At 37.5% G+C, this 72,089-nt stretch overlaps 1 protein-coding gene across 2 annotated transcripts; it reads left to right on the forward strand.

The window, feature by feature from the left end:
* Positions 1-408: 408 nt before the first annotated feature.
* Positions 409-54,572, forward strand: KCNMB1 (potassium calcium-activated channel subfamily M regulatory beta subunit 1). Of its 2 annotated transcripts, none has more exons than XM_053716170.1 (4): positions 409-484; positions 41,126-41,335; positions 51,677-51,875; positions 53,756-54,572. In XM_053716170.1, exons 2-4 carry the CDS (start codon positions 41,202-41,204, stop codon positions 54,026-54,028), a joined length of 606 nt encoding a protein of 201 aa, XP_053572145.1. In that variant the 5' UTR covers positions 409-484; positions 41,126-41,201; the 3' UTR covers positions 54,029-54,572. The 2 variants fall into 2 exon arrangements, with proteins under 2 accessions (XP_053572145.1, XP_053572144.1); XM_053716169.1 differs by lacking the exon at positions 409-484 and adding an exon at positions 13,276-13,357.
* The last annotated feature ends 17,517 nt before the right edge of the window (positions 54,573-72,089 follow it).

Raw genomic sequence — 72,089 nt, forward strand, 5'->3', positions numbered from 1 at the left:
TAGTTTGTACGTTTCTCTGCAATTGGAAAAGACAAAACATACATTTAAAAGCAGTTAAATTATGCAGGCAATTACTTTGAACTTTTACTGTCAGACATAAAATGTTAGTTATTAAATTATATGGTGTATGATACATGAATATATTATTTGTAATGTTAAAACATTCTTTATAATTATTTCTTTTTTTAGTGCAATATTTATAGCCTAAAAATATCTTGCTTTAAAATTCAGTGGGTCACTCCATGTAAATATTTAGGCAGAACTTTGTATAATGTCAGTTTAGTTTCTTAGCAATCATTCCTAGAAGCAGAAATGTGCTTTATTCATACCTTACCTTTTATGGCCAAACGATGAGTATGACTGTGATGAGTATAACAACGGCACAACAAGCCAAGGGATAACTTTGCTAAATTTCCAAGACTATTTTGCTGGACTTCAGTGCTTCATGGGAGTGTCACTTGACTGGTTACTGGGATATGTGGAGGTAAGTAGATCATTGACTACAACTTACAGATGTTTATATTTTATTTAATTTTAATATTATATTAATAAATTACTGTATTTTACTTGTTAACATAACTATAACTAAATATCATGAACTGTTAATTTGTTTGGCCTTCTTTATAATAAAACACTTCCTTTTTTATTTATTGTACAATATATTTAACCTACTTGGTAGAAGAGAGCTTTATAAATGGAAGCCCTAATCCTATATATTAAATATAACACTTGCAAAGACATTTGAATGTTATGATATACCTTAATGCTTTTAGGGAAAGCAAATTTGTGCAGATCTTTTGTTTTTATTTCAAGCAATGTATATACATTTAAAATAATGGCATTATAAGTTATACATATCACTATATGTTTACAAATTAAAAGAACATAGTGGTATTTCCAAGAATAGCAAATGCACTTCTCTCTTGCAATCAATGTGTAGGTTAATAATGATATGAAGGATTACTATTCAGCAATTCTTTAACCACAGCAGAATCTGTAAGATTTCATGTTGCATACAGCATAATTGCAGTAAATGTATTATTTACTAAGGCCATATGTCTCTCTATGACTCTTTTGTAGCCATTTAAGAAACAAACAAAACAACAACAAAAAAGCAGGCATGAGAATGTTGCTAGTTTCACAAAGAATGTAACTCACTGTCTGAAACCCCCATGTGCTCTGTGAAGCTTTTTTACTAAAGCAATAGGAAAAAATTTAAGCGCTCATACATAACTTTATGTTACAATATGTATGAGAGATATTGTTATCACTGGAGAGGTATTTGAATCCTTAGTTGGTTAATAAGTTGTTTTATTTTATGTAATTTCTGAAGTTTTTCACTGTAATTAGAGGGTCATAGGCAGGAACTGAAAAACCTAAGTTATATGAAGTGTATATGCTCATATATAAGAAGTTTCTCCATATTGTGATGCATGTTACATATAATAATATATATCTATATACTTAAAAACTTTCTTAAACCCATCTAGGCAAATCAAACTGTAAAAACTGAATATATTATTGTTTACTAGAATGTTAATTGAACATAAAATAATATAATTTCAATTTGATATTTTTAATTGTTCCTAACATTATTGAATAAACACATTTGTTTTACATCATGTAAGCTGTGAATGATTTTAATACAAATGCACATACGAAATAGTGTATTTGGATGAAGAAGTGACTTTCAGTGGGAGTGAGGCTTGGATAGGAAATAATAATAAAAAATAAAAAAAATGCCTAGAACAGAACCTATTATGATGTATTAGAAAATCAAACAGTTGCCAGGAAAACATATATTACCCTTTTTGGCTTTTTTATGTTTATATTATTCATTCATTAAAAATATATTGATGATAATTTTAAACATTTCATGAATGTGTTTGTCAGAACTTTTGCAAATGACCTAACACAGTTTCATAGTGATCACATTTTAATTGGCTTGTAATTTAGCAAGCAAATCTAGGGCTAGATCACAATTAGTTGTGAGGACAATTAAAGGTAATGAGTCACTACATGGTGACTATCCTACAATCTGTGACTGGAGAGCAATTAAAACAAAACATAAAAAAATGTTGCGGCTTAAAGGGACAGACTACACCAAAAAAATGTATTGTTTAAAAAGATAGTTAATCCCTTTATTACATATTCCCCAGTTTTGCACAACCAATATGGTTATATCAATTTACTTATTGTCTCTTTGCTATTTACAGACTTGTATTTATTGCTAATTAGTCCTGACTCTTGAATAACTCCATGGGTATGAGCACAATGCTATCTATATGGTACACATGAACAAGCAGTGTCTTGGTGTGAAGAGCTATAACAATACCCTGTACTAAAAGCGGCCTGCAGGAACTTAGAAACAGGCAGAAATTTAGAAGTTTAATGGTTAAAAAGTATGTTAATATAACAATGTTGGTTGTGTAAAGCTGGGGAATGGGTAGCAAAGGTATTATCTTTCTTTTTAAACAATAGATTTTTTGGAGTAGACTGTCCCTTTAATTGTCACAGCAGTTGTGACAATGTAGTAATAGCTATACATATAAAATAAGTACAATCCTGTTAAATTTTGCTACAACCCCTATATCTTTTGGTACATTGTTTTTATTTGTATCTAGTCAAAACACACCTAATATGGCGGCAATTCACAAAGCGTATTGTGGACAATTAAAAAGAAGTACACGCACAATATCTTCACCACAAAAAAAGATTACTTTTGACATGGTCCCCTGCTAGTTAAAAATAAACCTGCCTCACCTAGCCCTAAAAGATTACACCCTAATGCAGCAAACTACTTTAGGGTACAGTAAAAATTTAGGGTACAGTTATCTGAAAAAATACCTTATCCAAAATATAAAATATATCAAAAAATATATTAATTACAATTTCTCATTTGGTGTATGGTAAAATAGGGTGATAGGTATCATTTCTACATTTTTCTTATAATCAATTTTAGTATAGTATTTGGAAAAATAGATGCTACATTAGTGCTAGGCCCCAACATAAACATAACATCATTATGTGTAAACGAGATTCACTTTCCTGTCATTCTCCCATTAGAGAAAGGAAGAAACCTAAAGTGGGAGAGTGGGCTATCTCCCAATAAGCTCTGTTGCCAGGGAGCTAGTGTTATTAAGGGACATTTGTACCACATATGAGGAATTATATCTTCTAAATGTCTTTTTAAAAATAATTAAATTGTAATTGTCCATATTTCATTTAACAAAACATCTTATCTCATTTTTTAATTATATATATATTATAAATAACAGAAACTTTAAACCCATTGCATCTCTTTTTAAGTAGTCCATTAAATAAGATGAAATGGTTGGTAGGAAGACAGGAACTAAATATACATGAATCTTTTTTATACAGTAAAATTAATATATTATTTAATAAAAAAAAATAAAAAATAAGTTGGGATTTAGTTACAACTGCACACAGGAATAGATTTTTTTTTTGTAAACTTTGTGCTTTGTACTACTCTCCAATGAGAGATCAAAAAACAAAATTCTTAAACCCACAAATGCTGTAGATCATATAGGCAATTTGAAGCATTTAAAAAAACAACTTTGTTACAGATCTTGATGTTGATTAATAGTTTTCTTGTGGTTTTCTTGTTCTTGTTTTTAATCTACTCTTTTTTTTACATCTACAATGTTTTTAATCTACTCTTTTTCTCCTTGTACAAAAACCCAAAAAACTTTCTAAACTTTTATTCCTGCTACTTCCAGACAAGGAAATCTTATTGATTACAAAGAAAATATCATGCAATGTTGTTTAGTTTTATATTACTACATTGTATTTTAAAACACAATTAAAAAAAAGGTTATTAGAAATCATTTCTATCTTCAAAAATTAGTATAAAGTATAAAAAAAAGATTGCAAAACAAAATACTTGAATATTGATCATTTTCTTTAAGTGTGTAAATACAAAGAAATTAATATTTGGTTACCTAAAATATGTTTTTAATTTATTATTGTGACAATATATTTTTCATTACGCTGAATAATAAAAATGTATGGGATTTATTTACTACAAGGAACAATATGGCACTAGCTACAGTTATGCATCATTAGATAAAGGCTTTGAAAGTTGTATTTCTAAGTTTTATAAAACAGCAATGAATTCCTGGGAGCTATTTTAGGATACAGGAATGTAGTTATTAGTATTACTATTTTTTTAAAAAAATTTAAAAAGTTTTCACTACTAAATAAATTGATCAAACTCTGACCTATATATGGAAGATACATAGAATGTGTAGACAATGGGAGAAAAGTGTGTGAACATGATTAATGTATATGTTACGGTTCAAGTCAGTTATTGGGTAATCCTGACATTACACAAAGGCTGTGAGTAAAGCCCAATGTAAGATCATACATTGGGCTTTACCCAGATAATGCTAGGGTAATCCTAGTATGACCCAAACACTTCTGGATAATGCTAATATTTCATATGTTTGTTTTTTAGCATGTTTTATTACATAAAACATTAAACATTTTACACACCAACAGGAACTTAAACATCTGGATACAGCTAATAAAATCATACATTGGACTTTACCCGGGAAATGCTAGGAAAACACACCAACAGTTAATTAAACATTTTTAAGGAAATTAAACTATATTTTTTTGCCTCCGCTTGGGGGCTTAAGGGGGCATAACCCCCCCTTTTAAACCTTATTCTCCAAGGTTCACTTGGGGTGGATGCCAGAGGATTGGCGGGGCACCTTCTTTGAACCCCCCAGGTGGAGTAAAAAAAAAAATAGATGGGGGAATTACAGTACTTCGGGCTTTACCCACAGCTGCTTGGTTAGTAATTATTAATTAAACCCCTTATCAACACTTAGTGAATAATTCCTTATCAACAATTAGTGAATAATCCCCTATCAACATTTAATGATTAAACCTCTTATCCACATTAACAGATCTATTCAAGGGAGAATTGTAGGATATTTTTTATTGCTATATGAAGCCTTTTTTACTCTCAGTGGCAATACACACTGCATGCGCACAGATGAATTTAAAGGGACACTAAACCAAATTTTTTTCTTTCATGATTCAGACAGCGCATGCAATTTTAAGCAACTTTCTAATTTACTCATATTATCAATTTTTCTTCATTTTCTTGCTATCTTTATTTAAAAAGCAGAAATGTGATGCATAGAAGCCGGCCCATTTTTGTTTGAGAACCTGGGTTATGCTTGCTTATTGGTGGGTAAATGTAAACCTCCAATAAGCAATTGCTATCCATGGTGGTGAATCTAAAATGGGCTGGCTGCTAAGATATACATTCCTGATTTTAAAATAGAGATAGCAAGAGAATGAAGAAAAATTAATAATAGGAGTAAATTAGAAAGTTGCTTAAAATGTCATGCTCTATCCGAATCATGAAAGAAAAAAATTGAGTTCAGTGTCCCTTTAATGCATTATATACACCATTATTCAATACATCACTATTTACTGGGTAATGCCCTATCAAATTGGCACTACACTGCAAACTACTTGTGTTAACACAGATAACTACCTGCTTGAAAAAGTTAACTGTATCCAGGCACTTAAAGGATTACTTTCTGTTATAATTTTTAAGCTAAACAACTAACATATTAAAGTTAATAAACATTAATTAAAACCTACTGACCTATATTTTCTCCAAAACGAAGTTTCATAACGTTCTAAAAGTTATATCTTTTATTCGCCGATGATGTCACGTTATCCTGCCCACTATTTTCAGCACTGCGTGTTCAAAATACTTAAACCAATAACTTTGTGTTTAAAGCGCCATTTTGAAACCTAGGTATTGTAAACGGATTGGTACAGAGCAAAGGATACCCACGGAGTGGGTTTGGAAAACAATTAAATTTGCAGACAAGATTTCTGATATACGGTAGAGATATGTTAATGAAATGCTATTGATAAAAAGCGTATTTGGGGTAGTTAGTTAGTAGCAGGCATAGAAAATATTTACTTACAGTGGCCCTTTAAGCAAAGCAGGTAGCGATTATCCGCTTAATCAGAATATTGGCTTTATCCAGGCACTTTAAGATTACTTTGGGCTTTAACCTGAAGACTTTGGGTAATCCTAGGATTACCTGGGTAAAGCCCAATTATGACACACCTTGTTAGTCTTTATGATGTACTTCTTTTCTTTGAAAATATAATAACTATCAGATATCAGATCTCTAATATTTCTTATTAAAATATATTTTTTTTTATTTTTTTTTTAATAGAAATGATATCCCCCCCCCCCCCCCGAAACCAATGTTTTCTTAATTCTTAGGCTGCTTCAAAAACAAATCTCTATTTTAAGTATCACATTTTTGCTGTTTCATGTTTTTATAAACATATCTTATCTACTTTTTTCATCAATCTATCAGATGAGGCAGATCACTAGAATGTTGGCATATGTAGTAAAAACAGATATGCTAAGTAGATACTTGAAAAAATTGCAGTATATGGCTTGTTGACTAAACTGAGACAGCCTTTTTTTAAATTCTTACAAAATCATTGAAAGACAATATTATGCTTCATAGATATGACATTTTTCTCAACTTTAAAAAAAATGCCCAGCTTAAAATTTTCAGAAAATAAAAAAATACATTTGGAATCTCATATAGAATTAATATTAATAAGGGTTAATATTAGGAAATAAAAATAAACACTTAAAATACCAAGTCATCTAAGAAATTAAATGAATGTTACCATTTGAAAAAAACAATCAGGTACAATCATTAATTTTTTTCTATTTTTTATTTTTATATTGTATATCAACAACTGAAAAATATGACAAGGATAAATGTTATGGCAGTATCTTTTGTTATTAATAATTTACATATTTCTGCCAAGCTAAATTAAAGGTACAGAAAAACAAAAACAATCAAGCACATGTTAAAAGATTCTTGCAGCAAAAATGTTATGTCAAACTGTTTATTTTTTATTTTAAAGTCTTGATAATTTGCTGGCTGATAAAAGATCATCAGAATGAGAACATTTATTTTTTCAGTACAAGTAGATCTATTTTACAATAAAAAGTAATACATTTAAAATGCCCTTTTTAGAAGCAACTTAGAAAAAAATGGCTTTTGTGTCCCCTTAATAAACCCTGCAGAATTTTAAAAGGATCAGAAAAACATAATACCATATATGTGCATTATAAACATAATAGCGATACCCATTTGGTTAAACCCCCAAACCATAAATACATTAAATTGCTAATTTTTACAAATATTTTTTTCTTATATTTAAAAAAAAAAAAAAAAGTTAAAAATGCATTACATTTAAAATGAAACCCCAAAATAAATAACAGCTTTATTTGAGTCCCTTTCTCAGAAACCCATCGTACGGTCTGGTTGCTCTTGATTTAACCCGTTAGGATGTTTGATGCCGTCCTAACAGTGCTGGGATTAACACTGTTAGGACGGCATGGAACATTCTAACTTGTGCAGTCCCCTGCTCCCCCTCCATGTAAAAAAACAGTGCTGAATCCAACAAGGGGACATGTCTGGCAACTCCAGCAGTCCCCCAGGTTCCAAACAGGGCAGGGATTTAAGTGAAGAATCATTGATATAGTGTGACAGCCAAAGAGTTTAATCATTGGCGGTCGGCACGGTCTCTCAGAGTAACCGAGAGAGGAAGACTGATCAGTGTCCCAAAGTGTCCTACAGTTCTTTATCGTTTTAATATAAAAATATATATTAAGGAAAAATAACCCTTTCACTGCCGATTACAGTGTTATTGCTGTGATCACTCTGATAAGTATAATAATACTGTTAAAGGGACATGAACCCAATCTTTTTCTTTCATGATTCAGATAGAGCATGCAATTTTAAGCAACTTTCTAATTTACTCCTATTATCAAATTTTCTTCGTTCTCTTGCTATATTTATTTGAAAAAGAAGGCATCTAAGCTAAGGAGCCAACAAATTTTTGGTTCAGTCCTTGGACAGCACTTGTTTATTGGTGGGTGAATTTATCCACCAATCAGCAAGAACCCAGGTTGTTCACCAAAAATGGGCCAGCATCTAAACTTACATTCTTGGAAAAAATACAGATCAGTTAGCGATGAAATCACCCACTAACAACTCCCTTTAGAAGGATACTCACACAGTGGAAAGCACACTATAGTGCTAATGCAGCATGCTGGGTATATTGCAGTGGCCCAGCGCACATAAACACTCTTGCAATGTAAAATTCCAAGGTTTCTTTCGGTTTTCAAATGAAAAAATAGGAAACTTCAGTAGATAAAAAGAGCTTTATATAAAAATCAATATATGGACAGATAAAAACAATCAGTAAAACTCGCTACGCGTTTCTCAGAGCTAACCACTCTGTTTCCTCAGGCTGGTAATGATTACCAGCCTGAGGAAACAGAGTGGTTAGCTCTGAAAAACGCGTAGCGAGTTTTACTGATTGTTTTTATCTGTCCATATATTGATTTTTATATAAAGCTCTTTTTATCTACTGAAGTCTCCTATTTTTTCATTTGAAAACCGAAAGAAACCTTGGAATTTTACATTGCAAGAGTGTTTAAGGCTGTGACACACTGCAACCGGAGCGACGCACAGCATGTACATGCGGCTGTGTGCGCTCAGTGTGTCCTGCCTTTTAATCTCTGAGCACTCTGCTGCGTCAGGACGCGTAGCTGAGCGCTCAGAGATGAGATATTTGAACTTCAGAAGCGATGCGTCGCGGAACGAAGCAGCTGCATCACCTCGCGCTGCATCGCTTGCAGTGTGTCACAGCCTTTATGTGCGCTGGGCCACTGCAATATACCCAGCATGCTGCATTAGCACTATAGTGTGCTTTCCACTGTGTGAGTATCCTTCTAAAGGGAGTTGCTAGTGGGTGATTTCATCGCTAACTGATCTGCACTAGGAGTCGCCCTCTGTATTTTTTCCATTTTTACAGATTACAACAACAATTCATCAGGAGGTGCTGCCCTGGCATTTGGTGCACAGTCAACTGGGACACTGCTGAGTTCCCAGACCGCTTACCTTGGCATTACCTTTGCCTTCACAATTTGTGAGTACAAAATTTATATTTGATCATATTTGCCCAGTTGTATATTGGCTACACTAGGAGGCGCCCTTTCTTCTTGTATCTTAAACTTACATTCTTGGTTTTCAAATAAAGATAACAAAAGAATGAAGAAAATTTGATAATAGGAGTAAATTAGAAAGTTGCTTAAAATTGCATGCTCTATTTGAATCACAAAAGAAAACAAATTGGGTTCAGTGTCCCTTTAAGTACTTTTTTAAAATTAAAATGTAACACTTTTTGTCATTTCTATTTATTTTTAATTCCATTCTTGGGCTGCCATACTGCTTCAAAGGTGACATAGGCCCAAAAAGCAATGTGTAAAAATTCCATATATGATGACTGAAATGGGCAAACCCATATGTGGCCCTGTTATAGCAGAAAAACATAAAGAGATGATGATATAAACAGTGAAAAAAGCAGTGTTTGAGTGAGAAATGCAAAGAAAAAATAATTGATCACTAAATTTGGTCAGGTTTTGTGACTAAGTGGATACAAAACAAAAACTAGATATACCCCTTTTGCAATACCCTGGGTTGTCTACTTTGTTATCATTTCGGATAATTTTCTTTCCTGGGCTGCCATACTGCCTTAAAGGGACAGTCTAGGCCAAAATAAACTTTCATGATTCAGATAGAGCATGTCATTTTAAACAATGTTCCAATTTACTTTTATCACTAATTTTGCATTGTTCTCTTGGTATTCTTAGTTGAAAGCTTAACCTAGGAGGTTCATATGCTAATTTCTTAGAACTTGAAGCCCACCTCTTTCAGATTGCATTTTAACAGTTTTTCACCACTAGAGGGTATTAGTTTTTGTATTTCATATACATAACACTGTGCTCGTGCACGAGAAGTTATCTGGGAGCAGGCACTGATTGGCTAGACTGCAAGTCTGTCAAAAGAACTCTAAAAAGGGGCAGTTTGCAGAGGCTTAGATACAAGATAATCACAGAGGTTAAAAGTATATTATTATAACTGTGTTAGTTATGCAAAACTGGGAAATGGGTAATAAAGGGATTATCTATCTTTTGAAACAATAAAAATTCTGGTGTAGACTGTCCCTTTAAAGTCGATATAAAATCAATTTGTCAAATTTCCATGTAAATAGGCCCTATAACAATCAGAAATCCCAGAAAACCTGTACAGGGATGACATTGTTGTGCTAGTGGAACATTGTAGAATAAAAATATGGGTGTTTTATTGCAGGTTTATGATATTCACAATAAAAAATGTGTGCGCGTGCTTCAAAAAGATAACATTTCTTGAGGCGTGGCCAGCAGCCATTGAAGCTAGACGTGTTCTTAGGGAGCTCCTGTGCAGCCAAAAGATTGTGCACAAAATATACCCTATTATTGAAAAACTTTTGTCTGAAATCAATCTCATTAGATAGTGGGAAGACCGGAGACTGATTTGTTGGTCCAGCAAAACGTTTTCTTCCAACGTAACCGGAGGGACTCACAGCCCGGCTGACACTGCCTACAACTTCAGCTGCCGGAGGGTCGGGGCTCCGCTCCGGCGGCTGAACAGAGCCGCAAACTCTACATTATTGATACAGAAGGTGGCGAGACATAACGCGGCATCCACAATTGATATTCCTATGGAGAGGTGAACAGGATCGCCGAACACAGAAAGCGGCTGCCATCACTGTCGGACAGAAAGCCACGCAAGTTGCCGAAGGGTGCCAACGCTGCAAGGAGGTAACAACTTATCACTCCAAGGCACGGATACACATATGATAGGCTGGGGACTTTATTAGAATAAATAACAGCCTACAATCATTGAGCCCGGAGAGGGTTTGGGGGCCATCTAACTTAAATCACAGTAGCGGACAGCACTTGGCGGGAAAAGACGCCATATTGTGTCTTTACACCCCTATCCACACTGCAAGTTCTCAGCTGACATCTACGAGTACTAGTAGTAACCCACAGCCCTGCAATACTCAGCCACACAAATAGACTGCAAAGGCAAACAGGATTCACAGCCCCTTCCTCAGTGGGCCCTTACACAAGTCACCCTCCTAGGCCCCAAGAGGAGACAGCATGAGCCGCACTTTGTAAAGGGCCACTAAAGCTTTAGCACACTGGGGAAGGTCACAATATAAGCCTACTGGGAGAGGTAGAAAGACTTATTTTATCTTGTATGGGAAGCAGAAACAACTACACCCAGTAAAAGACATAATAACTATCTGTATGTACTGCGCACTTCCAGGACATGTACCTGCGTCTGGAAGTAGCGATTTAAAAGGTGTCTTCACCGCTAAATAGAGGATTTGGCTGCTTTACTCCACATTAGAGGAAATAACTAAGGTTCCTGTCTCAGATTCAAAATGGTAAACTACAGGCTCTGAGATACAAGCAGGCCTTCACAAGCTGTATGCCCTATCCATTATCAAACAATCCAGAGGAAATAATGCCTGGTGGGTAGGTGTACCAATTAGAAATATGTTCACTTAGGTCAAACATGTTGGTGCACAAGGTGTTAAATATGCTTTAAAATACAGCGACTCACTGACAGCAACATAAGACGACTCACCAGTTTTGGTCTTAATGGTATGCTAGAATCACCCGGTACTCAGACAGGAGACACTACTAGCACCTATATCCTCGCATACAATGAAAGGAAAAACACAATCAGTCAAAGATTGTCTATCTAAGGCACAAGCGAAAAAGAAGTCTATAAGTCAAACCAAAAGTATTACTCAAGAGGGGGAAATGTCGGATCATACACTAGACACCAGTTCTGAAGAGCCACAGCAACCCTCAAATAACTCCCTAGTACAGCAAATTAAAGAGGTATTTCAGATAGAATTAAAAGCTGCAATACTAGACATCAGAAACGATATAAAAGAAATTGGCCAGAGAACCTCTGAGTTGGAGGACAAAGTTACAGAAATCATTGAAGAACTCCCAATCATACAGAATTCTGTACAGACTCAACATGATAAAATAGAGCAAATAGAATCCCAGCTCGAAGACCTGGAAAATAGATCTAGGAGGTCTAATGTCAGAATCAGAAACCTACCTGAAACATACGATAAGCTCAACGAGGTTTTACTTAGAATCTTACGACATCTGCTACCAGAAGTAGAAGAGAATATGTTTATAACTGACAGAATTCATAGAGCCTTGAATAAACCTAATATCCCAAACACACCTAGGGATGTGATCCTCAAGTTCCACTACTATACTACCAAAGAGCAACTCCTTCAGGTCACCAGAACTCAACAACATATTGAATTTGAGGGGCACCACCTTCAATTTTTTGCCGACTTATCCCCCATCACACTGCGCAAGAGAAGGGAACTAAAGCCAATCACCATGGCTCTCACAAAAGCAAAAATTAGATACAGGTGGTCTTTCCCATTCAGACTTGTGTTTCTGTTTAATAAATCAACCTACTCCTGCACCTCCGTTGAGGAGGGAACAGACCTGCTCCGACGATTACAACTTAGAGATGTGGACTCTCCCATGCCATTACCACCTAGGACACCAAGGAAACAGATACAACAAATGTGGAACAAAGTTCCTAGAAGCTCCAACCCACACAACAGACCTGACGATACTGTAAATACAGAACCAACCCATCAATCGCAGGCTGTGGCTAACTGATAAAAGTTCCTGCCTCAGGTGCTCCTTAGAGACTGTAAGCTGGACACTAGTGAGTGTCGTGTGTTCCACACCAAGTTGCAGAACTTATGAGAAACATCTAAATTATGAAAGTCCGGGTTCTATATATAAACTGTATGACTACTGTTCTCATGGTCAAATAGTTGCCTAACAGTAAGGCAGCTTCCTTAGAGTTATAGTTCTATTTAGCTTAGTTTACTCACACTAGTCTATTTATAATAGCTCAGCTTAATGTTAAGTGGCACATTACTCTCATCACTGGTAATAGGCGGCCCCTCCTGGCCGCACTAAAATACATCCAGGCCACATTCTTTTGTTATCAGTTAATCCAATTAGCCGCTGATAGAGCAGTTAGTTTGAAAACCAAGACGAGTATAGACTAAACACTGTCCCCTGTTTACTTTAATAGATTTTATCTAAATTATCCTGGTTTGTCGTTCTTGTTCCATATAGAACTAAATTATCTGTCGCTGTTACTGATATTATGTATACACCTTGTAGCCAATGTTCCTATATATAGGGAAACTAGGTATCTCGCACTGATACTAATGTTTATATTTATACGCAATGTTTTGTTCACAGTTTATGTTTTTCTCTTCTCTTCAGTTCTTTTCTATCCTTCTTTGAGCATCTGGGGGATCAAATCTACGAGACAAAGGTGGTGGTATAACGCACTGATACTACAAGGTAGGACTGAGACGTCTCACAAACAGCATTTGTTCTGGCCTCTTCAGGTCACTATTAGATCACATATTAGCTTAACAACCCTACTACATAATGTCAATTAACATACTATCTCATAATGTGCGAGGGCTCCACTCACACGTCAAAAGGAAAAAAGCTATTGCAGAATACAAAAGCAAACAGGCACATATAATACTATTACAGGAAACCCACTTCACTTCCACACAAAACCCAAAATACTGGGACAAGGCCTTTCCGATACAATACCATTCCTTTGGTCAACAGAAAAAAAGAGGAGTCTCTATTATTCTGCACACATCCCTAAACTTCCAGGAAGAAGAAGTAATTAGAGATCCAGAGGGTAGATTTATAATACTCAGGGGGAAAATTCATGGGAACTCAATAGTATTGGGAAATATATATGCCCCGAACGATAACCAGGGTCATTTCCTAGCTAAAATCAGTAAACTCTTAACCTCATGGAAAAAACACAAAATTATTATTGGGGGGGACTTTAATCTCACTCTAAATGACAGATTGGACAGATCCCCTACCACTGGACTATCTTCAAAAAAAATATTAAGTGATTTTATCCTAGATCACAACTTGTTAGATACTTGGAGAATCCGTAATCTAGGGGTTAGGAACTACACATACTATTCTGCAGCCCACAATTCTTTTTCCAGAATTGATTATATTTTTGCCAGTCAGATCCTATGTCCACTAATAACCAATGCAAATATAGCGCAAACTAGCTGGTCCGACCACTCTATTGTGGAAATGTCAATTAAAGGCCTGTTCGACCCCTCTAGAGACAGATCTTGGTCCTTGGACCCCTCATTATTAAGGAATGAAATTATATGTCAAAAACTCACCCAACAAATTAGTCACTTTTGGACAGATAACAAAAATTCAACCCCGAACCCTCTGTATATTTGGGGTGCATTCAAGGCCTTCCTTAGAGGAGTATTAATTCATGAGAAAGCTAACCTAAATAAGCAGAAAAAACAAATAATTATAGAGAGAAAACAAGAGCTCGAGAAGCTTAATACACAAGTAATAGCGGATAGAAACCCCAACTTAATTAAATTAATTGCATCCAAAAAGGCAGAATTAAATAAATTACTTGATGAAGAAGCAATAGCAAATCTGAGGATGGTTGATGCTCAGTATTTTATATATGCAAATAAACCTGACCGAATGCTTGCCAGAAAAATCAGAAATATTACTAGAGCGTCTTCCATTCCTCAGATACAGACTAAATCAGGTTCCATAACTAACGATCCCCAGCGCATCGCCAACTCCTTTGCGGACTTTTACCAGTCTCTATACCAATTACCAAAGTGCCATACAGAATCTAGAAGTAATAAAATACGGGAGTTTTTAAAAGAATGCCATTTACCCACCCTTGACTCAACAGCCTTAGACCAGTTGAATGCTCCCATTACAACCCAAGAAATTCTTATAGCTATCAAACAGCTTAAAAGCAACAAAGCTCCTGGGCCTGATGGATATTCAGGTAGCTTCTACAAAAAATTCTCAATGGATCTTGCCCCCCACTTAGCGGAGATGTTTAACTATATAATGCAGGGAGGCACAATCCCAAATGATTTATTAACGGCTAGAATTTGCGTGGTCCCTAAACCAGGGAAAGACAAGTTCCATTGTAAAAACTATAGACCAATATCACTCATAAACTTAGACCTCAAACTCCTTACTAAAATTATGGCCACAAGACTAAACTCACATATATCCAAACTAATAGTAAATGACCAAGTGGGATTCATTATGGGGAGGGAGGCTCCTGACAATGTGCGGAAGGTTATTGATCTTATCAGTTTTGCAACAAACGAAAAAGTGCCTTCTCTGTTTCTCTCTTTAGATGCAGAGAAGGCCTTTGATAGGATCCATTGGGACTATATGCTTGAGACTCTTTCGCAGTTCGGCATATCGGGCTCCTTTGTTAAAGCAATTCAAGCCATATACACAAACCCAACGGCGTATCTTAGGATAGCAGGATACCAATCTAAAAGAATACATATTCATAATGGCACCAGACAGGGTTGCCCCCTGTCGCCCTTGCTCTTTGCCATGTGCATTGAGCCCTTAGCAGCAAGCATCAGAAACCAGAGCAATATAGCTGGAATTATGGTAGGCAAAACAGAACACAAACTCTCGCTGTTTGCAGATGACATTATATTAACAATAAGTAAACCCCTGCTATCCCTCCCAATCCTATACGACCTCCTAACTAACTTTGGCAATTTGTCTGGGTACAAAATTAATAATGACAAATGTGAAGCCATAGAAGTGCACCTCCCTCCCCACACTAAAAAGTTATTAGAGATAAACTTCGATTTCAAATGGGCCCCCAATGCAATTAAATATTTAGGAGTCTTAATCCCTTATAACCTTAATGACTTATACAAACTCAACTACCCCCCTTTATACAAATACCTACATAAAGAAATGAAGATATGGAGCACATATAAAATTTCATTCTATGGTAAGATGGTAGTTAGTAAAATGGTGATACTCCCAAAATTATTATATCTCTTTAGATCTCTGCCTATAGTTATCCCCTCAAAGGATCTTGAGAAAGTCCAAAAACAGATGTTGGAGTTTATATGGGCCAACAAAAAAGCTAGAATAAATAGGAGGACTTTACTGTTGCCTAAAACTGAAGGAGGATTGGGAGTCCCTGACTTACAAATTTATTTTAAGGCCGCTAGATTAGCCCAAACAGCACTCCTACACAACTCTAAGAGCGACTTAGCATGGGTTCAGATAGAGAGTGACATGTTAAATTTATACCCGATTTATCAGATTTTCTGGACCTCAAAAAAAGACAGACCAGACTCATGGAAAAGACTTATTTCAATTGCACAAACGTTAGAGATCTGGGATGGATCACAAAATAAGTATAAATTAATTCCCGTGGGTTCACCTCTCACGCCATTATCCCTACCTCTAGACAAACATAACAACAAAGATAAAGTTAACACGATTTGGGCTAACAAAGGCCTATATAGGATAGCTGACACATCCTGTAACTCTGAGACGATCTCGTTCCAACAATATAACTCTCTTCCACCCTCTACACCACATTCCTGGTTTCACTATTTCCAATTAAGAGCTAAGATAGAAGAAGCAAATAGATTGCGAATCTCAAGCGGCACTACATTATATGAGAAACTCTGCAGTTCAACCACTAGGACTAGAGGTACTATATCTAGACTATATCAGTTTTTATTCACTAAACAAAGGTTAGAGAAACCTTACTACATTAAAAAATGGGAAAAAGAAGCTAACCTTTCTTGGGACTTAACAGAATGGGCAAGCATAATCCAAAAAGGTTTAGCCTGCTCCATTAGCGCAAACTTAAAGGAGAACTATATTAAGGTAACATACAGATGGTACAATTACCCGGGTAGATTACATCATCTTCAATCGGCAACAGAACTAGAAAGTATACCTAGGTGCTACCGAGGCTGCCCATCAGAGGGCACATATACCCATATGTGGTGGGAGTGTCCTGAAAGTGCTAAAATTTGGGAGGCGACTTCAGATTTATTGAGTAAGATTTTTAATAGGCAGATTACACTGAGTATGGAGCAGGCTCTCTTACATGCCCCTATTCCAGGATTACACAAACACTCCTTAAAATTAGTGAATATTATATGTACGGCTGCTAGAACGGTAATAGCGAAATATTGGAAAACAACTGTACCCCACTATGATATCATATTAAATAAAATCAGATTCTACCATCAGATGGAAAGCATAGCATCTAATCTATTAGATAAAAGGCAGGAATTCCTGCAGATATGGGAGGAGTGGACAGTATGGGAAGACTCAGTCAGAATGCAAACCAGGAGATCCCTAGTATTATAAAATACCAGACTCTCTGGGTAAACTACCCCTCAGGTGCTCAAACCCCTTTTCCTCCTCTCTCTCTTTCTTCCTTCCTCCTCTTCTCCAGAGGTCCTTTTACCACTACGTCTCTTCTCCTTTATATTATAAACGCGATTGATTGTTGGGGAGGTCTTTTCATGCTTATCACAAAAAGCCAGAAGACCAATATGTATTGTCTTTTAGCAACAATATTGTATACAGTACCACCATTCCATGTCTGTTATGTGGTGGGCGGCTAATATGTATTGCTCAATTATGTGATGTAACCTAACTATTTGTTGCAAATGCTTTGTTTGGCAAATGTTGAGACTTCTTTGACAATAAAAAAAAAATGTTTACAACTAAAAAGATAACATTTCTTAATTTCTCCCACTTACTTAGATTTTATTCATATTTAATTATAGTTCATATATAAATATTTGATGTAAAAAGAAATCCATTTTTATGTGAAAGAAGTAAATTATGGTTGAGCAAACATATATTTCAAATTCTTGGTTTTGTTTGCATTCATAACATAGACAATTACCTCCATCCTTAAAGTGTTGAGCTCCTCTATTTATATACTGGTTTGGACATTGGTAAGTTGTTTTGAACAAGGGCAGACTAGCTATCATAGTTAACATCAACTAATCAGAAATATAGTCAGTCTTAATAAGCAATCACAATAATGGGCTGGACTAACTTTTACAGCCTATTGGAAACTGAAAGAAGGTATTAAATGGTAAGGAAGGGGTTTAATGTATGATTAATTTGTATTTAACTATAATTTAGTTTTAAATGTACTTTAATTTTATTTTTAAAACATAGGGGCTTTGGAGTTTAGGGTTGTGTTTTGCTTTTTTTGGATGGTTCACATAGGGTTTTCTTGAGATTGAGTGGGTTGCTTGGTGGGATTATAATTAAAGCCTTACTTTATAGAGGCAATATAGTTATAAGGTTTTTAATTTATAAAAGATTTACATAATTAAGGATGATTATTAATGTATAGGAGTACAATTAAAGGGGGGTAATAGGAGGAAATCTGCAGTTTGCTTTGATCTGGGAGACATAGGTGTTTAGGTTTTACTTATACTGGAGGGCATTTAGGTTTAACTTGAACTGGGGGGACTTAGGCATGGCCATAGATATGGTTAACATGAGCTGAGGGTTCAAAGGGTTGCAATTAGGATTTTTTTTTCTTGATTTACATTTTTTATAAAGAGCTTTGCATAATTTATGACTAGTACAGTCTTTAAAAAAAGGTTGTACAACTCTTTTAACTATCTACTATGGTGACATTTCTATCACCAGGCTCCTATATATTCTATAAAAGACCCTATAGTTGCCATATTAATTATAGTGTATGAGCTGTAGTTCTCAGGAGAGGCTAGCATACGTTCTATGCCTCAATCTTAAATTACTGAAACATAGGGGTCGATCACAATCTATAAACTATTGCCTCCCAAAATTGCTTTTTTATTTCCAGCCAAATTGTTCAGACTGTTTTTCGAGTGATCACAATCCAAAGTGTATCCATGTGTTAAAAGCCCATAACTCTGAGCATGTTTTCACTAGAAAAGTTCCCGATTAAGCTTTTTCACGTGTTAAAGGGACAGTATACACCAATTTTCATTTAACTGCATGTAATAGACACTTCTATAAGGAATAATATGCACACATTCTGATCTAAAAATCCAGTATAAAATTGTGTAAAAACTTACTTAGAAGCTCCCAGTTTCGCTCTGTTGAAAAGATTAGCTAGAGCACCCACTGCAAGTGGTTCTATAGCAAAAAAGCAGACACTCCCCCTTCCTCTGCATATGAAAAGACCCTTTGCACAAACAGGAGCAAGCTGGAGTAGGTATACATCAGTATTCTCCTAAAATTTTGGGACTTGGTTAGGAGTCTGAAAATCAGCGCAATGTTATTTAAAAATAAGCAAAGCTATACATTAAAAAAAAAAGCTGTATAGGCTATATAAATGGATCATTTACAAAACATTTATGCAAAGAAAAATCTAGTGTATAATGTCACTTTAAGTACTTGTTGTCAAGATAGAAACTGGCATATGCAATGGCTCTTACACACCACTTAAGGTTACAGTAAAATTATTTTGAATTAACCCCTTTTTCACTTTGCAAGGGGAATGTACATTTACATGTGTGACATTAACCAATTGCAATCTGAATCCAGCCTTACCACTGCATAACCACCTAAATTCCATTTGCATGGAAGTATGATGGGCATACTGAGCATGTTTGCTTAATTACTATATTGTCACTTATTTTAAAAGTCTTTTTTTTTTTTTTAATTACAGTAATTGATTTAAAAGCACCATTTTCCTGTTTTGACAAAATCTACATTTGAAAACAAGAACAAGTTTACAGGTTTCTATTAGAAGGACTTATGTCATTAGGTCATTTTTATACACTGTAAAGTGCGAGACTGCTTCATTGCAATATTGTATCTTCAAACATGTTGAGCCTTCATAAAGATGTTTTTATAGGGAATACAAAGTCCAAACTTGTTCATGAGTGAGTTTTACAGTGCGTCCACCTACATTATAGGACTCGTGTTCATGAAGGCACAATGCTTGCCTACAACATGCAAGCCTGTCTAGCGTAAATTAAGAAGCAATGGTTATATGACTGCTGCTTCTTAACCCCTCTGCCACTTCAGAGGTTGCAGAGTTAAATAACCCCAAACTCATTATTTCAGAGTGATTGACTGACAAGGTTCTCCAAGGTCAGTGGATGAACAGTGGTCTCTGACAGTTCACCACAAAGACGGGCAGACAGGTTCCCAAGTGTATGGGGCCCTTAGTGTAAACTTCTGTATTGTGACTTTTTAAAAATGTAATCAGTTAATAGTATAATATGTTTCCTGTACATAATGTGTGCATAAAGCTTCAAGTAACTGTCTTATAGCCATGTAAACATGAAAAACACAATGTTTAGATATGATTCTGATTCTGTCATAAAGATGCATTCTATTCATCAATTCAACAGCAGATTCATTGTTTAAATATATATATATATTTTAAATTTAAGCTATTACAGAATTGTTATTCTGCTAAATATGAAAGTTGTTATACATGAGTTAGATATATATTTCAGAAAAACGCTTGATTTGACTTATTCAATGCTGTTAATTCCATTTGCATAGTCAAAATTGAATTTAAGTTTATTAATGGTTTCTCTTTAGTGAGGAAAGAAAACCTCACAAATATTTGTATTGCTCTGAACAAAATGTATTGTGTTACTTACATATCCATGAACAACATGTATTGTGTTAAGTACATATTCAGATTATGAGGCCCATTTACCAAATGTCTGTCAGACCTGATCCGACAGTGCGGATCAGGTCCAACAGACCTCGCTGAATGCGGAGAGCAATACGCTCTCCGTATTCAGCATTGCACCAGAAGCTCACAAGAGCTGCTGGTGCAACGCCGCCCCCTGCAGACTTGCGGCCAATGGGCCGCCAGCAGGGAGGTGAAAATCTTTTCTCTCTATAGACCTTTGCCTGTAGTAGTTCATCCCTATTCTCTAGAGATGCCTTCATAAGACCTTGGGAAATAATCTTATGGTTATAGCCCTTCTCCTTGAATCTATTTACCAAAAGCTCTGCTTCTTCATTAAAATCTTTCTCTCTTTTGCAATTCCTCCGTAATATACAGAACTGACTGTATGGGATGTTGTTAAACCACCTAGGGTAGTGATTGCTTTTCTTATCTATATAGCTGTTGCAATCGACCTTCTTAAAGAAGGTTTTGGAGTAAATACTCTCATCACCAGAGGCGTAACTAGAAACCACAGGGCCCAGGTGCAAGAATCTAAGAAGGGGCCCCCCCATCGCCCCTCCCCCTCCAAAAAAAGGTGAATTTAACACATATTTTTTTTTTTTTTTTACATTTAACACAGAAAAAAAAATGTTAATCAGATTACATGTCTGCAAGAGGAGGTACCCTGTGCCCACAGTCTGTGAGATGGTCTGACCCCCTATTACTGTATATATATATATATATATATATATATATATATAGTGACACTGTTTAACCCCCCAGTACTGTATATAGTAAGTTAGTGACACAGTCTGTAATCTGCTGGTGAGATGGCTGGCGTGACCCTACCCGCCCAGTACTTTATAAAGTGACCACAGTAGTCAGTGACATGGTCCACCCCCCATACTGTATATAGTGGTACTGTATAGTGACACTGTTTACCCCCTACCCCCTATACTGTAGTAATAAGGTCTGTAATTTGCTGGTTCCACAAACATACACAAACATACATACATGCATAAATACACACACAGTCACATACATACACACACACACACCCTACACACACACATAAACACCAATGGGTAAAACAGAAACACTAACCCCTTGAGTCATGTCACACTCACATGATATTAGTGCAGGCAGTGGTAGGTTAACGTTTTTTATTAAAAAAAAAATTATAAAAAAAAATATATATATTTTTTTTAAGCTGGGCCCCCACCTTCAGGGGCCCAGTCGCACCTGCAACCTCTGCACCCCCTGTTGTTTCGCCCCTGCCCATCACTATCCCAACCCAAAGTGACATCCAAAAGATCCATACTGTCACTCTTTATGCTATGGGAGAAGGAAATACCAAAGTCGTTGTTTTTCAAAAACTGTACAAAATTCTTAGCTCCCTCCTCAGTATCGTTCCTGTTCGCCTCATCAGAGCAGGCGGACAGGGATAGGGAGCAGCGGTCTTTAGACCGCTGCTCCATAACTTGTATTTCTGGCGAGTCTGAAGACTCGCCAGAAACACGGCCGGAGCTTGATAAATGGGCCTCTATGACTGTAAATCTGATCTACCTATTTCTTTTTTCTCTATGTTTTAAGATGTTGATTCTAGGGAATCTTAATCTTTAATATCGTCTACTGTACGAGACTTTGCTTGTTTTAAGTTTTTGTCTGATTTTTTTGTTACTGTGTATATTATTCTATTATTTTTCAATAAAAAAAATGTATATATATATATATATATATATATATATATATATATAAATTATCTGATACATTAAGAGATGTGAATTCAATTAGTAAAATGCACAAGTAGAAATAAATATAGTTTTATTATATGAACACAGGGGATTAAAGAGAGAGGATTATTGCTACATTAGAAACAAACGCAGGGAAATACAAATTCTCTGGTATACTGTCACATTTTAAAACAAGTGTTGTTGCTATGGATTTGATTATCTATGAGAAACACACTGTTACATATGGTGTTTTTGCTTCAAACTAGCTGTAGGATTATAAAGTATAATTAAAGAACTGTGCTGTTATCTGGTAGGAACAAAGGATAGAGGCCCTCAATGGATCGTATGGTATCGATTGTAAAACACCTAGAAAAAAGGGGTAAGAACTGATTTTCTTGCTACGTGTTAATTACATTATAGAAAGGTTTTAAAGCTGACAATCTCAATGATCTAAATATTGTTTACAACTAAAATGTTGACAAGATAATGTGCCTCAAGGAAGGGGAATGCCAATTCCTGTTTTAAATGCAAAATCCTTAAATGTTATGCATACAGTTTAAAGAAACTCTGTCATGCTATTCATCTGCAGCTTGTTTTGTTCAAAACAGTATTGTGTTACTTAAAGGGACACTGTACTTAAAATGTTCTGTTATCCATATTACAAAGCAGCATTTAAACCTCATATTTTTGTTGCCTGAATAAATAAAAAGTAATAGTTGTTTAAAACAACATCTAAACAACATACCTGTATCAGTTGTGCACTTCCTTATATTGTTCATGGACTTAAAGGTGCTTCCTACTATTGCTCAATCAGCATTAACAGGAAGTACTTATTAACCAATGGGCCATAGCTATTAGCAGGACCTGATACAGCTGTATTAGATTTAATTTAAATTGCTATGGCATTTACTTTACATTTTTTTGGAAAAAAATAAACAAATATCAACATGTTTAGAAGCTTATATGTCAGATGCCGTTATTTTTTACTACAATGTCCCTTCAGTTAAAAATTTCATTTTTGCATGAATAAAAGTTTAGTTACAACAGTTTCATTTTGGAACTAATTGGAAGTGCATGAATGTGCTCAGATTTTCCATGCGAGAGATTACTCTCTGGTTAAAACTGCAACGGCCTGTTTTTTAAAAAAAAAAAAAAGTAATACATGTTAATATGCATTCTTCTAGATACAACAAACAAAACAACATGGCTTTAATAATATTTCTGCCTGAGCAAATATTAAGTTGTTTGAAACAGTTACATAATGGGGCAAGTGTGTCTGGAAATCTGTTCCATTAAAGAGTTCTGCTGCTAGCGAGCAAGTTCTTTGGTAAATCTATAGCCCAGGGTACTGTAATTCCAAAGACTTGTATTATTCCTGCCCAGACCAGGAGGCTGGGATCACAGTATTGGTGGTCCAGTGGCAAGTTATGGATGATTCAGAGGCTGGACCAAGCATTCCTTTGTGGGGCTTAGATGTGAAACTAGGACATATAAAGTGTAGTAAAAACATCAGGAGGGACAGCAGAACATGTAATATGCTAAAATGATCCATGTTAGGAGGCAGAATCATGAAACAGTTAAAAAAGCTACCTGCTCAATCAATTAAAGTAAAAATAAATAAATAATTAGCACTTTTTACATTAATAAAAATAAGAAAAATCCATAACCCAATAAACACTCATGCTCTCTGTACCCATAATGGACCTGTTCAAACCCCCTAGAAAGAAATACACACATAGTTTTGGCACACTACAGGTAAATTGCACATCACATAATAGAATCAATAAACACCATTAAAATGAATCAATATACATAAAGGCCCCTTTAATTTGTGATGTAATTGCTAAACCTCAAAAATGTACATTTTGTTTGTTCTTAATCCTGCACTGTTGGGAGATAAATGACACAGATGATTTTCAGGAGATAACAATTTCAAGCTTCATAAGTTTGAAAGGGTGGGGGGGTAGTTCTACAGAATAGATCTGACTATTTGAAAGAAGCTGATCGTTTTCTTAAAGATGAGTCATATTATAAAATTCTATTCTTTGACCCAACCCTTACTTTCTCCAGAGACCTAATAAATGTAATTGATGATGGATAATCCCAGGGGGTTTCGAACAAGAGAGAAAAGCAGCTTTTTTGGTGCCAATTAAACCTAGTGTGGCTTATTATTACCATTTACCAAAGATCCACAGGAGTCTTGTTGACCCCCCTGGGAGGTCCATCATCTCAGGAATTGGCTGCCTGACATATAACCTGTCTTGTTATATTGACATATTTTAAAGAAAATTATGGTAAATCTGGACTCATATATTAAAGACACTACAGATTTATTGAGTAAATTAGGGGCAATCCAACCTGAGAGACTGCAAAATAGTATTTGGATCAGTTGTGATATCATAGTTTTATATACTAATATTCAACATAGTATTGGTTTGAGGGCAGTACAGTACTTTTTATAATTGGACCTATATATGCCTGAAAGACAGAGGGAGTTTATTTTGAAGGCCATCCATTTTGTGTTAAAACATAATTATTTTGTGTATCAAGACACTTTTTTTCTCCAAATCTGTGGAACGGCCATGGGGACGACATTTGCCCCAAGCTTTGCTAATCTATTCATGGGCTTATTTGAAGTACACACATGTACCCATCAGAGTACTGGGCGAACGTCATCTACTACAGTTGTTTCATAGATGATTTAATTTTTGTATGGAATGGTACTGAGGTGGGAGCTAAGAATTTTGTACAGTTTTTGAAAAACAACTACTTTGGTATTTCTTTCTCCCATAGCACAAAGAGTGACAGTATGGATCTTTTGGATGTCACTTTGGGTTGGGATAGGGATGGGAGTATTTACTCCAAAACCTTCTTTAAGAAAGTCGATTGCAACAGCTATATAGATAAGAAAAGCAATCACCCCCCTAGGTGGTTTAACAACATTCCATACAGTCAGTTCTGTAGATTACGGAGGAATTGCAAATGAGAGACGGATTTTAATGAAGAAGCAGAGCTTTTGGTAAATAGATTCAAGGAGAAGGGCTATAACCATACGATTATTTCCCTAGGTCTTATGAAGGCATCTCTAAGGAATAGGGATGAACTACTAAAGGCAAAGGTCTATAGAGAGAAAAGATTTTAGAATTTACCCAAATTCATAACACAACTTAAAAGGAATTATAGAGAAATTGCTCATGCCTTGGAAAAACATTGGCCCATTCTAAGAAATGATCCAATGTTAAAAGAAATTATAGGAAAAAAACCATCATGTGTATTTAGAAGTGCACCCACTCTAAAGAATGTGTTAGCTCCAAGTAAGGTGGTGGCATCAAAGAAGAATCCTGTAAGTAAGGGGAATAACCCACAGTCATCTGGCTTTTTAAAATTAAAAAAAGTGTATCTTCAAATGTGCTAAAAGTAGATGCCTGACATGTAGTTACATTGGACATAAGGATACCAGCTTTAGATCCAATACGACAGGGGAAATTTTTCCATTTAGGACAAGGATGACATGTGAAAGCATGTATGTGGTTTATTTAGTAACATGTGTTTGTGGTATGTAGTATTGTGGGTGCACCAGCAGGTGATTAAGAACACAATGGGGTGAACACCTCAGAAACATCAAAAATAAGTATGATAAAAAAGTGTCTCTCAACACAGTACACTTATGTATGAGGGCAAAGAGGATATTGTCAGGGTGCCAAGAATCAGACTGAGATGAGAAGTGCATAAATAATCACAACTTTATTAATTGCAAAAAATAATAAAAAGTCCACAAGTCAAATAACAAGTCAGGAATCAAAACCAGAGCTGGTAATCAGATGAGCCAAGCCAGGAGCCAAAGCAAATAGTCAGATGAGCCAAGTCAAGAGAAAAAGCGAGAAGTCAGACGAGCCGGAATCAGGAACAAGGAGAGTCAGGAACAAGCCAGGGATCAGTAACCAGGAGGGAAGTCAGACAGCCAGGTAATACACAGGAGCTCTCACAAACAAGTTTGAGACAACGCAAGGGCAAAGCATACTGAACAGAGGCCCTTTAAATAATAAGTGATGACATCACAATTCTGAGACTGCATCCTGTCTCACACGGATGATGTACACCAGTCTGGCCATAAAAGGAAGTACAGGAAATGAGCAACATCACACAGTATGCACCAGAGACAGCAAGAGAAGTGATTAAAATAGCTGCCAGCAGCACATGGCAAGCAAAGCAGGAAAAAAACCTTGACAGTACCCTCCCCTCAACGACCCCTCCCCCGCGGAGGACAAAAGACTTATTGGGGAAACGGGCATGGAAGGCACGGAGGAAGGCGGGAGCATGAACATCAGAGGAGGGAACCCATGAACGCTCCTCTGGACCGTAGTCCCTCCAGTGAACCAAATACTGTATGCAGCCCCTGGACATACGAGAGTCAATATGCTGCTAACCTCAAACTCCTCATGGTTGTCAACAAAGATAGGATGGGGACGAGGCAACACAGTGGTAAACCAATTACAAACCAATGGTTTCAAGAGGGAGACATGAAAAACATTGGAGGTGCGCATTGCAGGAGGAAGGTCAAGAATATAGGCCACAGGATTGACCCGTCGGAATATTCGAAAAGGACCAATATAATGGGGAGCCAGTTTATTGGAAGGCACATGAAGGTTCAAGTTGCGGGAGGACAGCCAAACTCTCACACCAACCTGGTAGGAAGGCGCAGGCAGATGCATACGATCAGCCTGGAACTTTTGGCACTGCATAGAATGATGAAGGCAATCCTGAATCTGCACCCACGTGGAACGGAGTTGCCGGAGATGCTCCTCCAAAGCCGGAATACCCTGAGACATGAATGCATCAGGCAACAAGAATGGTTGAAACCCATAATTCGCCATGAACGGGGATAACTTGGAGGAAGCATTAATAGCACTATTACAAGCAAACTCTGCCCAAGGTAACAGTTCAGACCAATTATTGTGGTGATCTGAGACATAGCAACGGGGGAACTGTTCCAGAGCTTTATTAGACTGTTCTGCAGCCCCATTGGATTGAGGGTGATATGCCGAAGAGAAGGAAAGCTGGATCCCCATTTGAGCACAAAAGGAATGCCAAAATCTGGAGACAAACTAGCTACCCCGGTCCAACACTATCTCCTTGGGTAACCCATGTAAACGGAAGACCTCTCGGGTAAAAATTGAAGCAAGCTCCTGAACTGTAGGCAACTTCTTCAAGGGAATGCAATGTGACATTTTAGAAAAATGGTCAACCACAATAAGGATAACAGTATTGCCATTGGAAACAGGGAGCTCAACAATGAAGTCCATGGAAAGATGTGTCCAAGGACGCTCACCATTAGCAATAGGTTGAAGAAGACCCACAGGAAGACGTTGAGGAGTCTTATTCTGTTCACAAACTGAGCAGGAGGCAACATACGCAGCAACATCAGAACGAAGACCTGGCCACCAGAATTGTCAAGTGACAGACCATATCATTTGGTTCTTGCCTGGGTGACCTGCGGCTTTAGGATAGTGGTAAGTGTGCAAAAGTTTAGTTCGAAGATTCTCAGGAACAAAACACTTACCACTAGGTTTCTCAAGCGGTGCATTGGTTTGTGCAGCCAGGATCTCCTACCCCAAGGGAGAAGTCAAATTAGTACGTATGGTAGCCAAAATATGGTCAGGAGGTATAACTGGAGTAGGTACAAACTCCTCCTTGAACAGAGGTGAAAATTGTTGTGAGAGGGCATCAGCCCTAACATTCTTACTACCAGGCAGGTAGGAGACCACATAATTAAACCGACAAAAATAGGGCCCATCTGGCCTGTCGGGGCGACAAACGTTTTGCTTCAGATAGATAAGTGAAATTCTTATGGTCAGTAAGAATGAGCACTGGCACGCGAGTACCCTCGAGAAGATGCCTTCATTCCTTGAGTGCCAAAATTATGGCCAGTAATTCCCTGTCGCCAATTTCATATTTGCACTCCACTAGAGACAATTTCTTAGAGAAGAAACCACATGCAAGGAACCGTCAGGCATAGGACGTTGAGACAAGAGGGCACCTACTCCAGTCTCAGACGCATCGACTTCAAGAACGAAAGGCAGGACAGGGTTAGGATGAGCCAGAACTGGAGCGGCAGCAAAGGCAGTCTTAAGACTATCAAAGGCCTTAATGGAAGTAGGTGACCAATGGAGTGTATCATTCTCTTTACAGGGAGTGCAGAATTATTAGGCAAGTTGTATTTTTGAGGATTCATTTTATTATTGAACAACAACCATGTTCTCAATGAACCCAAAAAACTCATTAATATCAAAGCTGAATAGTTTTGGAAGTAGTTTTTAGTTTGTTTTTAGTTATAGCTATTTTAGGGGGATATCTGTGTGTGCAGGTGACTATTACTGTGCATAATTATTAGGCAACTTAACAAAAAACAAATATATACCCATTTCAATTATTTATTTTTACCAGTGAAACCAATATAACATCTCAACATTTACAAATATACATTTCTGACATTCAAAAACAAAACAAAAACAAATCAGTGACCAATATAGCCACCTTTCTTTGCAAGGACACTCAAAAGCCTGCCATCCATGGATTCTGTCAGTGTTTTGATCTGTTCACCATCAACATTGCGTGCAGCAGCAACCACAGCCTCCCAGACACTGTTCAGAGAGGTGTACTGTTTTCCCTCCTTGTAAATCTCACATTTGATGATGGACCACAGGTTCTCAATGGGGTTCAGATCAGGTGAACAAGGAGGCCATGTCATTAGATTTTCTTCTTTTATACCCTTTCTTGCCAGCCACGCTGTGGAGTACTTGGACGCGTGTGATGGAGCATTGTCCTGCATGAAAATCATGTTTTTCTTGAAGGATGCAGACTTCTTCCTGTACCACTGCTTGAAGAAGGTGTCTTCCAGAAACTGGCAGTAGGACTGGGAGTTGAGCTTGACTCCATCCTCAACCCGAAAAGGCCCCACAAGCTCATCTTTGATGATACCAGCCCAAACCAGTACTCCACCTCCACCTTGCTGGCGTCTGAGTCGGACTGGAGCTCTCTGCCCTTTACCAATCCAGCCACGGGCCCATCCATCTGGCCCATCAAGACTCACTCTCATTTCATCAGTCCATAAAACCTTAGAAAAATCAGTCTTGAGATATTTCTTGGCCCAGTCTTGACGTTTCAGCTTGTGTATCTTGTTCAGTGGTGGTCGTCTTTCAGCCTTTCTTACCTTGGCCATGTCTCTGAGTATTGCACACCTTGTGCTTTTGGGCACTCCAGTGATGTTGCAGCTCTGAAATATGGCCAAACTGGTGGCAAGTGGCATCTTGGCAGCTGCACGCTTGACTTTTCTCAGTTCATGGGCAGTTATTTTGCGCCTTGGTTTTTCCACACACTTCTTGCGACCCTGTTGACTATTTTGAATGAAACGCTTGATTGTTCGATGATCACGCTTCAGAAGCTTTGCAATTTTAAGAGTGCTGCATCCCTCTGCAAGATATCTCACTATTTTTGACTTTTCTGAGCCTGTCAAGTCCTTCTTTTGACCCATTTTGCCAAAGGAAAGGAAGTTGCCTAATAATTATGCACACCTGATATAGGGTGTTGATGTCATTAGACCACACCCCTTCTCATTACAGAGATGCACATCACCTAATATGCTTAATTGGTAGTAGGCTTTCGAGCCTATACAGCTTGGAGTAAGACAACATGCATAAAGAGGATGATGTGGTCAAAATACTCATTTGCCTAATAATTCTGCACTCCCTGTATGGGTCATATCTGTGATAGGTTTCACCAAGGAAGAAAATTTTTTAATAAACTTTCTATAGTAATTGGCAAACCCCAAAAAACATTGAATAGACCGAAGACCAACTGGGCGAGGCCACTGCAGAACTGCAGATAACTTGTCAGGATCCATGGAGAACCCTGCAACCGAGATAACATAACCTAGGAAGGTTAATTGAGTCTGATGGAACTCACATTTCTCGAGCTTACAAAACAGGCCGTTCTCCCGTAGTCTCTGAAGAACGAGTGTAACATTAGAAAAATGAGCCTCAAGTGTGGGTGAGTGTATGAGGATGTTGTCTAAGTACACCGCAACACACTGTTGCAACATATCTCGTAGGACATCATTAATAAATTCCTGGAAAACAGCAGGAGCATTACATAGGCCAAAGGACATTACAAGATACTTATAATGCCCGCTCCTGGTGTTAAATGCTCCTTGATCCTAATGAGATTGTACGCTCCTCTCAAATCAAGTTTAGTAAAGACTGTAGCTCCCTTGAGGCGATCAAAGAGTCCCGTAAGAGAGTTTCAGCAAGAGAGGTGAGTATAATAGCTGCCAGCAGCACATGGCAAACAAAGCAGGAAAAAAACCCTGACAGATATATACCGTATCATCCCCATTGAATACATCCCTAAATCCTTGCGTTACAATAGGTTTAATAGGCTACGACAGAGGGAGACCTATTGGATTTGGAAGCTGAAGACATTATTTCCTGAGGAATTAAATGAGAATATTGATCTGGTGTATTTCCAATAGGTTCCGCAGATTTTATATGTGCATACTTCCTAGTGGAATCTAGTTGTTAATGGGAGAATACTAGTATCAGGATTTGAGCGTGTAGGATCCCTTTTTTTATTTTAGGCCAATCTGGTCACCTATTGGGGTGAGGGTAGAGGACTCTTTTAACGTATGCAATTGTATATATTTGTGTATAATTGTGTGTACTTATACATGCTTGTGTAAATTGTGTGTCAACTTAAGTGGACATATTTACATAGGCCTATATAGACGATTTTGAGATCTAATGCTCATATTCTATAATTGAATTTGTCTGTATATTTGAGGGATACTAGTGTTCAATAGATATTTTCTCTATTGACATCTAGAATGTAGATTTGTGATGTATAAAGGTTACAACCATTTGAGTGATATATAATTTAACTGGCGTATCTATTCTTTTGTAACACTCAAAACCACGATTGAGATATATTTTGATATCATGTCAGCTAACTGAGCACTTCACATCAATATGTGTAAGTCGATTATTGTATTAGTTAACTTCATGAAGTATATCAAGATGTCGGCTTGAGGCTACTCCTTATGGTATCTGATTGGTTGTTGCAGTATTGTTGACACGTCGTCATGACAATGGATGGACAATGTTATTGCTTATGTTCACGTGAATCAATCGTCATCAATGGGGATGCTGTAATGCGGAAGCACAGTATGTTTGATTATAAACAATATCACCGTGATCAAATGCTGAATGGGGATTTATTTCTTTCCCAATGAGGTTTTATCTGTGTACAATCTATTGATTGTAGATGAATGGTTATGATGTTTGTAGAGGTATATTGAGCATGGGGTATAAATGTGTATGATGACCCGTTATATAGAAGTAACAAACTATGGATGTTTATGTATTGCCATTCTTGACGTTTGTATTTTTTGTCAATAATATACATTTATAATTCTGAGCAATATTGGTTTATCCGTATTGGGAGAGGCATTTTTATTTAGATATTATGTGTATACACACTGACCCAATGAAGGGGGAGTGTACTAAGTGAAGTCTCTGCACAGCAGTAAGCCATTATTGATCAGAGCCATGTGATTGACTTTCACCCTGTGTATTGGATTTTTTCTCAATTACTGTGTAATGATATATGCCTTATATAAGTTGTGAATTTTATAGCTCACTTATCACTGCCTGAGGAAAGGGTGCCAGTAGCACCTTGAAACACATTGCAGATTGTATGTATTTATTTACATTTATATATTTATTTTATTTTATACATCTCATATTTAGAGATAATTTTTAGTATTTGTGAGCATTTTTGGGAAATTTACTCCTTCTTTGGACTACTGTTTAACTGTATCCTGGGTCCAGTTTATCGGAATGAGCCAGCTGGTGGGCTCTGATCTACCAGCTTGTGTAACTTGCACTGAATTATAGTGCGCACCATATTATCGAAGGTTCGTCTGATCCTGTGTGAGCCAGCTGGTGGGCTCTGACCAATCCAGCCTGCCTGAATAGTACTGTACTATAGTGCGCCTTCTTTGTGACTACCTGTTTGCGGAGAGGGTCTTTTGGGAATTCTGGTTTATGTTGCTGTAACCTGCTGCACCATTGGAGCACCTTCTTTTTTTTGTCTTTATATTTTGAACAGAAGAAGCATTTTGGAATTGTAAATCACTGGAAAAAAACACTGACAATACTAGCTGAGGTTTAGTAATCATTATCTGTCAAAACCAAGATTTTGATCAACCCCATAATAAAAATATATCACTCATGTAACTGCAAAAATGTTTTTTGTAATGTTATGCTTCAGTGATAGGGGCCTCTATTTCTGCGTGAGCCTTCAGGCTCACCGTAAACAATAGTAATGAAGAAGCAGTCTAAAGATAGCTGCTCCATAACTTGTCTGCTGACTCTGGGGCTGCAGTCTTTAATCCGCCCAATCCAATACGATCAGGCTGATTGACATTCCCTGCTAGCGGCCTATTGGCCGCAAATCTGCAGGGGTGGCATTGCACAAGAAGTTCACAAGAACTGCTTGTGTAATGATAAAAGCTGTCAACATTTATCAATGTGTGGCGGACATGATACGATACATATATCTATATGCACCTGATTTCAAATATTGCAATCATTCAGGGAACATATATTGTATTTACATCACTGCAGAATATACACAACCTTCAGCTCTCTGAACAGACTTGCTAAAATCAGAGCTGCTAAAATCATATTGGCTGTTCCAATCAGCCAATAGTATGAAAGCTCAATTCTATTGGCTGATTAAAACAGCCAATAGGATTTTAGCAGCTCTAATCCTATTGGCTGATTAAAATCTTTCAGCCAATAGGAATGCAAGGGACACCATCTTGGATGACGTCACTTGCATTGAAGTTCCAGTTTACAGCGATGAACTGTCTTCAGGATGGACCTGCTCCGCGCCGGATGGATGAAGATAGAAGAGGCCGTCTGGATAAAGACTTCTTCCCGCCTGGATGAGGACTTCGCCGGCTGAATGAATATGGAAGAGGCCGTCTGGATGAAGACTTCTTGCCGCATGGATGAGGACTTCGTCGGCTGGATGGATCCTTCAAGCGGGACTTCAAGAACTGGATCATTGGGGGTTAGTGTTAGGTTTTTTAAGGGTTTTTTGGGTGGGTTTTATTTCTAGTTTAGGGTCTGGGCATGTAAAAGAGCTAAATGGGGAGCTTAGCTTTTTTAGATAGTTATTTTATTTGGGGGGGTTGGTTGTGGGGGTGGTGGGTTTTACTGTTGGGGGGGGGTTGTATTTTTCTTACAGGGCAATGCCCCACAAAAGGCCCTTTTATTTGACAGGTGAGTTTTAATTTAATTTAAGATAGGGAAATTGTCATTTTAATATAAACTTAGGGGGGCATTAGGTTTAGGGGTTAAAAGTTTATTTAAGTATATTTCATTGTGGGGGGCTTGCGGTTTAGGGGTTAATAGGTTTATTATAGCGGCAGTGTGGGCGGACGGCAGATTAGGGGTTAATTATATTTAAATAGTGTTTGCTATGCGGGAGGGTGGCGGTTTAGGGGTTATTAGGTTTATTATAGTGGCGACGATGTCGGGGAGCAGCGGCATTGGGGTTAATACATTTTAATAGTGGCGGTGATGTCCGGAGCGGCAGATTAGGGGTTAGTAACTTTATTATAGGGTTTGCGATGCAGGAGGGCCTCGATTTAGGGGTTAATAGGTAGTTTATGGGTGTTAGTGTACTTTTTAACAATTTAGTTATGAGTTTTGTGGTACAGCTTTGTAACGTAAAACTCATAACTACTGACTTTAGATGGCGGTACGGATCTTGTGGTTACAGAGTGTACCGCTCACTTATTGGCCTCGCAGGCAAACTCGGAATACCGGCGCTATGGGAGTCCCATTGAAAAAGGACTTTTTTTAAAGTGCGATACTAATGTTGCATGACTGGAAAATAGGAGTGTGGTACACCTGTACCAACAAGACTTGTAATAGCAGCATTAGGGAAAATGAAGCGTTATGGGCCATAACGATGCTATTTGACTCATAACGCAAAACTCGTAATCTAGCTGTTTGTTATTAAGAGAATATCTTTTAGAGCTCTGGGCACACCAGAAGTCACCAAGTGAACAAATTATTGTTATTACAATGACAATTACCTTTTATTAAGAGATACAGAAGACCACTCATCTGAAATATGTGAAGCCTCTATCCCCAATAGGTGATGGGATAGGTGATTGCCTCTGTCCCTCTACAGACAATAGATAGGTAATTGCATCTATCCTGCTTTATAATATAGGGTATTATGCTAATGTAATGGCTCAAGGGGGGCAAGGAACTATGGCCTAAGAGATGTAAAATGAAAGTGCTCCTCCTTGTACATGCTCATTTTTAATATGTTTCTGAAAGGTGTTTATATTTTTAAGCCTTTGGCTTGCAGAAGTTTTCTGTTCCTCTGTATTATGGCAGTTGGAATCTGCCTCTACTGCCTGCAACCTGCTGAGTATTAAAGCATCCCTGCTTTAATGTGAATCATTTATGGCAGATCAGAAGCAATGGACTGTTTTTCTCAAGAGGCTATGAAACTCCCATCTCACTATTGAAAACTTCCTCTGGGGCTAGTGATGCACCATTGCTAAGGCCAAGCTTTCATGCATGGAATTATTCTTTTTCAGCCAGTCCTTAGTAGTTAAAATGGCTGTTAATAAAAATACCACCAATTTAGCAATTTATAGACCAGCCAGATTTTTGTTTTGTGCTTGTTAAACTGTTTCTGATAGCTATCAAAGTTCATGAGAGCCAGCAAATTATATTATCCCTACAGTTTACTTTGAGCTTATTAATGGATCTCAGCTTGCCAATTTTGGCCATTAATAGACTTACATTTTCAACAGCCTCCCCAGAGCATAAAGGGTCAAAATGCCCTTTAGGACTGATATGTGAAATTGTAAAATACATTTAAAATATGTAAAACAAACACATTTAGTAAAACCACATGAATATATATAAGAATTATTTGATTTTACATATAAAAGGTACCTTAATATAAGGTTGGAAGATTAACTTTCTTTGGGCACCATTTCTTGGAATTAAATATCACTTTAAATATTTTTAAAAGAAGCATACGCCTAGATTTAGAGTTCTGCGGCCAAAGGGGTGCGTTAGCTACGCATGCTTTTTTCCCCCCGCACCTTTTAAATACCGCTGGTATTTAGAGTTCACAGAATGGCTGGGTTTTCATTGCGTTAGGCTCCAAAAAGGGAGCGTAGAGCATAATTTACCGTCACTGCAACTCTAGATACCAGCGGTGCTTATGGACGTGGCCAGCTTCAAAAATTTGCTTGTGCACAATTCCCCCATAGAAAACAATGGGGCCATTTGAGCTGAAAAAAAACCTAACACCTGCAAAAAAGCAGCGTTCAGCTCTTAACACAGCCCCATTGTTTTCTATGGGGAAACACTTCCTACGTCTGCACATAACACCCTAACATGAACCCTGAGTCTAAACACCCCTAACCTTATACTTATTAACCCCTAATCTGCCGCCCCCGCTATCGCTGACACCTGCATATTTTTTTTAACCCCTGATCTGCCGCTCCGTAAACCGCCGCTACCTACATTATCCCTATGTACCCCTAATCTGCTGCCCCTAACACCGCCGACCCCTATATTATATTTATTAACCCCTAATCTGCCCCCCTCAACGTCGCCTCCACCTGCCTACACTTATTAACCCCTAATCTGCCGAGCGGACCGCACCGCTACTATAATAAAGTTATTAACCCCTAATCCGCATCACTCCCGCCTCAATAACCCTATAATAAATAGTATTAACCCCTAATCTGCCCTCCCTAACATCGCCGACACCTAACTTCAATTATTAACCCCTAATCTGCTGACCGAATCTCGCCGCTACTATAATAAATGGATTAACCCCTAAAGCTAAGTCTAACCCTAACCCTAACACCCCCCTAAGTTAAAAATAATTTAAATCTAACAAAATAAATTAACTCTTATTAAATAAATTATTCCTATTTAAAGCTAAATACTAACCTGTAAAATAAACCCTAATATATCTAAAATATAAATTATAATTATATTATAGCTATTTTAGGATTTATATTTATTTTACAGGTAACTTTGTATTTATTTTAACCAGGTACAATAGCTATTAAATAGTTAAGAACTATTTAATAGCTAAAATAGTTAAAATAATTACAAAATTACCTGTAAAATAAATCCTAACCTAAGTTACAATTAAACCTAACACTACACTATCAATAAATAAATTAAATAAAATACCTACAATTATCTACAATTAAACCTAACACTACACTATCAATAAATTAATTAAATACAATATCTACAAATAAATACAATTAAATAAACTAACTAAAGTACAAAAAATAAAAAAGAACTAAGTTACAAAAAATAAAAAAATATTTACAAACAATTTTAAACTAATTACACCTACTCTAAGCCCCCTAATAAAATAACAAAGCCCCCCAAAATAAAAAAATGCCCTACCCTATTCTAAATTAAAAAAGTTCAAAGATCTTTTACCTTACCAGCCCTTAAAAGGACCTTTTGTGGGGCATGCCCCAAAGAATTCAGCTCTTTTGCCTGTAAAAAAAAACATACAATACCCCCCCAACATTACAACCCACCACCCACATACCCCTAATCTAACCCAAACCCCCCTTAAATAAACCTAACACTAAGCCCCTGAAGATCTTCCTACCTTATCTTCACCTCGCCGGGTATCACCACCGATCGGTCCTGGCTCCTAAATCTTCATCCAACCCAAGCGGGGGCTGGCGATCCATAATCCTGCGGCTGAAAAGGTCCAGAAGAGGCTCCAAAGTCTTCATCCTATCCGGGAAGAAGAGGCGATCCAGACCGGCAACCATCTTGATCCAAGCGGCATCTTCTATCTTCATCCGATGAAGAACGGCTCCATTGTGAAGACCTCCAGCGCGGATCAATCTTCTTCCTCCGATGTCCAACTGAAGAATGACAAGATGGCATCCCTCGAATTCCGATTGGCTGATAGGATTCTATCAGCCAATCGGAATTAAGGTAGGAAAATTCTGATTGGCTGATGGAATCAGCCAATCAGAATCAAGTTCAATCCGATTGGCTGATCCGATCAGCCAATCAAATTGAGCTCGCATTCTATTGGCTGATCGGAACAGCCAATAGAATGCAAGCTCAATCTGATTGGCTGATTGGATCAGCCAATCGGATTGAACTTGATTCTGATTGGCTGATTTCATCAGCCAATCAGAATTTTCCTACCTTAATTCCGATTGGCTGATAGAATCCTATCTGCCAATCGGAATTCGAGGGACGCCATCTTGGATGATGTCCCTTAAAGGAACCGTCATTCTTCAGTTGGACGTCGGAGGATGAAGATTGATCCGCGCTGGAGGTCTTCACGATGGAGCCGTTCCTCATCGGATGAAGATAGAAGATGCCGCTTAGATCAAGATGGTTGCCGGTCTGGATCGCCTCTTCTTCCCGGATAGGATGAATACTTTGGAGCCTCTTCTGGACCTCTTCAGCCGCAGGATTATGGATCGCAAGCCCCCGCTTGGGTTGGATGAAGATTTAGGAGCCAGGACCGATCGGTGGTGATACCCGGGCGAGGTGAAGATAAGGTAGGAAGATCTTCAGGGGCTTAGTGTTAGGTTTATTTAAGGGGGGTTTGGGTTAGATTAGGGGTATGTGGGTGGTGGGTTGTAATGTTGGGGGGGGTATTGTATGTTTTTTTTTACAGGCAAAAGAGCTGAATTCTTTGGGGCATGCCCCGCAAATGGCCCTTTTCAGGGCTGGTAAGGTAAAAGAGCTTTGAACTTTTGTAATTTAGAATAGGGTAGGGCATTTTTTTTATTTTGGGGGTCTTTGTTATTTTTTTAGGGGGCTTAGAGTAGGTGTAATTAGTTTAAAATTGTTGTAATATTTTTCTAATGTTTGTAAATATTTTTTTATTTTTTGTAACTTAGTTCTTTTTTATTTTTTGTACTTTAGTTAGTTAATTTAATTGTATTTATTTGTAGATATTGTATTTAATTAATTTATTGATAGTGTAGTGTTAGGTTTAATTGTAGATAATTGTAGGTATTTTATTTAATTAATTTATTGCTAGTGTAGTGTTAGGTTTAATTGTAACTTAGGTTAGGATTTATTTTACAGGTAATTTTGTAATTATTTTAACTAGGTAGCTATTAAATAGTTCTTAACTATTTAATAGCTATTGTACCTGGTTAAAATAATTACAAAGTTGCCTGTAAAATAAATATTAATCCTAAAATAGCTAAGATATAATTATAATTTATATTGTAGCTTTATTAGGATTTATTTTACAGGTAAGTATTTAGATTTAAATAGGAATAATTTATTTAATAAGACTTAATTTATTTTGTTAGATAAAAATTATATTTAACTTAGGGGGGTGTTAGTGTTAGGGTTAGAATTAGCTTAAGGGGTTAAACAATTTATTAGAGTAGCGGTGAGCTCCGATCGGCAGATTAGGGGTTAATACTTGAAGTTAGCTGCCGGCGATGTTAGGGAGGGCAGATTAGGAGTTAATACTATTTATTATAGGGTTATTGAGGCGGGAGTGAGGCGGATTAGGGGTTAATACATTTATTATACTAGCGGTGAGCTCCGGTCGGCAGATTAGGGGTTAATAATTGTAGGTAGGTGGCGGCGACGTTGTGGGGGGCAGATTAGGGGTTAATAAATATAATATAGGGGTCGGCGGTGTTAGGGGCAGCAGATTAGGGGTACATAAGGATAACGTAGGTGGCGGCACTTTGCGGTCGGCAGATTAGGGGTTAATTATTGTAGGTAGCTGGCGGCGACGTTGGGGGGGGGCAGGTTAGGGGTTAATAAATATAATATAGGGGTCGGCGGTGTTAGGGGCAGCATATTAGGGGTACATAAGTATAACGTAGGTGGCGGTCGGCAGATTAGGGGTTAAAAAATGTAATCGAGTGGCGGCGATGTGGGGGGACCTCGGTTTAGGGGTACATAGGTAGTTTATGGGTGTTAGTGTACTTTAGAGCACAGTAGGTAAGAGCTTTATAAACCGGCGTTAGTCCAGAAAGCTCTTAACTACTGACTTTTTTCTGTGGCTGGAGTTTTGTCGTTAGATTTCTAATGCTCACTTCAGCCACGACTCTAAATACCAGCGTTAGAAAGATCACATTGAAAAGATAGGATACGCAAATGGCGTAGGGGGATCTGCGGTATGGAAAAGTCGCGGCTGGAAAGTGAGCGTTAGACCCTTTAATGACTGGCTCCAAATACCAGAGGGCGGTAAAAACCAGCGTTAGGAGCCTCTAACGCTGGTTTTCACGGCTACCGCCCAACTCTAAATCTAGGCCATAGACTGTCCAGTAAATAGACAATACAGAACAAACAAATATGTATGCTTATCCACTCTAAAATTCACTAAAACAAACACCTTATTTAACAGAAATTAATTTATTTAATTTAACATTCACAGAACTAAGCAACATCAAAAATTCTTCTAGCTAGGTGACCTGACTCGCCATAAAAATTTGTAAGACCAGACATCCCTAGTCAAAGAGCAGGATAAGGGTAGGGGCAGCCCTTAAATATTATTAAAAAAAAGTTATAAGTAAATGATGATACATGAAATAAGCACATTAATGCCATAACATCATTAATAAATCACAATAACATATTGGCTAATGGGTCATTTTATAAAGACTATATTATACAATGCAAAGCAACAGTTAATCCTTTCAAAACTATAGATCTTATTGATTCAGATTTGCAGAGCTTGACACATTAGTGCTTGGGCAATGAATGTGTATGCAAATGAAGAAAGATTTGTATCTACCATATATCCATTAGTGCTTATAGCTGCACAAATGAGTACAGTTGTTAACACATGAAGCTATTTTTTTCCATAGCATGCAAGAATAAACACATCCATATGCACAAAGTAAATGCTATCAGGTTAACCATCAATAGTCTTCACAGAAGACCCATTAATGATTTAGATCATCTAGGACACGCAACCCAAATACGTCTGCTAGTTGTGCTAGGGACATTATCCCAATAATGGGCTTTTCTATGTACGTGAAGCTACATTGTGTGCCAACCAGTGTTAGCCATAGGTATACAGAGATAATATGTCCTTTATATACTATTTGAATTCCATACAGTATAAGCCTAATCAGTTAATAAATAAGCAGCTTCCTTTCCTCACATGCATATTGCTCCCCATTTTATATACATAGTAGACTTCTTTATTTACCAAAATTTACACTGTGCCAAAAATCAGGATGGAGAATATGCACGATGTCTTTCTCCAATTTCGATCTCTGGCATAAAGTATCACTCACCCTGCTCCTTTGTATACCTGGAGGCACAATAATTGGGTTTGGGTTTTAAATAGAGACGCCTTCTTACTCCTATAACATAAATTAAACAGACCCTCCTTTTATATCACTAACATTGTGCACAAATGCATTTAAATTTTAAATAGAAACTATTTTACAATATACTTCCATTAGCAAAAATGCTTCCAAAATAAGTTATTACTGTTTTTCGGAAGCATATGCACATATGCTGTGGGGGCCTCAGAGAGTTAGCAGTGGTTTGCATTGTGTCTGTAAAGGCATCATTTGTGTTGTACAAGTCCACTTCTGAATGCTACTGTGGCTACAGTTGGGAGTCCTACAGGAAATGTGCAAAACATCATAGAGAAAATGTTGAATCAATACATCACTAAGTGGAAAATAAACAACAAAGTTCAACACACATATATACTGTAGATATAATAATGTATCAATTTATTTATTTAATTTTACATTTACAGATACATGGATATGCTCCTCAAGCTATTCTAAAACAGGAAATAGAGTCATGGAGAAAATGAAACAGATTTAATCAGAATGGCAAAGAAACTTTTCACAGCACAAAAGCGAGGAGAGACTCGTGCTGTCTGCTTGGGAATCGGTATGATAGTTTGCTCTGTTATGATGTTTTTTCTCCTGGGTGTCACGGTGTTACCATCATATTTAAAAAGGTAAGGGAATTTATTCATTGTACTGAGCAAAATTACAATTGCTAATTGTTTACTTCAGATATCAAAAAGATCTAAATTTAAAGAGGTATTTTGGATTGCGCACAAGAGCAAAACGTTACTCACCACTTTTAATACAAAAGCAATATGCTATCTTTTGACAGTAACACCATGTTAAATTGCTTTGGTTAAAGGGACACTGAACCCAATTTTTTTTCTTTTGTGATTCAGATAGAGCATGCAATTTTAAGCAACTTTCTAATTTACTCCTATTATCAATTTTTCTTCGTTCTCTTGCTATCTTTATTTGAAATAAAATCCATCTAAGCTTTTTTGGGTTAATAACTCTGGACAGCACTTTTTGGTTGGTGGATGGATTTTTTCCACCAATCATCAAGGACAACCAAGGTTGTTCACCAAAATGGGCCGGCATCTAAACTTAGATTATTGCATTTCAAATAAAGATACCAAGAGAATAAAGAAAATTTGATAATAGGAGTAAATTAGAAAGTTGCTTAAAAATTCATGCTCTATCTGAATCACAAAAGAAAAAAATTGGGTTAAGTGTCCCTTTAACATTATTTAAAAAAGAATAAAAAACAGAGGCGCCAACATGGCCTAATATCGCCCATACAAGGTATAGTATCAGCACATAAGAATGTGAATACTCACAAACATGAAGCACCCGATGGTGCTAGTAGAGCAGGCTGGAAACTTAGCAGTGATACAGCACACTGAAACCTTGGCACAGATACAGTCCTGATTATTCTGGATATCCAGTATTCAGGTTCCTATATATGTATAAGAAAACAAACCAACATGGTCCAATATCGTCAGGACAAAGAAAAGATTGGCCCCAAACAAATGCACTTACTAGAGGGTAAGCACCAGCAGGTGCAGAAGCAGCAAACTGGAACCAAATCGTCGCCCAGTAGACTATAATACAACGATCCTCAGCCTGAACCAGGAACAGTAAAGAAATATTGCAAAAGGTGATATGAACCACAACAGCAAGTGTATATAGAAAAATTAAAAAGTCTTTATTAACACAGCGATGCGTTTCTCAGCCTACTCAGGGCTGTTTCATCAGCCTGATGAAACAGCCATGAGTAGGCTGAGAAACGCGTTCCAGTTTGCTGCTTCTGCACCTGCTGGTGCTTACCCTCTAGTAAGTGCATTTGTTTGGGGCCAATCTTTTCTTTATCCTGACGATATTGGACCATGTTGGTTTGTTTTCTTATACATATATAGGAACCTGAATACTGGATATCCAGAAGAATCAGGACTGTATCTGTGCCAAGCTTTCAGTGTGCTGGATCACTGCTAAGTTTCCAGCCTGCTCTACTAGCACCATCGGGTGCTTCATGTTTGTGAGTATTCACATTCTTATGTGCTGATACTATACCTTGTATGGGCGATATTAGGCCATGCTGGCGCCTCTGTTTTTTATTCTTTTTTAGATTTTATACCTCAGGATAGCCATCCTTTGACAGAGTGCTGCCATACCGTTTTGGATCTACAACACTTTGGTTACAAAGACTACCACAGTTATCTTGGATTATTCATTTTATTATTTTTAATCACTGCCATCACTGACATTAATATTGTCTGTTATTATTAATGTTTTTTACTGTTTTATTATTTTGATATTTTATTTCTGATATTTTAGCTTTATATGTATTGCTATCCCCCTTAATTAGGGATACCAGTTCATCCAATTGCTTATCCTTGTATTCAGTAGACATACAACTAGCGACACTTCTTAGTTGATACTGGGGAAGGGCCCCCTAAGGGCATGGTGTGTGTAGTACACACATCACTCTCTATACATATTATCCCTTTAACATTATTAACCATCCACGATTAATTCCAGATTGTGCATTATTCTTTGTTTGAGTTCAAGATAACGCACCCTGTGCTATCAATTACACTCTTCTTGTAATCTAGGCCAGTAATGACCATCTTAGACCTTCTTGCTAACATGTGGGGGCTGCATGTCAATATTTTAGAAGACTGAATGGGTGCATATAGAGTTACAGCTATTAACCTCATTCAGGACTGGGAATTTTAGAGATAAGCTTGCTAAAGTATCGAAAATATTTTTCTAGTATCTACCTCTAAAAGGCTTAAGGGGTTAAACACACAACTATACGCATCCTAAAATTGCCCAGTGACACAGAATCAGATTTAAGTAAGATTGCTGAGCACTGGCAATTTTGTGTTATGGCATTTTCTCAGCATTTCAATTTTGAGTTTTATGACCCTTTGGTATAGCCAAGAATTGGAAAAGTATAAAAGAATGGAAAAGATATCTTAGACCAGTATTTTACACATTAAATTTCCATCTCCACCTTTTAGTAAACAATTTTTTTTTTTTAGATTTGCAAAATGCAAATTGTAAGATTTTTTACAATATATTGTCCAATAAAAAGCATTAATTTTAAAAGGAAAATACAATAATAATAAAGATGAAAATATTACAAAGATCAATTACTTTGCTATTGTTAATATAAGCTGCATTTAAAAAGATCTCAGCACATAATGTAACATTTATTTAACAAGGATTTATTTAATGGAGAATTTTAGCATATATAATTTTATGATACATATTTCAATTGGAAAAGTATATTTTAAAACTTATTAAAGAGCAGCACTATTTGTCCTTTGGTTCAGCGCACCTTCAAATTAGAGCACCTTCAGTTTAACACTAGAGCGAAAGCCGAAATAAGTTTTTCAGCGTGTCCCAATAGAAGTCTTTTTTTTGTCAGGGATTGAGTGACATCCGTCATCCAGAAGTAAGTGTGGCCTAGAAGTAAGTATGGATGGTGCTCTAGCAAAGTTAATGCAGCACAGCGCTAACATGTTTATTCTCCGCTCGTAATCTAACCCAATATCTGAGTGATTAAAAGTTTTTTTCTATATCTGCCTGGATAAATTTAAATTAAAGCTTTTGAATCTTTAGCAAGTGAATAGATTCCAGTGACTTAGTGCAGAACTATTGACCATATAGTTTATATTTGTGAATTAATGAACAAAGTGCAACACACAAATATCTGCATTTGTACCGATATTTGTAAGTTGCACTTTTACACTAATACATTTAGCATAGAAAACAGCTGAATGCTGTTGCCTGTGGACGTATTCTAGATTTTTCTCTATAATAATTGAAAAATACAAATCTTTGTGCCTACTAACAGGTACATAAAATACAGCACATAGCCATGCAAGCTCCATAGACAAACATTGGCATTACAATGGGCAGTACAGTAGAGCTAAGTCACTTTAAACATTGCACTGTCATAGGATGTGACCTTTCTGCCCTACTAGATGAGCCCGGGTCAATTATAAGTGCTATTATTGTGAAGTTGAAGCATCAAGTAGCAACAACAGCCCAGCCAAAAAGTGGTAGACCACGCAAACTCACAGAAGGGTCACCAACTGCTGAAGCACATAGAGTGTAAACATTGCATATAATCTATTACATCTCTCACTACAAAGTTCCAAACTGCCTCTAGAAGCAACATTAGCACAAGAACTGTATATCGGGAGCTTTATCAAATGGGCTTCCATGGCCAAGCATCTGTGCACAAACCTCACATTCATATGTTCCAAGTGCTAGCTGGAATGGTGTAAAGCATGCTGCCACTGGGCAATTGAAATCTTGTCTCCATCCCAGTCTACTCTGCATGTGTGTGAGTGATTACTGCTGTCTGTTTGCTACTGTGGGGCAAGAAGCTATCTGCAAGGTCACTATAGTAGCAAGGTTTTATTACTCTGTCATTTTCCTAGCAGTAAACTGGAAATAGTTGTAACTATGAATTAGTTAATCTTACATATATGGTGACTGACAATACAGCAAATAAACTTAACTTAACCCACATTTGTGCATTATACTTTTAGCCATAAAATATATCTAAGCCCTTTTTTAAAAAAAAATAAATAAATAAAAGAAGGATATGAAACCCAAATTGTTTCTTTTGTGATTCAGACAGAGCATGCAATTTTAAGCAACTTTCTTATTTACTCCTATTTGGAATTTTTCTTTGTTCTCTGGTATCTTTATTTGAAAAAAAAACAGGAATGTAAGCTTAGGAGCCAGCCCCTTTTTGTTTCAGCACTTGGGTAGTGCTTGCTGATTTGTGGCTGAATGTAGTAAACTAGAAAGTTGTTTAAAATTGCATGCTCTATCGGAATCATGAAAGAAACAATTTGGGTTTCATATCCCTTTAAAAAAAAAAACAGCTTAGATATATTTTTCACTAAAACTATAATCCACAATTACGATTTCTTCTGTTAAATGGGTAATTTTTTAGGGGATATTGTACTCCAAAATATTCTGTCGTGCATATAAAAGAGCAAAAATAATGTTTGATAAATCTATATTTTGATATGGAAGGGCTTAATGGGACAAAGGCAAGTAGCTAATAAAGAGTTAATTGTATTACAAACAGCTACTGGAACATCCTTTTACATGGGTTGAACATTCTCTTCTCCCCCAAGCACCTCAGAAACAGCTACAGAAATACCATTTTAAATGGGCTGAACATTGTTTCCACCCAAGCTCCTGCTATCAACCCTAGACTACTGTGTTTTTAACCCCACAAACGAGTTAAACGCACAATAGAAATACTGCTCAGGACTTGCAGAGCACAAGTGCTGCTGATTGGATCAACTGTGTTTTCCGCACAGTACCAGCACTACTCTGCGCGTCCTGAGTGGTATTTCTACTGTGTTTAACTCCTATGTGTGGGTTTAACACACAGTAGTCTATCTAGGGTTAATAGTCTTAAAATGACATGCTCTAATGGATTGTAATGGCCCTTTAATATGTGCTGCATCCAGTTTACATATCTTTTCTACAGAGAATATTAATTATTCATATTTTCAGTGTAAGCAGCAATTTCAAAGGAAAAAACCCCAACTGTTTTCAATAACAAAAAGGTAAAGGAGGAAGTGAACAATTTCAAACACTTCAGCAGGAAAAAATAGATGATTGTGAAAGGGAAAACATTTGAGAATACAATGTCCCTTAAAGATCAAATAGACCTACGAAGGTTGAAATCCATGTATTTTGTTATATATTAGTTTGATGAAAGAGACGAGTACAGAACTACATAAAAGAAAATTGTGTACTTAGCTGAAAATAAGGCCGTCTTGTAATAAAAAGCCATTGGTTAGTTAGGCTTGTACTTTGTTACATCAAAATACTACAGGAAAATAACTACAGAACAGGAAACTTTACAAAAATAAAGTTGACATAAAATGATTTTGCAGAATGTTTTACGCTCTAGAAATGAAAAGAAAATAAGAAAATGAAATAGTTCACTGGCTATTGAGTCTATAAATGTTTACTTCTTCTACACGTTTATTATATTTCTACCCTCTACATTTTACATGTACATTTGTAACTTTTTGCTATTTTTACAGTAGAATAGAGTAGAATAAAATCAAACTAGTTCATTGTGTTTTGGGTTTCAGTGTTTGTATAATAAAAGTTTATTAAGGTAAAGCCGTAGGGGTCGATTCATCATGCTGCAAATGCAGCAGTTTAGCTCCCCAGAAATAAAAGTTAACAAGCAGCGGTCATAAGACCATTGCTTCTTAACTTATCCGACACCTCTGAGGTGGCAGACAGCAATCATCCCACCCTCTGCTAGTAGTCCGTTTGCCGCGCATGTGCAGGGGGCAGCATTGCACAAGCATTTCACCAGCAAGGTCAAGCGGAAATGATTCGCTATAGTGAATCATGTCCCCTCGCCCTTTATTAAATCTACCCCTGAATCTGCAGCTAAACACTTGTGTCTCCCCATTTATTGCATAGTCTAAAGAAAGTAAACTTTAGGAAGCCATTTCAACAACAATATGGCTTCCTTGTCTTTTCAGTTTATAAACAGTCCAGTATTTTAAGATAGGGGTTTTGGCAGAGCCAGTTGGGTATGTTTGTGTTGGGAGGATTCAAATAGCAGTACAAGTATTATCCATTGCATAACATGGAATAACTATCATGGGCATTAAAAAGACGAGTCAAGTAATTCCCTTTGGATTTTTCACTATAGTTTCTTGAATTTGAGCAAATCCTGCATCGGGTGGTCTGTGGGATTCGCAACTTGGGTTTCCCCAGTACTTTTACCCCCTCCTTATCCCTTCTATGGAGCTGATAGCGGCAATTTATTGAGAAGGAACATCTGCTAGGAGATACTGGTGCCAGCTAAAGTATATAATAGGACACAAACTTATTTCTTTATCACATTCTTATTTTAAGTCTCTGAAGGTTGGGGATCAGAGTAATTAGGCAGGGCTGAGCCACTACTTTTGCAGCAACACTTCAGTCTGTTTAAAAGGAAACCAAAGACAAAACTGGTCTGGAATTCTGTATGTAGTTATAAAAAATATACATCTATTTTCTTGTTTCCTGTATGACAAATATATAATGTGTCTTTAAGTCGTAGTTGACTCTGGGATCTATATGTAGTAGTTGCATTGATACTCATCATCATTATACAGTGCAGTGTGCTAGTATCCTATATTATAAAAGGCCAAGTGTGTTTGTCTGAAGCCGTCATGCGCAGTAGAGACTGCGTGCGGACAAACACACCTGGCCTTCAGCTGCAGAGTAGTGCGCACAGCGGAAGCTGCCTGGTGGGAGCGTGACGGGCGTCGGGCGTGCCGTGATGGGGGCATGGCTGGTGGGAGTGATGGGTGTGGCGAAGGGGTGTGGCCGGCGGGCATGACGAGGGGGCGTGGCCTCGCAGGAGCGCGCGGGAGGGGCGTGGCCGGCGGGAGAGACCAAAACAGAGGAAGGAAGGAAAGAAAGCGAGCAGAAGAGGGAAGAAGAGCAAAAGAGGGAGAGAGAGCGCAAGAGAGTGGGAGAGAAAGAGGGGGAGAGAGAGGGGGGAGAGAGAGCTCAAAAGAGAGGGGGAGAGAGAGAGCTCAAAAGAGAGGGGGAGAGAGAGCGCAAAAGAGAGGTGGGAGAGAGAGCGTAAAAGAGGGAGAGAGAGAGCGCAAAAGAGAGGGGAGAGAGAGCGCAAGAGAGGGGGAGAGAGCGCAAGAGAGGGGAAGAGAGAGAGCTCAAAAGAGAGGGGGGAGAGAGCGTGCAAAAGAGAGGGGGAGAGAGAGCGCAAAAGAGAGGGGGGAGAGTTTAAAAGAGAGCGCAAAAGAGAGGGGGGAGAGAGCGCAAAAGAGAAGGGGGAGACAGAGTGCAAAAGAGGGAGAGAGAGAGCAAAAGAGGGAGAGAGAGAGCGCAAAAGAGAGGGGGAGAGAGCACAAAAGAGAGGGGGAGAGAGCACAAAAGAGAGGGGAGAAAGCACAAAAGAGAGGGGGAGAGAGCACAAAAGAGAGGGGGAGAGAGCGCAAAAAAGAGGGGGAGAGAGCGCAAGGGGGAGAAAGCACAAAAGAGAGGGGGAGAGAGCGCAAAAAAGAGGGGGAGAGAGCGCAAAAGAGTGGGGGGAGAGAGCTCAAAAGAGAGGGGGGGAGAGAGAGCTCAAAAGAGAGGGGGGAGAGAGAGCTCAAAAGAGAGGGGGGGAGAGAGAGTTTAAAAGAGAGGGGGGAGAGAGAGTGCACAAAAGAGGGGGAGAGAGAGTGCAAAAGAGAGGGGAAGAGAGTGCAAAAGAGAAAGGGGAGAGAGCGCAAAAGAGGGGAAGAGAGAGTGCAAAAGAGGGGAAGAGAGAGCAAAAGAGAGGGGGAGAGAGAGAGAGCAAAAGAGAGGGGAAGAGAGAGCAAAAGAGAGGGGGGAGAGAGAGCAAAAGAGAGGGGGAGAGAGCAAAAGAGAGGGGGGAGAGAGAGAGAGCACAAAAGAGTGGGGAGAGAGAGAGCAAAAGAGGGGGAAGAGAGAGAGCAAAAGAGGGGGGAGAGAGCAAAATAGGAGAGAGAGAGAGCAAAAGAGGGCGAGAGAGAGCAAGAGGGGGGAGAGTGCAGATGAGGGGGGGAAGAGAGAGAGTGAGCAAAAGAGGGGAGAGAGAGCAAAAGAGGTGGGAGAGAGAGAGCAAAAGAGGGAGGAGAGAGAGCACAAGGGGAGAGAGAGAGAGAGCAAAAGAGGGGGGAGAGTGCAAAATAAGGGGGAGAGAGAGAACTCAAAAGAGAGGGGGGCAGAGAGAGCGCAAAAGAGGGCTTTAGGACTAGTCTGTACATATTTAGTTGTCATATACATTACAGTGTGTTTATTATTAAATATAAATCAAACAGGATTTGGGAAATATTATTTCAGATGATTTGAAATTGTGTAAACAATGCAGGAGTGTAGCAGGTAAGGCCATCAGTATCCTTGGTTGTTAAGTAAAAAGGTATTAGCAGAAGAAAATAATAGGTTCTTGTGCCACTGTATAGAAAATCTGTGCTAGCACCCCTAGCCAGAAAAAATATATGGATACCAAAGGCCACTAGGAGCAATTTAGTAATATGACATTTTTCATAATAGCAAAATTATAACAACATGCATTCTATATCGGACTATTTGTAGCTGGATTTGGGGGGATACATTTAGGGCTAGATTACGAGTGGAGTGCAAACATTTGCGCCCAGGTGTTTATCGCGAGGGTTTTTGCGTTCCTCAGGCTTACTGCTGGTATTACAAGTCCAAAGTAAACGCGACCGCTTGAGTGCAATTGTGCTTTACGCTAGAATGATTACCGTGACTTTAGAGCTCTGGTTAACTGTTTGATGAAACATAAAAATGTCACAAAACATATCAAAAATACATTACAAAGTACTGTTACACTAATAATAACACTATCTAATAAAAATGATAAAAAAATAAAATATTGCACACAAAAGTTATAAGGGCTCAAAGATATGAAGTCTCAGGCAGGCAAAGTTTTTAACATAGACATACATACATATACATGTCTACAGATGTATATGTATGTATGTACAGTATATATATATATATATATATATATATATATATATATATATATGTGTGTGTGTGTGTGTACAGATGTATTTATATGTGTATATATGTATTTACACACACACGTATATATATATATATATATATATATATATATATATATATATATATATATATATATATATATATATATATAAATACATATGTATACATATATAGACATATATAAAAGTGCAATCAAAATAATCCCAGCCAAGGAGTCTTAGAATGATATGCAAATAATATTTTAATAAATGTATATCCTGTATATATTCCAAAAAGAAAGACAAAATTAGATGAGAGCTTACTCACATCCACACCTACCCCATCCACCAAACATATCTGTACCCAAAAATATATTTAAAAAAATCCTATATATCATGTGAAACACAAAAATTAATTCTAAACAATCCTAAGAAGAAACAATAAGCTATTAATCTAAATAAGATAACACACCCCCCGGGCGTCCCCAGGGAGTGAAGACACACTCCACCAATCACACCAGAATGATTGTTAGTACAGCTTTAAATGTTGCCACAGAAAATTAGGCACAAAACTACACGATCTTTAATGTCCTAATATTGTATCAATAATACCCAGATACCAAAACTACACGATCTTTAGGACATTAAAGATCGTGTAGTTTTGTGCCTAATTATCTTTGGTTAACATTTAAAGCTGTACTAACAATCATTCTGGTGTGATTGGTGGAGTGTGTCTTCACTCCCTGGGGACGCCCGGGGGGGGTGTTATCTTATTTAGATTAATAGCTTATTTTTTCTTCTTAGGATTGTTTAGAATTCATTTTTGTGTTTCACAGGATATATAGGATTTTTTTTATATATTTTTGGGTACGGATATGTTTGGTGGATGGGGTAGGTGTGGATGTGAGTAAGCTCTCATCTAATTTTGTGTTTCTTTTTGGAATATATACAGGATATACATTTATTAAAATATTATTTGCATATCATTCTAAGACTCCTTGGCTGGGATTATGTTGATTATATTTGTAGTCTAGGGCCAGACTCTATCCCGTGCCGGAGCACAATATACTATACTAGGTGGTGTGGTCACTCTTTGAGTATCTTATGTATAAAAGTGCATTGGAGCCCTTTGCAGTTAAGTAGATGAGAACATGTAAAAGCATATTTATGTAATAGTCATATTTAATAAAGTGTTATTCTGTGTATTTACTGTAAATATTTCACATGTTCTGCACATAGCACAATATGTTCTATGTATTTCTACATAGATATTCCTATATATTTCTGTAACGATCGAGCGTGAGCAATAATTAGCGATCCACTTGTTATCTGGACCTTAATTGGCTAAACTTTATATAACATATTTATGAACTCGAACAAACCTTTGCAAATGAAACCATGCACTTATTTATGATAATGAATTAATATGTATAAAGAGAGGCTTCATGTTAGTATAATGTTTTTTTATTTTCATAGTGTCTGGACTGAAGAAACTATATGCACGCTTAACAATACTTCTTTCAAGGAGAAAGTATGCTGCTCCTACAGCTCTAATGGAGAATGTGAGAAGACATCATTCTATTACCCATGTCTGGAGGTGTTGGTCAATTTAAATTACTCAGAAGACATTTTCATGCTGCATCATACAGAGATAACTACTGAAGTTAATCCTGAGGTAAACATTTTTCAAATACATCAATTACATTATTGTTTTATATTATACAATGATAGTGCTGATGAATATTTTATATATTTTCACCTAAATATCTTAACATCTCACCTTGAGATTTTTTTTGGAGAATCTATCTTCACAACTTTATTTACATAAGCTAATGTATGAAAAATTTGCTAAAATAACATTTGCTGTAAAGCTCTCTGCTACAGAATAATTGTAAATCTACATTATGTTCTTTATATTGTTTTTTTAAGATGAGCCCAAAACATGGTTATTTCACCCCAAAAACAATTAACTAGACCAAAATGCAGAAATACCTAAAAACAATAGCCTAGATTCCAATTCCATCAAAAACACTTCTGATTGGATGGGTTATCACTGCACTTTTTATTTAAAACCAATTGCAATCTAATTATCATCCCAATGATAACACATTGATCTTGTGTTTACCTAATGCATTTAGCCAAGATAAACACCACTTATATCTCACATGGGGACAATTCAATATCTCTAATTTCAATCATTCAGAAAAACAATTTGCATCAGTTTTCCAATGGATGTTTGACTTTCAAATTCACCAGTTTAGCCTTGATGAAAATTCATTGGATTTTTAGTTGACAAATGGACTGGAATGGGCGTAACACCATGGTAATCCATCAGGAATCAGATGACCAACTGGTTGGATTTACAATCCATGCCAATTTTGTATAACAGGATATTAATATGGATTGGCATGGCACTAAACTGTACAGCTTAAACAGAAACCACGTAAAAGCCTAACATTTTTTAGTTAATTACTATAGTGTGAAAAAAACTGTTTTCAATTATAGAGAATCAAGAATTAGAGGACTATAGCCAAAATTAGTGCCTCAAAACATAAAATATCTGCTAGATTTTATGCTTTATGGAGATTGATATCTGATTTAAAAAAAAAAAATCTAAGTAGATGTGAAGCATGAATGTCATGGAACAATGTTTGTTGTTAATGCACAGATAATTTATTTTCTATACTGGATTGTAATAGCTGTTTAGGTAAAGAGTTATATTGTAGGCTAGTGTTAAATTTAGTTTAAAGGGCCATGATACCCGAATGTTGAAACACTTAAAAGTGATGCAGCATAGCAAAAGCTGACTAGAAAATATCACCTGAACATCTCTATGTAAAAAAGAAAGATATGTCTGTCCTGGGACAGCTAAGGGGTTGAGCCTTGTGCATTCTCATGTTATTTCCATATTCAGTTTAAAGGAAGTCTGCTATGAAATCTCATGAGAGTTAAGTCAAATCTCATGAGATCACAGTAAAAGAGTTCATGATCTCAGCACTGTTGATGCTGATTGGCTGCTGTTCATTTCTTCATTACCTGCAACTAGACAGCAGCTGAAGTATAATTTTTTTACACTGAACTTACTCTGCTGAGCTGAGGAAATTGTGAGGTAAAATATCTTCCTTTTTTACATAGAGATGCTCAGGTGATATTTTTAGTTTTTTTCAGTTATACTGCAAACGTTTCAAGTGATTTAGCATATGAGTATTATGTCCCTTTAAGTGTTATGCTAATATTAGAAGTTAGATTGACTTGAGAAAGCTAAATTCAATTGTTGCTTTATCCAGAAGAGAAATTTATTTTACAGGTCTATCTTACCTTTATGCAACATTTTAATGATCTGGAAATATTCAGGATAGGCCAGAGTTAGTGCCTGATTGCACAGTATTAAATTTGTACTTGCCACCTATTGCAAATTGATATGGTTTGTTTCTTAATATTAAATTAAAAGAACCAATTTATATTTAATATTAATAATAATAATACTAATAATTATTCATAATATAAACTGTGAAAGTGAACATGTTTAACTGTACTTTTCTTTTCTCTTCGCAGTGCACATACATTCCAAGATGTGACAAAAACTACACGGAATTAAAAATACATGTGGAGGAAATTCAGGAAAGATTCAAGAGAAAGGGAACATTTAACTGTTCCTATGATCCCAGAGGAAGACAGAAGAATATTATTTTAGTCAGAAAATATGGACCCAGATTTCTTATTTCATACTTTTTTTGGCCTGGTTCAATGTTTACTGGTGGACTAATAATACTTATAATGGTAAAAATAACTCAGTACTTGTCCATGGTTTCTGTCCGGTCGAGCTAACCACTTAACTGACTGATGAGGAATGTTTTTTACATTTGAACAGACTAACTACTACAAGAAAATACAACTGAGGACATATTTCATTCTCAGCTTACAGTATGTAGTAGACTACAGTACAAGCCTTAAATATAGTTATGCATTGGACATAATGTTATACAATGAAGATGTAAGGGCTATTCTAAATAAAAGCATATAAGCATTGCACTAATTTAGAAAAAGTAGTGTAGGAAAGCACGTGTGAATAATTGAACTAATACATCTACTAATGCCTTGAATATATTAGCATCTATTGCACATATACTAATTTGTGTGTAAAAGTAATATTTTCCAAAGAGACCATATAAGATACAAGATGGTATTGTTGAACAAATCCCACCAAAAATTTCAGAAAGGTCACTGTCTTCAATTGATGTTTTGGTTCAGTCAGTATTTTCAAGGCATCCAGAGCAACGATGAATAGTCTGAACACTGAGATCATATATGAGATAAGCATTTTGCAAAATGTATGTAAATTGTTTTTACTAAAATAAAATTGCACACAGTAGACATTGTAGGTTAATATTATATATATATATATATATATATATATATATATATATATATATATATATATATATATATATATATATATATATATATATATATATATATCAATAACTTGGTAATACCACTGTTATTAAACATTTTATATAAATACATTTTATCTTCTAGGAAAAATCTTTCACATTTGCTATTTATATGATCATTTTTTCATATTTTTATATTTAAAATATTTTCTTTTTATACTGTAAATTCTGATATTTGTTCTACAGCTACTGATTAAAAGGATAGTCTACTCCAGATTTTTGTATTGTTTAAAAAGATAGATAATACCTTTATTACCCATACCCCAGTTTTGCATAACATAATACGGTTATATTAATATACCTTGTATCTAAGCCTCTGCAAACTGCCCCTTATTCAGTTCTTTTGACATGCTTACATTTTAGGCAATCAGTGCCCTCTCATAAGTAACTCCAAGGGCATGAGCACAATGTTATTTATATGGCACACATGCACTAGCGGCCCTTAGCTGTGAAAATATGTGAAATGATTGCAGATAAGAGGCTGCCTTCAAGGGTTTATATATTAGCATATGAGCCTACCTAGATTTATCTTTCAACAAAGAATACCAAGAGAACAAAACAATTTTGATGCTAAAAGTAAATTGAAAAGTTGATTAAAATGACATGCCCTATCTGAATCATGAATATTTAATTTTGACTAGACTGTCCCTTTAAGCAATGATTATGATAAGGGGACTATAATATATTTTCTTTACTTGGTGGTTAGATGGAAACCAACATCTAGCATTTTATGTTGAGGATGGAGTTAGATGAGAGAATACTTTGATTTTATGAAAATAAATTCTTTGGATGGACTTGTAATCCAACATACCTCTTTCTCTCTGTATTCTTTCCTGAAACAGTCTCCTTTTCATGACATAATACTGAAGTAGGCTTAGGAGCATATATGTATCATATACTATAAAGCATAAGGGTTTGTAGAAATGTTATACAAGAAACATGCAGGTGGAGCTTTAGAGTCCAGTAGCTTCAACCTCTTTATAGTAAAACTCTATGGTAAACTAAGCTAAGCTGTATAGCTAGAAGTATTGTTTAATAAACACAAGCTGAGAGTGCATCTATCTTTAAATAGGGACATCCAAATAATGTGGGCAGCAGCAGTAGTTGGAGGGAAAGCTATTGGTCTGTTTCCTGATGCCACTTAGTACTGCCTGCTGCAGCTAAAGCTTTCTCTACAAGTTGCTTGTATAAGATTGCCGTAAAGTGCTCAAGACAGGCTATTGAGCATACTTTGGTGTGCTTACATGGAAAATAATTACGTTTCAACAAAGAATACCAAGAGAAAGAGGAAAATATATTTGGGATGTTTCTAAATCCTTTTAAAGATATAGTGGACAACTTTAATGCTTAAATGTTTAGGAAATATTTAACAACAAAACATAGTTTATGAAATAGGCTTGAGGAGCCCTATGGTACTTATACGAAACCTTACAGGGTGTTTAGTGTTAATATGAGTTGATCAGTTTAATGAAACAATTTGTAAGTTTTTCAAAATGAAAAGTATTGTGCAAAGAAAGTTTCTTAATAAATACATTTTTAAAAAACGGAATCTCATGTTTGGAAATCAATTTGATTGATGACAAAGACTATTTTTTACACTAAATACATAATTACCTTTAAACTGTCATTCTTTACAAATTCAATTTTATAATAATATTTTGAGAAATGTCTGCAGAATGGTATCTAATTAACAAAATTAAATGAAGCATACACATCATTCACTTTTACAAAAGAACATATTCTAACCAGATGAAGTAAAACATAAACATAATTATGAACATTGCTATTTCAAAGGTTCAATGATAATCTCATTGGTAAAGACAAATAGCCACTCTCTCTATTGTTATAGTGATATTAGCACAGAGAGTTCTCTCTCAAACCTCACATCTCAGGTGCGATAGTCTAGGAAGTCTTGTCAGTATGGTGAGGCAGGCTTTTAAAATGTTCTATAAACATACATTTTATGTTGAGAAATGTTTATGTTGCTATGTAGTGTTCTTTATGTAAAACAGAGTCTCCTACATTACAATACAAGGTATAAAATAGATTTCAATAAAAAAATGTTCCAAAAAATCCAGTGAACATTTTACAACAAAATTCTTGCAATGAGATTCTGGGATGATAGTTTGACCTAGAAAGAATCCAATTGTTAAATGTATTGTTATTATTTATTAAAACCCAGAGCATGCATCTATTTTTTAGTGTTCTGGAGAAGGTCTACTTCTATTAACTACTAAATAGAAATGAGTAGACACTGTGAGGCCTATTTATCAAAGGTCTGTCAGACCTGATCCGACAGGGCGGATCAGGTCCGACAGACATCGCTGAATGCGGACAGCAATACGTATGCAATACTGCCCCCTGCAGACTCGCGTCCAATTGGCCGCCAGCAGGGGGTGTCAATCAACCCGATCGTACTTGATCGGGTTGAATTTTGGCGATCTCTGTCCGCCTCATCAGAGCAGACGGACAGGTTATGAAGACTCGCCAGAAACACAGGCCCTCAAGCTCCTTTAGAAGCTTGATAAATGGGCCTCTGTGTTTAATTAGCCAAAAATGTTTAATTCAATTGTTAATAAAGAAAAAAAGGTTACTCTGTCTTATAATTAGTAATTGTCAGCAGTCTCTGGTATTTTAATAACACAGCTGGAACAAAACATGCCTATTATAGTGAGCTAAAAATTGATCTTTACATTTTGTTCTTCTTCTTTCAATGACTGCTATTAGGTAAGCATCAGTGGTTTGTCCAAAGAATTTATAAAACCTCTTTAATATAATGTCCATTAACAAATGTTTAAATCCGAATAAGTTGACAGAAATGTATTGCGACAATTATACCTTCGTAGTGATAACCTTCAAAAACAAATATCAAATAAAGGGCTAGATTACAAGTTTTTGCAATTGTTTGTGTGCAGGTTAAATTCCGCTCATATTATGAGTTGACAGCGATCACGATTTATGCTAGGATCATTACTGCGATCTCAGAACTGTGGTTAACTGTTTCATGAAATTAAAAGTTGCACAAAACAAAAAAAATACATTACAATGCACAGATGTATATGTATGTATGTATATACTATATACTCTCTATATATATACAGTATGTGTATATATATATATATATATATATATATATATATGTTAAGGGTAAAGTCAGAAATTTGGGTAATCCTAATCCTAGGGTTACCCGGGTAAACCTGACATTACCCAAGCAGCTGAGGGTAATGTAATGTAATTCCTGCATCTACACTATTTTTTTGCCTCTGCCTGGGGGTTCAAGGAAGGTGCCACGCCAATCCTCTGGAATTCATCCCAAGTGAACCTTGGAAAATTAGGTTTACAAGAGGGTCTTTACCCCCCTTGACCCCCCACGTGGAGGCAAAAAAGGTAGTGAAGATTTGTTCTATGTATCTATAAAAAGATATTCATATATATCTGTATATATCAATATCTATTTATAATCATATTTATATATATATATATATATATATATATATATATATATATATATATATATATATATATATAGAGGTATAAATATATATTGTTCCAAAACCATCATATATACAGGGAGTGCAGAATTATTAGGCAAATGAGAATTTTGACCACATCATCCTCTTTATGCATGTTGTCTTACTCCAAGCTGTATAGGCTTGAAAGCCTACTACCAATTAAGCATATTAGGTGATGTGCATCTCTGTAATGAGAAGGGGTGTGGTCTAATGACATCAACACCCTATATCAGGTGTGCATAATTATTAGGCAACTTCCTTTCCTTTGGCAAAATGGGTCAAAAGAAGGACTTGACAGGCTCAGAAAAGTCAAAAATAGTGAGATATCTTGCAGAGGGATGCAGCACTCTTAAAATTGCAAAGCTTCTGAAGCGTGATTATCAAACAATCAAGCGTTTCATTCAAAATAGTCAACAGGGTCGCAAGAAGCGTGTGGAAAAACCAAGGCGCAAAATAACTGCCCATGAACTGAGAAAAGTCAAACGTGCAGCTGCCAAGATGCCACTTGCCACCAGTTTGGCCATATTTCAGAGCTGCAACATCACTGGAGTGCCCAAAAGCACAAGGTGTGCAATACTCAGAGACATGGCCAAGGTAAGAAAGGCTGAAAGACGACCACCACTGAACAAGACACACAAGCTGAAACGTCAAGACTGGGCCAAGAAATATCTCAAGACTGATTTTTCTAAGGTTTTATGTACTGATGAAATGAGAGTAAGTCTTGATGGGCCAGATGGATGGGCCCGTGGCTGGATTGGTAAAGGGCAGAGAGCTCCAGTCTGACTCAGACGCCAGCAAGGTGGATGTGGAGTACTGGTTTGGGCTGGTATCATCAAAGATGAGCTTGTGGGGCCTTTTCGGGTTGAGGATGGAGTCAAGCTCAACTCCCAGTCCTACTGCCAGTTTCTGGAAGACACCTTCTTCAAGCAGTGGTACAGGAAGAAGTCTGCATCCTTCAAGAAAAACATGATTTTCATGCAGGACAATGCTCCATCACACGCGTCCAAGTACTCCACAGCGTGGCTGGCAAGAAAGGGTATAAAAGAAGAAAATCTAATGACATGGCCTCCTTGTTCACCTGATCTGAACCCCATTGAGAACCTGTGGTCCATCATCAAATGTGAGATTTACAAGGAGGGAAAATAGTACACCTCTCTGAACAGTGTCTGGGAGGCTGTGGTTGCTGCTGCACGCAATGTTGATGGTGAACAGATCAAAACACTGACAGAATCCATGGATGGCAGGCTTTTGAGTGTCCTTGCAAAGAAAGGTGGCTATATTGGTCACTGATTTGTTTTTGTTTTGTTTTTGAATGTCAGAAATGTATATTTGTGAATGTTGAGATGTTATATTGGTTTCACTGGTAAAAATAAATAATTGAAATGGGTATATATTTGTTTTTTGTTAAGTTGCCTAATAATTATGCACAGTAACAGTCACCTGCACACACAGATATCCCCCTAAAATAGCTATAACTAAAAACAAACTAAAAACTACTTCCAAAACTATTCAGCTTTGATATTAATGAGTTTTTTGGGTTCATTGAGAACATGGTTGTTGTTCAATAATAAAATTAATCCTCAAAAATACAACTTGCCTAATAATTCTGCACTCCCTGTATGTATATTTGAATAGATAGATTATATTGAATGTGAAGAATGTTGGAAAGTGAAATATTAATATTTCCATTTTCCATGTTGAGTTAGTGCATATGAGAATAGCACAGGATAGCTCACGAGCCGAGGGTTTTATTTTCCACTTTTTTTTTTCTCCACTAACTTCATTTGAAAAAAGAAAAAGTTACTGCACTCAGTGTATCATGTTCCTTTAGATGGCCATCTAAAATATAATTAACCTAAATTCAAGCGTGCTGTTGAACACAGAAAAAATATTAGATAAAACGTAAGATTTAATAATAATGGTCTAAAAAGAAGACGGCAAAAAAATCTGCTGCGCCTGAAAAAAACACATCTCTGCCTCAGATACTATAATTAATATTATATGCTTAAATTTATCAGAATGTGTGCTGCAAGACAACAGTGGTTATGTGATAACAGGAGGTAAGTACTGAGGCTTGATAATTGCTATACAGTGGTGCAAAATAAGCACCTAATATGCGTAAACCATTACCCCAGTATAAATTCATTTTGGGAAAACAATTCCTCTCCAGAATTAGCCTAACTCCCATCCTTCCCTTGAGAACAAAAATAAAGCTATAAATGATATATTTTGCAAACAAACATAGAGCATTTTACGCATTATGCAGATTTCCTCTGTTTGTGTTTTAGAAGAATTCTCCTACCATGTTGTGATTGGAATTAGAAAATAAAAAAAAACACATCTTTGATTTTATTGGTTCATATTCCTGTCACTTAAAATTCTGATTACGACGTGAGGATTCATTTTACTCATCAGAAAGAGAAGAGAGCATATTTAATATATCAGATGTATCCAGTGGCGTAGCGTGGCTTCTCAGCGCCCAGGGCAAGGCAAGAATTTCGCCCCCCTAATCCATTAGCACTGACTGAGTCTCTTCCACCAGTACAGTAGGGATTGGCAAATTTGCTTTGAATCTAGGAGACAGCTCAACAACTTAGGAGACAGGTTTTTGTTTTAAAACAAACAAAGCTTTATTTTAACAACAAAAATATATACTATATATATATATATAGAATTCTAAACTCTACATTCATCCTTAAAAATTAGGATTCAATATGGTTGCAGGCAGCCATTACTTTATTATATACATTAAGTAATAGGCTTACCATAATTTTTAGAGGTGAAACTGGAACCACCTGGTGCGGTGCCAGTGGGGGTGTGGTCAGGAGCGTGGTCAAGGGGGCATGGCAATTACCGGTCCTTTTAAAGTAGTAGCTTTTATGTGTGTAATGTTTTGTGGATACTCTACCCTTCCTCAGTCAAACAAGTGAATCACACAGTTTAAATAGACCATAACACCACCCTCTAGTGAAAAGGGCACCATTACGTTGTCATGGCAAATAAATCATTAATCTAAATCTCAGAATCTAAATAATGCCAAACATCAAGCATAATTATCACTTTCATAATTATCAATTTCACAATTTAATATCTGCAGTGTAATATGTGTTTTATGAGTCTAATTAAGGAACAGAGCCAAATACTGATAAGGCATAAATACAACATTGAATGAAAGTAAAAAAGAAACACGTACCTGCTAAAGCTGTTTAAGAGGCTACTCTATATCATAATGCAGGAAGATTATAGCCAAAATGCTATCCTGCATGAAGTAAATCAAGATCCAGGCCAAAAATCCTGCCTGTCTGTACTTCCTAGTCATACCCATATGATTCCCCTAAAGGTGTATTACCGGCAATGACACCAAGGGTCGGGGGGGGTGTTAAATTCTTAGAAAAATAAACCAAGTAGTACTAAAAAATAAAAAAACCCTATGCTGCTCAATCAGCCTGTATTACTAAATGTAAACTTTGAAGGACACGAACGTTAAAGGGACAGTTTACTCAAAACATTTCTCCCCTTTAATTTGTTCCCAATGATACACTTTACCTGCTGGAGTGTATTAAATTGTTTACAAGTAGATCCTTTACCCTTATATTGGCATTTGAAATAGTTGATTTAGCATGTGGTATCCCCACCTATTCTGAAAGTTTGTGGCCACAGGTCCCAGCTATAGATAAGCTTTGTAAACACAGCCAGCAGAAGAAATTATACTCCCAGCAGGATATAGCAGAGAAAAAGGTAATAAAATGCTGATTTTCCATTGTTCTCTCCAAGTACTGGTGATTGTTTTATGGAAGGATATAAGATTAAGAAACCTGTTTATGTACACAATGTGATACAGTAATGAGATCTGATTATACCTACAAGCTCAACCTATTTTATTAGGTTGTGGCTTCAAAACACAAAATCAGAGCTTTAATATTCACAAATAAACCTTAAAAAGCAAATTTTCATACATTTTTTACTCCACAGTTGGTAAAAAAAAGCAATTGTAAACACATTAAGGGAAAACTATTTTACAGTATACTGTCCCTTTAATCTAAGCAGAGCTGTATGTAACAAAGTACCAGTATCCAACTATGCTGGAGAGCCACAGGCCAGTCATTTTGAATAATGTGTCTGGGTTTCAGGTGGTCTTAAACCCGGACACATGATTTGAAACCTGGAGGTGGCAACCCTACTGGGACAGAATGAACAACTGGGTGGGACACTGGGACAGCGCCTCCAAACCGGGACAATCCCAGTAAAAGTGGGACTTCTGGTAAGCCTATTAAGTAAGTACATTATATAACTTAACAATTACATTTTTTATGGTTTAATATTTAAACATGGGATTTCATTTTTAAAATACCACTGAGCCAGCATGCCAGAGTGTGAGAGTGATCTATGCTGCTTTAAAGTGAAAGCCAGTTATTATTTTTTTTAAATTAATTTTTAACCTGGGTAAAACATACAAGATGTAGATCATCTACATCTTGTATTTTTTATTTTACCCAGGTTAAAAATGAATTTGAAATAAAATAACCAGCTTTCATTTTAAAGCAGCATAGATCACTGAACTCTCACACTCTGGCATGCTGGCTGGCTCAGACTCTGTGTCCTTTGGAAGTTGGAACTCGGCTGGCTGGCTGGCCCTGCGACGTCACCTGGGTAACGGTAGAGGCTAAGCTGCATTTTGCGTGCGTTGCCATTTCCAATCCCTATTCCCCAGGGTCCAGGCAAAAACAGGGGCTATAATAATTTAATTATAATTCTGGCTGTCAGTGGCACTGGTGGTCTGGTTCTGATACGGACCCGGTGATGAGTTTGGTAATTTCTGTAGACACTATTTACCTTATCATTGCGGGCGCGGCGTGCTAGTCAGTCTGACTCCACTCTGACTCTGCTGCTCTGACTTCTTCCTCCCTCCTGACATGTGCGCTGGGAGTGGGAGTGGACCATGCTAACTAGTGGTGTAAACACTAGTCTAGCAGCAGGTAACGGTCGGATAGGATTACACTCATAAAATTATGATAATTAAATCATTACACAGCACGTCTTGACTTCAGAGTAGTAGACAGTTCACTTGAGAGACAGAACGGCTGGGCGCAGGCGCCTGTCAGATTTTTTAGCCTCCCTGTAGCGCCGCTGGGAGTGGGACTGTGACTGTCTACTGTCTTGAGATGGTGGGGACTGGGGAGGCTGGGAGCCAAGCATTTTGCGCCCCTCAGAATTTTGCGCCCGGGGCAACCGCCCCTGTGGCCCCCCCCCACGCTACGCCACTTGATGTATCAACCATGTACCATCGTATGCAAAAGTTTAGGCACCCCTGGCAATTTCCATGATTTTCATTTATAAATAATTGGGTGTTTGGATCAGCAATTTAATTATGATCTATCAAAAAACTGAAGGACACAGTAATATTTCAGTAGTGAAATGAGGTTTAGTTGATTAACAGAAAATGTGCAATATGCATCAAAACGAAATTAGACAGGTGCATAAATTTGGGCACCCCAACAGAAATATTGCATCAATATTTAGTAGAGCCTCCTTTAGCGGAAATAACAGTCTCTAGACGCTTCCTATAGCCTGTAATGAGTGTCTGGATTCTGGATGAAGGTATTTTGGACCATTCCTCCTTGCAAAACATCTCCATTTCAGTTAGGTTTGATAGTTGCCGAGCATGGACAGCCCGCTTCAAATCACCCCACAGATTTTCAATGATATTCAGGTCTGGGGACTGGGGTGGCCATTCCAGAACATTGTACTTGTTCCTCTGCAGAAATACCAGAGTAGATTTTGAGTAGTGTGTTGGGTCGCTGTCTTGTTGAAATATCCAGTCCTAGCATAACTTCAACATTGTGACTGATTCCTCAACATTATTCTCAAGTATCTGCTGATATAGAGTGGAATCCATGCGACCCTCAACTTTAACAAGATTCCCAGTACTGGCACTGGCCACAGTGCCCCACAGCATGATGGAACATCCACCAAATCTTACTGTGGGTAGCAAGTGTTTGTCTTGGAACGCTGTGTTCTTTTGCCGCCATGCATAACGCCCCTTGTTATAACCAAATAACTCAATCTTTGTTTCATCAGTCCACAGCACCTTCTTCCAAAATGAAGCTGGCTTGTCAAAATGTGCATTTGCATACCTCAAGTGACTCTGTTTGTGGAGTGTGTGCAGAAAAGGCTTCTTCCACATCACTCTCCCATACAGCTTCTCCTTGTGCAAAGTGCGCTGAATTGTTGAACGATGCAGTGACACCATCTGCAGCAAGGTGATGTTGTAGGTCTTTGGAGGTGGTCTGTGGGATGTTTTTGACTGTTCTTTCCATCCTTTGCCTTTGCCTCTCTGATATTTTACTTGGCCTGCCACTTCTGGCCTTAAAGGAATAGTCTAGTCAAAATTAAACTTTCATGATTCAGAGAGAGCAGCAATGTTAAGCAACTTTCTAATTTAAACCTATTATGAATTTTTCTTGCAAAAATTATTCTCAGATGTTTACAAACTTGTAAATATTAAACAAGAGTATTCAGAATTAATTTTTTTTTAAAAAAAAAAAGCATATATATAGTACTGTGCAAAAGTCTTAAGCCACCATTGGGAGCGAAATTACATATGTGGTGCAAGCTTGAGCGTAACTGTTGAAGCCTGCGTCGCCCGTAATTTCCCTTTGCACATCGGGGAATCACATAATCCCCACCGGCAGTTCATAAAGTGCCGTAAGTCGGATAAACTAGCGATGTCCAGAAATGTAACCAGTGACTTATGGCACGTTAGAAACTGCTGGCGCCTAAGAAAATATTGTTTTTTTAAATCTCCCGTAAAAGTCTAACCCGTCTCCCAAGAATAAACCTGACATGTCAAAACCCCTATATCCGCAATCCCCCCACATCGCAACTAATAATAAAAGTATTAACCCCAAAACCAACAACTCCCCACAACTCAATATGCCTAATTAAGCTATTAACCCCTAAAAATAAAAAAACTAAATTTAAATTAATCTAAAATTACAAAAAAATCTAACATTACATAAAATAATAAACCAAATTATTAAAAATAAAAAAATTAAACCTTATCCCTATGAAAATAAAAAAGCTGCCCTTAAAAGGGCCTTTTGTAGGGCATTGCCCTAAGTTAAACAGCTCTTTTGCATTAAGAAATATACTACATCCCCCCTCTAACAGTACAACCCCCCACCCACCAAACCCCCAAAATAAATAAACCTAACACTAAAAAATCCTAAACTACCCATTGCCCCTAAAGGGTAAGGCTGAAAGCTCCGAAACTCTTCGAGCCGAAGAAATAGCCACTGGAAACAAAACCTTCCACGATAACATCTTAATATTCAAAGAATGCATAGGTTCAAATGGAGCCTGTTGAAGGACTCTAAGAACCAAATTAAGACTCCAAGGTGGAGTAGGACTTAAACACCAAATTCTAGCTAAGGCCTGACAAAAAGAATGAACATCTGGCACATCCACCAGGTGCTTGTGCAATAAAATAGATAAAGCAGACATTTGACCCTTCAGGGTACTAGCAGATAAACCTTTCTCCAAACACTCCTGGAGAAAAGACAAAATCCTAGCAATCCTAACTCTACTCTACGAGTAGCCTTTGGATTCACACCAATACAAATATTTATGTCAAATCTTTTAATAAATCTTCCTAGTCACAGGCTTACGAGCCTGAATCATAGTCTCAATGACTGACTCAGAAAAACCACGCTTAGAAAGAATCAAGCATTCAATCTCCAAGCAGTCAGCTTCAGAGAAACCAGATTTGGATGGAGGAAGGGACCCTGCAGAAGCATGTCCTTCTTTAATGAAAAACGCCAAGGTGGAAGGGAAGACATCTCCACCAGATCTGCAAACCAGATTCTGCGAGGAAGAAGAACAAACGGAGGGACCACATATGCAAAACTGAAAGTCCAAGGAAATGCCAGAGCATCTATCAGAACAGTCTGAGGATCCTTTTACCTCGACCTGTACCTCGGGAACTTGGCATTCTGATGAGATGCCATGAGATCCAACTCCGGCTGCCCCCAACTGAGAAACAAGCTGGAAAATACCTCTGGATGAAAAGTCTGTCTGTTCAGAAAATCCGCTTCCCAATTGTCCACCCCTGCAATATGGATAACAGACAGCCAACAATTGTGAATCTCCGCCCACTGAATAATCTTGGCTACCTCTGTCATGGCCAAGAAACTCTGAGTTCCTCCCTGATGATTGATGTAAGCCACTGACCTTATGTTGTTCGACTGAAACCTGATAAACTGGGTTGAAGCTAGCTGAGGCCAGGCTAGAAGAGCATTGAAAATTGCTCTCAGTTCCAAAACATTTATTGGAAGAATCTACTGCTCCCGAGTCCATAGACCCTGAGCCCTTAATGAACCCCAGGCAGCACCCCAGCCCAGCAAACTGGCATCCGTGGTTACAATCACCCAGGCAGGCCTGCAAAAGCAAATTCCATGATAGAGAAGATCCTAAGACAACCACCATGGAAGAGAATCTCTGGACATCTGATCTAGAACAATCTTTGGAGATTGATCTGCATAATCCCCGTTACACTGCCTGAGCAAGCATAACTGCAGAGTTATGAGATGGAACCGAGCAAAGGTAATAATGTCCATGACTGAATCCATCAGACCAATAACCTTCATGCATTGAGCCACTGACATCCAAGGAAGGGGCTCAAGAGCAAGACACATATTGAAAATCTTTGACTTTCTCGCTTCTGTCAGAAAAATTGTCATCTCTAGAGAATGGTCCCCAAAAACACCACTCTTGTAATCAGAATTAAGGAGCTTTTTCCTAAATTCATCCTTCAACCGTGGGAGTGCAGAAAAGACAACAACTCCATGTGGGAGTTTGCTAATTGAAAAGATGGAGCTTGAACTAGAATGTCATCCAGATAAGGAGCCACTGCAACACCCTTCAATTGAAGTACGGCCAACAATGCTCCCAGGACCTTTGAAAAAATTCTGGGAGCTGTTGCCAGACCAAAAGGAAGAGCTACAAACTGAAAATGTTAGTCTAGAAATGAAAATCTTAGGAACCTGTGATGATCTCTGTGAATGGGAATATGCAGATACGCATTCTTTAGATCTACTGTGGTCATGAACTGACCTTCCTGAACCAAAGGAAGAATGGAACAAATAGTTTCCATCTTGAAAGACGGAACCCTGAGAAACTTGTTTACACTCTTGAGATCTAAAATAGGTCTGAAAGTTCCCTCCTTTTTGGGAACAACAAAGAGATTGGAAAAAAAAACAGACCCTGTTCCTGAACCGGAACAGGAACAATCACTCACATGTCGGAAAGATTCTGAACACAACGTAAAAACACCTCTCCTTTTATCTGGTTTACAGATAACCTGGAGAGAAGAAACCTGCCTCTGGGAGGAAAATTCTTGAACTCCAGTTTGTAACCCTGGGACACAATATCTACCACCCAGGGATCCTGAACATCTCAAACCCAAGCTTGAGCGGAGAAAGAATCTGCCCCCCACAAGATCCATTCCCAGATTGGGGGCAGACCATTCATGATGATTTTGAGTCAGCAACAGGCTTCCTGGACTGCTTCCCCTTATTCCAAGACTGATTTGACTTCCAAGATGGCTTGGACTGTTCCTGCTTGGAGGAAGAAGAGGAAGATTTACCAGAGATTTACCAAAGAAGTTACAAAAAGAATGAAAATTACTTTGCCGACCCTTCTGTTTATTTCTTTTATCCTGAGGAAGAGAATGCCCCTTCCCTCCTGTAATATCAGAAATAATCTTACTCAAACCTGGCCCAAACAAGGACTTACCCATGTAAGCAATAGAAAAAAGCTTAGACTTAGAGGACACATTCGCAGACCAGGATTTTAACCATAAAGGTCTGCGAGCTAAAATGGCAAAACTAGAAATGTTACCTGTAGAGAAGCATCTGCAATACAGGAATTAGCCAACTTCAAAGACTTAATTCTATCTTGAATTTCTTCAAGAGGAGTATCTTGCTGAATAGAATCAGACAATGCATCAAACCAATATGCAGCCACACTAGTAACCATAGCAATAAATGCAGCAGGTTGCCATTGATACCCCTGGTGTACATGAATCTTTTTAAACAAAGCTTACAATTTCTTATCCATAGGATCTTTAACCCCTTAGTGACCAGAGCACTTTTCCACTTTCTGTCCGTTTGGGACCAAGGCTATTTTTACATTTCTGCTGTGTTTGTGTTTAGCTGAAATTTTCCTCTTACTCATTTACTGTACCCACACATATTATATACCGTTTTTCTCGCCATTAAATGGACTTTCTAAAGATACCATTATTTTCATCATATCTTATAATTTACTATAAAAAAAATTATAAAATATGAGGAAAAAATGGAAAAAAACACACTTTTTCTAACTTTGACCCCCAAAATCTGTTACACATCTACAATCAACAAAAAACACCCATGCTAAATAGTTTCTAATTTTTGTCCTGAGTTAAGAAATACCCAATGTTTACATCTTCTTTGCTTTTTTTGTAAGTTATAGGGCCATAAATACAAGTAGCACTTTGCTATTTTCAAACCATTATTTTTCAAAATTAGCGCTAGTTACATTAGAACATTGATATCTTTCAGGAATCTCTGAATATCCATTGACATGTATATATTTTTTTTTTAGTAGACATCCCAAAGTATTGATCTAGGCCCATTTTGGTATATTTCATGCCACCATTTCACCGCCAAATGCGATTAAATACAAAAAATTGTTCACTTTTTCACTAATTTTTTCACAAACTTTTGGTTTCTCACTGAAATTATTTACAAACAGCTTGTGCAATTATGGCTTAAATTATTGTAAATTATTCTCTGGGATCCCCTTTGTTCAGAAATAGCAGACATATATGGCTTTGGCGTTGCTTTTTGGTAATTAGAATGCTGCTAAATGCCACTGCGCACTACACGTGTATTATGCCCAGCAGTGAAGGGGTTAATTAGGGAGCATGTAGGGAGCTTTTAGGGGTAATTTTAGCTTTAGTGTAGTGTAGTAGACAACCCCAAGCATTGATCTAGGCCAATTTTGGTATATTTAATGCCACCATTTCACCGCCAAATGCGATCAAATTAAAAAAAACTTTAAATTTTTCACAATTTTAGGTTTCTCACTGAAATCATTTACAAACAGCTTGTGCAATTATGGCAGAAATGGTTGTAAATGCTTCTCTGGGATCCCCTTTATTCAGAAATAGCAGACATATATGGCTTTGACGTTGCTTTGTGGTAATTAGAAGGCCGCCAAATGCCGCTGCGCATCACACGTGTATTATGGCTAGCAGTGAAGGGGTTAATTATGTAGTTTGTAGGGAGCTTGCAGGGTTAATTTTAGCTTTAGTGTAGAGCTCAGCCTCCCACCTAAAACATAAGACCCCCTGATCCCTCCCAAACAGCTCTCTTCCCTCCCCCACCCCACAATTGTCCCCGCCATCTTAAGTACTGGCAGAAACTCTGCCAGTACTAAAATAAAAGCTATATTTGGGGGTTTTTTGTGTGGCATATTTACATATGCTGCTGTGTAGGATCCCCCTTAGCCCCCAACCTCACTGATCCCCCACCAAACAGCTTTCTAACCCTCCCCCTCTGCCTTAATGGGCGCTATCTTGGGTACTTGTAGCTGTCTGCCAGTACCCAGTTTAGTAATAAAAAGTATGTTTTTTGGGTTTTTTTATTGCCCTTTTCTGTAGTGTAGCTCCCCCCCCCCAAGACCAACCCCCACCCCTTCCAGAACCCTTAGATCATAATTGATTTTGTTAATATATATTTTTTTTTAACATTTCTTAACTTTTTTTTTCTGCAGTGTAGTGGTTCCCTCCCGCTCCCACCCCGTGCACGCGCCTGCCCACCACCCCCCGTGCACACGCGCGCTCCCGTGCGCGCCCCCGTCTGTCCTGCCCCCGATCCCGCCCCCCTCCACTCCACTCGGCACATCGATAGCCGCCCACCCGCCTCCCAGACTTGCTCCCACCCACCGATACCGGCCACCGATGTCCGGTGCAGAGAGGGCCACAGAGTGGCTCTCTCTGCATCGGATGGCCAAGGGGGTTTATTGCAGGATGCCTCGATATCGAGGCATCACTGCAATAACTGGAAAGCAACTGGATCGCTTCCAGCTGCTTTCCAGACCAAGGACGTACGCCACACGTCCTCGGTCATTAACTGTATTTTTTTGAGGACGTGTGGCGTACGTCCTTGGTCGTTAAGGGGTTAAAGGAAGAGCTTAATAAAATCAGCAATAGGAAACATCTTCCTAAAAATTGGAGAAGAGGAAAAATGAATCCCAGGCTTCTCCCATTCTCGTGCAATAATACCTGAAACACGATCTGGTATAGGAAAAACTTCCACGAGGAAGGGAAATCAAAAAACGTATTAAGTAAACTAGATTTCTTAGATATAACCCTGACTGACACCTCAGAGTCATCCAAGGTAGCCAAAACCTCCTTGAGTAACAAATGGAGGTACTCCAGCTTAAAGGAAACAACCTCAGGTTCAGAAGAAGGATTTACACTATCAGAATTCAAGATCTCACCCTCAGATGCTACTGAAGTATCTTCCTCCTCAGACTTATGAGAAGAAACACTAGACACAATTGCAACAGAATCAGAAACCTTATACCACTTGCGCTTCCCCTGCAACATAGGAAAAGCAGACCTGCAGGCCCATTTATCAAGCTTCAGACTTGCCAGAAACACAACTTATGAAGCAGCGGTCTAAAGACCGCTGCTCCATAACCCTGTCTGCCTGCTCTGAACAGGCGGACAGGAATCGCCGGACATCAACCCGATCGAATACGATCGCTTTGATTGACAGCTCCTTGCTGGCGGCCGATTGGCCGCGAGTCAGCAGGGGGCGGCGTTGCACCAGCAGCTCTGCTGGTGCAATGTTAAATGCGGAGAGCGTATTGCTCTCCGCATTTAGCGAGGTCTTGCGGACCTGATCCGCAGTGTCGGATCAGGTCCGCAAGCCCTTAGATAAATGGGCCTGAAAGTCTCAGATATGTAGAGAGGGATCTCTTAAAGGATATTTGGCTTGGGGAAGTTTTTAAAATGTGAGGGAGGTCATTCCAAAATTGTGGTGCTCTGTAGGAAAAGGAGGATCAAGCTGCTTTCTTTTTGTATTGAGGCAAGCTAAATAATGTGCTGTTATTGGATCGGAGGTTATAGGAGGTGGGAATAGCAGGGGAGAGCATTTTGCTCAGGTATGGTGGGAACTTCCCAGAAAGGCTCTTAAACACAAGGCAGGAAAGATGGAGTGTGCGTCTGGATTCTAGCGACAGCCAGTTTAGTTCTTTTAGCATGTCGCAATGGTGGGTCCTGTAGCTACATTGTAGCACAAAGTGGCAGAACGAGTTATACAATGTATTTAGTTTATTAAGGGGAGTTTGCGGTGCAGGTGCATATACTACGTCCCCGTAATCCAAGATAGGCATCAGCATTTGCTGTACAATCTTTTCCTTTTCTGTAGGGCTGAGGCAGGATTTGTTTCTGTACAGGGCACCTAGTTTTGGATAAAGTTTAGATGCAAGTTTTTCTATGTGGAGGCCAAAAGATAGATTGGGGTCTAACAACATACCTAAGTATTTAAAAGAGTGGACTGCGGTCAGCGTGCAATTGGATTTTGTTTTGATGCGAAGATGGGAATTTTCAAAATTGTGTAATTTAGATCCCGTTCCAAAGATCATTGTGACAGTTTTGTCAGTGTTTAGGAAGAGTTTGTTTTTTGAGATCCACTTTTCTACCTCTGTGAACTGGTCTTGGAGCACTGCTTCAAGCTGCGGCAGATCGGAATTGTTTGCATAGATTACCATGTCATCTGCGTACATGTGTACAGTTGAGGATTTGCAGACATTAGGCAGATCATTTATAAATAATGTGAATAGTAGGGGGCCAAGAATGGAACCTTGGGG

Source organism: Bombina bombina, chromosome 6 (assembly GCF_027579735.1).
Source record: "Bombina bombina isolate aBomBom1 chromosome 6, aBomBom1.pri, whole genome shotgun sequence".
Lineage (NCBI taxonomy): Eukaryota > Metazoa > Chordata > Amphibia > Anura > Bombinatoridae > Bombina > Bombina bombina.

Coding starts and splice junctions, on each gene's coding strand:
- KCNMB1 (XM_053716170.1), top strand. CDS start 41,202: ATGGCAAAGAAACTTTTCACAGCACAAAAGCGAGGAGAGACTCGTGCT. Junction 41,336..51,676: donor TTACCATCATATTTAAAAAG/GTAAGGGAATTT, acceptor TTATTTTCATAG/TGTCTGGACTGAAGAAACTA. Junction 51,876..53,755: donor CTACTGAAGTTAATCCTGAG/GTAAACATTTTT, acceptor TTCTCTTCGCAG/TGCACATACATTCCAAGATG.